At 42.8% G+C, this 56,732-nt stretch overlaps 1 protein-coding gene across 1 annotated transcript; it reads left to right on the top strand.

The window, feature by feature from the left end:
• Positions 1–15,638: 15,638 nt before the first annotated feature.
• On the top strand, positions 15,639–27,922 carry ICOS (inducible T cell costimulator). Its single transcript, XM_082764048.1, has 6 exons — positions 15,639–15,758; positions 21,635–21,673; positions 22,633–22,971; positions 23,826–23,938; positions 24,556–24,646; positions 25,159–27,922. The coding sequence occupies exons 1-5, from the start codon at positions 15,701–15,703 to the stop codon at positions 24,643–24,645; spliced, it is 639 nt and encodes a 212-aa protein (XP_082620174.1). The 5' UTR covers positions 15,639–15,700; the 3' UTR covers position 24,646; positions 25,159–27,922.
• Positions 27,923–56,732: the final 28,810 nt, after the last annotated feature.

The raw sequence follows: 56,732 nt of genomic DNA, 5'->3' as shown, positions 1-56,732 counted from the left end.
CTCCATAGGACCGGATTCCTAGTGTCTTGTGCAATGAAATAGTTGGGAGGACAAACAAGGAGATGCAGGCTGTGTCTTGTTCAGTGGGTGGATGACATGCACAGGAGGGTAACAACCTCCATGGCACCTGAACGAAAGCCAGGCTTCAAGAGGAAGAGTCTGGAGGAAGTGAGAGGAAGTCAGCCTGTGTGCACAGCACATAAATGCCATCTCTAAATGCAGTGCCTTTTTAAATGGTTCTCCCCCATAAAACGCCAGTTTAGGTGTGGCAACATAGATGTTGTTGGTGTTATTTTCCAACATGCAGAACAGAAACACTCAGCACCCACGTCTGCTCCAGACAGATGAAGTATTTCAACTGAATACCCTTTTCCACTGATAAGCAGCTCACATAAGACATTTTGTCTATGTTGACTTGGTAAATTCGTGTGTATAGAAAAAAATCTAGGGAAAAAGGAGGTATGTTTGTATTTCAAAATGAAATACTTTGACTTCTTTGAAATGATGCTTCACTTTAAAATTTACTTTAACCATGTTGAAGTTCTAGCAAGAAAAATGTTTGTCAGACATAAAACTATCTTTTTCTCAGCTTCCTAGTTTGTCAAAAAATCACATTCTTTTCAGATTGGACAGTGAATTCAGAACCAGTTATTCTCATAAGTCTAGTTTTTGCAAAAGAATGGAAATTATGTATCTGAGTGAGAAATCTTCAAAGAACAAATAATAATACCACAAAATGGGGATGAGGTCAAATGTAGCAAAAGCTATTGTGTTGATCCTCCTTTCCTAGCTTACAATAAATCCAAATGCATTTTGAATTAATTAGGACATATTAGAGTGTAATGAGGGTAATGAGGGCAAAATTCTTTTTCAGTAATTGGTCAACCTTTTTTCTTTTCATGCTATTAGATAGCTGCCATTATGTGATTCCAAATTCAATTAATTATTAGGATGAACAGAACTTCTGAAACTTCCAATTGGATCCAACTGGATATTTCCAACTGCCATTTCACTTTTTTTTTTTTTTTATTTTATGAATTTAATTTTCTGGGAGGCCAATATGAATCGACACTTACAGCTAACTAGTCAGACTACAAGCTTGTTCATATGGCTTGTGAATAAATCACAAAATATTACTCATCATACAATAGTAGCATCTGTGTAGGGTAAAGTTTTGCAAAATGTTTCAGTGTTGTAGAAAACTGTCCCTGAATAAGAGCTGGAAGAGCAGAAGCTGGAAATAGTTTGTTTTATGTGAAGTAGGTGGTGTGGGAAAGTAGAATTAGAATTTAAATTTACTAAATATATACAATAAAATATATGAATATAGAAATAAGCATCTGAAATGCACCCAGCTATATGTTGTGCATACCCAAAGGCTTCCCATGCTACCTCAACCCACACTTCATTTTAAAAAGTGAAAAAAGTCACTTATTCAAAAATACATTGTCTTGCATCTGTTCTGAAATAAAACTTATAAATTGGCTGAAAAATGAAGTGGTGCTAGTTTCTGTCTAGTTGCTAGAAAATAGTTTCATGTTTTGCTGAAATGCTATTTTCAGTTCTTTCAACATGAAACTGATGCTCTGATGATATTTGATCAGTAGATACCATGGCATTTTTGTAATTATGAAGTGTTTAAAGAGAATACTCCAGCAAAATCTCAAATCCTGCCATTTTACACGTCGTTCAGAGTTCTCTTTAGTTCCTGCCCTAATTTGTTCACTTGGATATGCATGAGTAAGTGGCTGCCACTTTCCAGTGGTGGGCGAGTTGGTCCTATTAGTCACCTTCACATAATTAGAGTTGTCCAGAAACTTCATACAGAGAATGATCGTTTGTTTTAAGAAGTGTGTGTGTGTGTATATGTATAGATGCATGCATGTGCAGCAACTAAACCTTTTTTCACAAAACTTTCCTTGAGTCAAAGCTAGATCTGCTCAGTGCCAGACACAGGAATGCAAAGAGCCTGAAGGTTGTGGTACTCATCTGGGAAGTGAGACGCAGGCTGCTGCTCCTTTGCCTGATCCCACATCAAAGGCAGGAACGTGCTCAGACCACTGACTATCCCAGGAGAGTGCTCACTCCCTCTGCATTTTCAGCAGGAGACTGTCAAGGCTGGCAAGCTTTCCTGATTTTTACTGAAAAACTGTGAATGGTTGCAATTTTGCCCTGATACATAATGGGAAATTCTTATATTGAAACTTAGCAAGTATAATAGCAGACATCACAAGAATTTATTTGTTGAAATCTATTCAAGATTGTTAAAATCTGAATGTTATTGACAACGCTGCCCTGCTAGAACATGGAACACCAGCAGATTTAGCGATGAGTACTGTGAATCTGTATCTTGCAACAGAACTAAGAATTGCTGTTTTCAACAATTTTGAGACACTTAGAAGTCCTTTGCACAGCAGATTTTAATGACAGCAGAAACTTTATGAGGTTCCAAACCAGTAACCCTTGTTCTTTCTCATACAAGAAAGATTTCTGGTCTGAAAAACTCATATTATTAATTTACGTGCTAATACCTATCAAGGTTGGAGTTTTATTTGTTCTGGTAATACTATGTTTAATCTTTCTTTTCTCTTTCCAAGTCACACATATACTGAAGTCAGGCATCTTATTTGTACAGTTTGTAGGTATTTAAGCATGAGATGCTGTAACTCATCTTCTTAAAACTTTCTTCTTTCCATAGACACAAAATAAATCAGCCACTGTTAATCTACGGGCTGTGGGAACACCAAAAGATGTTCCGTTCTGTGGTAGGACAACACATCAGCAGTTCTCTTGAATATATTTTATATAATATTCTTCTTTGTAATAATAAGGACAGTACATTATAAATGAGTACTAATCAAATAGTACTTGTTTTACAGTATCTGCAGGCCTGATTCAAGACTAGACATAGCAGGCAGAAGTGAAGATAGAATGATCCAAAAAGACACTGCAGCAATTAAGCAGATGCTGATTTCCACCTCTGAATTCCTAGGTGTTAAGCAGATAGCCTTTCCCCTTTGTTGCTTCTGTCGGAAAGGCTGAGTCAGGATGAAACCTAAAACTTATACAGACACATCAGAATGTACGAATGCCAAAATTCAGATGCCTGGAACAAAGCCATTGAGAATCATGGGACAGCTGAGGTGGGAAGGCACCTCTGGAGATTGCCTAGTCCAAGGTCCCTGCTCAAAGCTGGGTCAGCTGGAGCAGGCTGCTCGGGGCCATGGCTGGCTGGGTTTTGAACATCTCCACAACCTCTCTGGGCAACCTGATCCAGTGTTTGACTACCCCCAGTAAAACTGTTCTGACATTTAAATGAATTTTTTTGGACTGCTTCTTGTCCTGTCACTGGGCACCAAGAGTCTAGCTCCATCCTCTTTATCACTACCCTGAGTATTTATACACACTAATAAGATGCCTCCTGAGCCTTCCCTTCTTCAGGTTAAACAGTCCCAGTCTCTGAGAAATCAGGAATGGCCTATGCTTGACATATATGAGAAACTACTAATGAAAATAATGAACCATGTTGGGTTTCCACAGCAGCATCTGCTTGAACTGCTGCAGTTTCACTGATATACTCTCTCCTCACTGGAATATCTGTAAATCAAATGTTTTTGTACTTGTATTCTCACTCCTTAGATTTCTGTTTGGGAATTCATGACAATACTAGAGTAACAGTTGATGCAAATTGCTTTCCTTTAGACATCCGCACATAAAAGTGTATACACGTATGTATTTGCATGCATATAACTCAGATATGACACAAAGCAAATGACATCTTGGGTGTGTAATTAAGCAGTTAACCTGTTAGAAGAGAAGACATTTAACTCACTTTAAGCACACAATCTGCAGGCTGCTCGTGGAGCTCTTTTTTCAAAGCTGATTGCTTCCTCTGTTTGTACTGAGTACATCCAACTGCTCCCACAACTGGCTGTGTTGCAGGAGATGTGCTTCACAGATGAGCTGGCTGCTCTGTAAGGGAAATGGCAGGTTGGTCAGAGAACTGGACTTTTTGACCTACACAGTCACCCAAAAGCACTACCTTTTTCCTGCAAAGCAGTAAGCCCATCTGAAAGGCACTGCAGTGCCATGAGCTTCAAATGATGTGGAGCACACTGCATTTTTTAGGCTTTGATGGCATTTAGCAAATCAAATTGCAATTTGCTATCCTAGTCAGCAACAATGAGAGCATAAGAAGAGAACTGAGCCCACAGCAGGTCAGACACATGATGTACTCTTTCTACTATCCACCCCTCAACAGTGACCAAGAACTATATCTGGGAAGAGAATAACAACATGGAAAATATGTTATGAAATTTCCACAAAATACTGTCCCAGCCTTCCCTCACCAGCAGCTTAGGAATGTCAAAGTTTGGTATCTGTATGTTGTCGTGGTTCCGCTTGAGTGGGCAGCCGAGCTCCACCACAGCCGCTCTCTCACTCCCCCTCCTCAAAGAGGAATGGGGAGAAAATATGTGAAAAGGGCTCAAGGATTGAGATAAGGACGAGAAAATCACGCAATAATTATTGTAACGGGCAAAACAGACTCGGCATAAGGAGATAGTAAGATTTATTGCCTACAACTAACAAGCGAGAGAAGTGAGAAAACAAAGGAAAAAAAAAAAAAAAGCACCTTCCCCCATCCACTCTCTTCCACCTCCTCCCCCCGAGCGGCGCAGGGGAACGGGGAATGGGGGTTATGGTCAGTCTACAGCACTTCTTCTCTGCCGCTCCTTCTCGGTCACTCTCGTCCCCTGTGCTGTGGGGTCCCACCCACGGGATGCAGTCCCTGATGAACTGATCCGGCGTGGGCTTCCCACAGGCAGCAGCTCTTCCAGAACTGCTCCAGATATGGGTCCGTACCACGGGGTCCATCCCTCAGGAGAAAACTGCTCCAACCTGGCTCCCCTACGGGCAGCAGCTCCTGCCGGGTCACCTGCTCCTGCGTGGGCTCCTCTCCACGGGCTACAGGTCTGGCCCGGAATCTGCTCCGGCAGGGGTCTTCCACAGGCGGCAGCCTCCGTCGGTGCAGGGCCACCTGCTCCGCCGTGGTCTCCTCCACGGGCTGCAGCGTGGAACCCTGCTCCACCGTGGTACTCCATGGGCTGCAGGGGGACATCCTGCTTCACCATGGTCCTCACCACAGGCCGCAGGGGACTTCTGCTCCGGCGCCTGGAGCACCTCTCCCCCTCCTTCTACACTGACCTTGGTGCTGTTCCTCACTCCCTTGACTCTCCCGGCTGCTGTCTGGCACAGCGTTTTTTTCCCTGTCTTAAATATGCTCTCACAGAGGCGCAAACAACATCGCTTATTGGCTCAGATCTGGAAAACAATGGGGCCCTTCCCAAACATGGGGCAGCTTCTAGATCTTTCTCACAGAAACCGCCCCTATGGCTCCCTGCTACCAAAACCTTGCCACGTAAACCCACTACATATGTTCAACAACCTTGAGGGATTTCTTTTACATGGATTCATTCAGCTACTTTTCGAAACCTTGTGAACTTGAGTCCAGGTAAGCAAAGATGATCAGATGTTCTGATTGTTCTGATTCTGTTCTGATTTGTTCATTGCATTACATAAGAAATGGAAGAACTAGAAAAACCTTAAATGGCCTTGAAATTGGCAGAAAAACCTAGATAGAAAAAAGGTGCTATTCGAGGTAGTTTTCAAAGCTTTGGAAACAATGAATGGTTTCTTTTCTTAGTGGAAAAATAGTTATGTTTCCATATCAACTGATTTGTAGCTGTATTATAAAAAAGCATGTATGTAAAGCATATTAAAAAATCACCACTTGCTCCTTAGAAAACCACTAACACTACTCACCCTGTTATGAAAACATGACTAGAAGGAAAGATGCAAATGGACAACTTAATTTTTTCCTCTTCGGCTACATTTTTTTTTTTTTCTTCAAGCAAAAGGGCACCCAAAACAGTCCATCACGCAAGCATTACAGAGTCCTCACTGATGTCAGTACCAAACACAGCGTAACCACAGCAACCCAAAGAGAAGTGAAGTGACTGGCTTTTTTTTTTCTTTTTTTTTTCTTTTTGCTACTGCTTTGTTCTTAGTTGTCGTTACTTAGCACAGAAGGAAAGAAACAAATGGCCCACAGACCTTAATGCCTGAATCGATATAATAGGAATTAATGACTTGGAACTAACGAATCCCATGTTTTGTGGATTGCAGGTAGAGTATAAACCCTAGCATAGAAAGTAGTACCTTTGTACACTTCTTGTTGTACTGGGAACGCCAACAAAACGAGCAATGGTTATGTACTCCTGGGCCGCAACAGGGGCACTCCCCGCCCAGTATCAGGTGAAGGGTTAAGTGTAAGAAAGACCTGGGTGAGCCAGTGAGTATATAGTCACATCCAAGAACACCTTTGAAGAGGTACATGGCAGCACCTCCAGGGAAACTTTCGCCAAAACAAGGATAGTCCAGCTAACAAGAACAGAATCAGCTGTGATGCTGATCTCTGTGGTACATTGCACACACAACTTTGCCACTAACAGCTTCCCAACAGCCAGACGATGCCCCTGCTGCTAGCGCAGCATAGCACAGACCATACAAGCAGAAAGAATTCTAGCAAACGAACAGGGCAAGTGGTTGGTTAAAGGGAGCGAGGATATGTGTGTGTGACTTTTCAGTGGTCACCTGAAGCAACAAGATTAGTAGCTGATCTATAAACTGATCTATGAAGAGAAAATTGAAATTTTCACACTGTTTTTTCCATGGCTATCTGAAGAGCCATAGCTCCATTCTTGGCCTGGCTGCAAACCAAGGCAGCTCCCAGCCAGTAGGAGATACCTGAGGAATTAAGTTTAGGCTCAGGAACACCGCTATGAATAGCAATATTCGTAGACATATAATATATATATGCATATATATGTATATATATAATATATATGTATATATATATAATATACAGACAATAATATAACACAATAATTTTTGACACTAATATCAACACAGCAAGAGCAGAGAAACACCAATTTTTACCTGTTCTGATAGTCATCTAAACAGTTCACGAAAGTGTGAGCCTAAATGCAGCTGTACCAGATGAGAACAACAATACAGCAAGTCAAGTGTCTTGTCTCTCAGGTAAGTGTCCAGAAGTAGATGCTTAGTGACAAATGTAAGAACAGGAAAAACACATAGTAATCTTTCAGGATAGCTCCTGAAAGACTCACAACCAAAAAAAAAATAAAAATTGCAGGTCAAGGACTTTTCTTGGGTTTATGTCTTTGTAACTCAGCTGACCAAGGACACAAAAAATCCACATGAACAATACGGACGCTCCTATTTCCCCAGCTTCATCATGCTGCAAGAAGTTCCAACAGACTGCTTGACCTCTCCTTGGATTTGGGTCTGCTTTGCTGTGGCTCAGTCAGAACTGCATGAGGCTACAGACCCAAAACAGAGGAAGCACTTTGGCTAGAATAACAAAAGCCCCCCCCCAGCAGACTTTCACTTTTAATGACCACTAACCACTGAGCTGAGATCAAAGAGACCAACAGTGAAAAGCCTGTTTCTTAAAGTTTGCCAGCAAGCAGGGAGCTGCACATTTCTATGCGATGAGCCTACAACTCCCTGGGCCAACTTAAGAGTAATAGCAACATGAGCGGGGAATAGCTTAGGCTGAGCAGAGCTCAATAAGGACTTACCCTGAGAACCTGGGTGGTCCACCCTGAACTGTATTCAGTGCCCATTAGAGCCAAACACAGGACAGCTGACCAAGATAGGAGCTGGGCAGCTGCAGAGCTCGTAGCTTTTGCTGTGAGTGCTGTCTTGGCCCTATGAACCTTTGTAACATGCACACACACCAGTCTTTTTTCTTCTTGCACTCTCAGGGTGAAATTCATGAAAATGAAGCTGATTTCGACATGGTAATATGTAGATGTGGAGGGCCATCCAAATGAAAAAGAATGCCATTATCTTGAATGTTCAGCAATGAAGAAGTTGTACAACTTACGAAGTAGCTACACCTGTTTCCCAGGGGCATTCAGAGGTGCACAAAGGTTGGAACTTCAATTAGGAAATCTGAGTCTTTACATGGCTACATGGCAAAGGCCAATTCACCAGAATATACTATGGTGATCTGTAGTATCATCCATGTGGTTAAAGTGATGTTCTGAAGTAGTCATTTCAATCATTCATGTTCTCTAGAGAACACATATATCTTGTTTCTACGTTGTATTCACTGTTGTTCTAATTTTTACTTTTTTTTTTTTTTTTTTTTTTTTTTTTTTTTTTTTTGTGTGGTGAGGACAACCAAGCTGGCTGTGAGAGGAATACCTAGAGCCTTCCCTGAGTGAGTTCCCAGAGAACATCAAAGACTTTTAAGCACAGAAAAAGACATACTTCACTGGATTAAAAGTAGCCTGAGACAAACAGCAAACACATCAGAAGGGCTTATGGACAACTCCCCTCCTGCCATTCTTGCAGACAGGCTTTTGCTCCTGAGCTTAATGTGGGTTAACTCGGTGACTTTCTGAGTGGCAGCAAACTGAGTTCTGACTGATCCCTGGAGGAGTTCCTTCAATCTCCTTGGAGGCATACCTGCCCTCCTTTTCTCTTCATTATAACGTCTCCAAGTCTTAACAAGCCACACCTTTGCAGTTTGTTGCCGTGTTTCCCTGGTCAATGCCAGAGGAAGGTATTAGCATGATTTTCTTCCCCATTCTCTTGAGGATGCAATGAACTGTGAGAATTTTGTCCTCTTTTCCAGTTTAATATGTGCAAGCCAGTACCACACACTGCTTTTACCACGTTTTGCGTGATGGATGTTTCCAGACCCTGTACAGCTATACAGGGTCTGCTGAGCATGACTAAGCTCATGTTTTATCTAGAGACAACTCTTATTTCAGCATGTTCACCAATAAAACTAGACTCGGTCAGTTGCTCATGGAAGGGGGAACCTGTCCTCCTGAAGCCTGGCTGTGGGCAATGCCGAGTGACTGAGCAGGCAGCGGGACCTTCGGCTGGCACCCGCTGTCCTTCGCCCCCTGAGGGGGCCTGGTAACACCCAGAAGGAGACACGATGCCGTGACGAAAAAAGTGACTTTTTTTTAGACTCCTTTGTCTCCTGGCCTTTCCCGACCTGCTGGAGGGACCGACTGTTTTCACGGCTTGCTCCTTCTCATCAAATTAGCGGGTGCAGCCTAATTAAAATTAGCGGGTGCAGCCTAACTAAAAACTGTGCAACGCCCGCTCAGAAGGCAGAGCCTCCCCCTCCGCCGTGACACCGAAAACACGGAGCCCTGCTCTGGCCTGCGCGCCTCGTGTCAGAAACGTTAAAAATGAGGAACCCCCAAATCTCTCCAAACTAACGCTGCGTGTCCGCGGGCGGCCCCTGAGGCGCGGCTGCCCTGAGGCGGCGGGGCCGTGCCGGGCCGTGTGGCAGCGCGGAGCGGCGGCGCCCCCGTGCGGGCCCGTGGCGGCGGGGCGGGAAAAGGCCGGCGGCTGCCCGAGGGCTGCACAGCCCGGGCTGGCGCTGGGGCAGGGGCTCCCGGCGCATGGGGCCCTGCCACACTCCTGTGCACGCCCTCGCAGCTCCCCTGTCATGCAGCAGGGGCCTCGGCTCCTCCACGAAGCCCAGGAGGGGTTTTACACTTCACACATCGCCCATGTCAGCTCTTGGAATCAGCTCCTAGCAAACGGGACAAAACCCCTCACAAAACTGGTCACTTGGCAATGTGTGACACGGGGCTGCAGCGTGTCCAGCTTTCCGTAGCTTTGTCCTGGCATCCGTAAGGGGGGTGTGGCAGGACCATGCCCTGAGCGTGGTGGAGCACAGTATTGTTATTCTGTGCTTCTTTCAGCTTTCGCATGCGTGGTCAGAGCATTTTGTTCCCAGCACAGTAACCTCTGTGAACATGATATACACAAAAAAGAGGAAATCTAGTTGCATGTTTAAGAAAGATGTCATTTCATATATTTTATTCCTCCAAATCTGTCAAGGCCTGAGCTGTCTAAGTGTATTTTCAGTTAACCACTAGTAGGAGCTGCAAACCAAAGCCTGGCTCAAAAACACTTGAAAAAAAACAAGATTTTCAAAGTGCTTCATGTGAGCTGGCAGCCGACAGCAGCATGGGTGTCCTAAGCCGCTTCAGTGTTTCTGGAAGTCCAGGCCCGGGCTGTGCTGTTAGACCTGTCTTTGCAGTTTTCAGCATGCCATTTCAGTTCTCGCTTATCTGCAGGAATGCCTCACAGCTTCAGGGGCTGTTTCTGTAGGGGAAAGTTCCCCTCGTGTTGTACTGTCAACTTGAGGGTAGCGAAAGTTTACCTTTAAAATGTAATCACAACAATGCTGAGATAAAATCACACCACAAACCCCAACTATGACTACAGCCTGCAGCTCTTTCAGTCCTAACTCCTCCAAAGCAGCTGACCAGACAACCACATGATAGGAGGCCCTACCTTTCTGAAAGCTTTGAAACAGTTGGGGTGTGAAAATGCTAAAGAATGTGTTTAATTCTTCACTGTCACACCCAGAAGGGAATTAAATTCAAATCCAGCAGCAGAAAAACCTTCATGGCCATCCAGCTCAACATCAGGTAGCTGTCATAAAGTGCTCTACAAGTGGCAAGACAAAAGCAGTCTGGGTCCCCAAGTATACATTTCTTTTGGATTTTGTATATTTACTGTCCACTCTGGAGAACCTCCCATCTGAACTCAGATGTAGGTGGCACTGGTGACAAAGCCGCAGGCAGCTGCACGTTGGCCACAAAGGAACTGCAAAGGCTGCAGAAGGTGTCCTCCTTCCTCTGGTACACATGAACCCATGCTGCTTACAACCCTGCTGTTGTGCTAAATACCTCCCACACATTTGGGCGTATGCCACTTGAAGATACCTGCTGCTCACAGTCCTCCTCCCAGCACACCTGGAAGGGCAGGAATACAGTGTTGGTTGTTACCAAGACAGGTCCCATAGGCCTGCAGTCCAGGCCAAGAGCATATGTGTGCTGACCATCACTGGTCCATGCCTCCCTATGCTCAGTGATCCTGGAAAAGTGATTAGGTACCTCATTAGGTAGCTGTGTGCCAGTGGGCAGGAGGCCAGACACACAGAGCATCAGCTTGAGGTCGGCTGGAGAGAGGCCTTGAGGGCGTTGAGCCAGCCGGCACAAAACATGAGTCACAGGACCTGAAGTGGCATTTCGGCCGACTGCATTTGCCACTTAGGCTCCTATTGATTGAGTTTAATGCATGTGTGTCAGATCTGGGCTAAACTCCTTACATACCTGTGCAGGGAAGTGTCTGCCCTGCCGCTGAGCTGCGGTGAGCCCCCATAGCCTCCTCTGGCACACTGGTGGTCAGAACATGACAGCGTGGCACAGGCCTGTGGGGGGGATCAGCCCCATACCAGCAGGGGAGGCACCAGAACGACGGAGGGAGCACACGAGTTGCATCTCGGGCTGAAACCTGTACACCAGGAGTGACTGCAGCCTGTCTACACACCTAATAGCGAGTGATACTGATCGGAAGGGGGATTTAAACCTATCACAGGACCTTAAAATAGCACAAAGTCATTGTTCCCCTTCTCTCTTCAATGAACAGGAAAGGAAAGTGCAGGAGTGTGGAGGCTTTCTGCTCCAGCCCTGAGGAAATGACCCAGAGTCATGAGAATATAGGCCAGATATTGAAGCAAAGAATAAGAAGCAGCAGGAGACAACAGAATATAATTTGTGTGGATAGACTGTAACAGCCCCTGCAGAAAGAATCACAATGCATTTTACTGAGAGAATATTTTACATTGCTGTGGGCAACTGCTCATCATCCACACGCAGAAGTGGAAAACTGCCAGTGAGATACAACAAGCTACTGCAGTGTAAACACCACCACTATTCCATGGTGAATAAAGGGGTACAACACACTAGCAGGTTGCTAACATGGAAATTGTTTCGGGTGATAGTGATAAGAAGAGTAAGAGTTAAGTGATTAAACAGGGCAAAGAAAAATATACATTGTACATCACAGGCAAAATCCTTGCCGTGAATCAGTCTCCTTTGGGAAGCAGCAAAAGTGGTGTTTTCTGAGTTGCTTGGAGCTAGAAAGGACAAGCACTGAAGATCACAGGGTAGAGAATATTGATGTACAGATCAAGGGATGGGCAAGCCCGTTTCTCTTTGGAACTGGGTATGCCACTGGCTGTAGTTTTAAAGGAATAAAAATGCCCATAAGGAATTTCCAGGTTGTTTACAGTCAAGGAGATGGCAAGTCTGTTGTGGGTTAACCCTGGCAGGCAGCTAAGCACCACGCAGCTGCTCACTCACTGCCTCCTCCAGCAGGGTGAAGGAGGAGAATTGGAAGAGCAGAAGTTAGAAAAGTCCTGGGCCAAGATGAACACAGTTTAGACAGTTTAATAAGTTAAATAAAAATAAAAAATAAAGGAAACAAAAGAAAACAAAACCAAGGAAGGAAAAAAGTGATGTGAAACACAATTGGTTACCACCAGCCAAACAATGCCCGGCCAGTTCCTGAGCAACAGCAGCCCAGGCAAACTCTTCACTCCCCTCTAGATTTTACTGCTGATCACAACTTCATATGGCTTGGAATATCCCTTCGGTCAGCTGGGGTCAACTGTCCTGGCTGTGTCCCCTCCCAGCTTCTTGTGCACCCCACTTCCTCACTAGCAGGGCAGTTTCAGAAACAGAAAAGACCTTGACTCTGTATAAGTACTGTCCAGAAACAACAAAAACAGCGGTGTGTTATCTGCACTGTTTTCATCACAAATCCAAAGCATAGCATGATATGAGCTACTATGCAGAAAATTAACTGTATCCCAGACAAAACAAGTTGGAAGTGAGGTATGAGAAAAAGGAATTTATCGCTGGGATAATAGTTATGGGGGTAAGATACATAGAAAGAATGTGGCCTGGGGGCAGGAGGAGCCACGTTCCAGAAAGGACCTAGGACACGTGCTGGAGAGCAGCCGCTGCTTCAGAGGAGGACAGAGAGGGGCAGAGAGGGGCCATGGGCAGTCAAGTTAGAAGAAGAAAGGAGATCTGAAAGGAGCGTGTGGATGAAGGACAGTCAAAATCAAAATGAAGGAGGGAGAGAAATACATGTAAGTGACGATGGAAAAAGGAAACACGTGTTTGTGACTCAAAATAGCTACAGTTATAGGAAGCGTGTTGTGGAAACAGGCTGCTTGTCCCAGGTGGTTAACTGCAACCAACTGCAGTATTTGTAAGAAACACTTGTAGTTGCAGTCACAGTGTCTTTGTGAGGTACAAAAGCATGACAGAGGAGGGCGGCAAAGACGGAAAGAGTAAAGAGGGTGAAAGGCATTGAAGGTGTCTGTTGGCGTGGGACTGCAAGGTCCCACATGCTCAGCCCTGAGACAGACTTTGTGTCTCAGCTTGTGAACAAACACTGAATGCTCCAGGCTCTGCTGGCTCATCATCAAATACACTCAACTATTTGAAAAAAAAAAAAAAAAAATTATCCTCATCAAACTTCATATTGCTGCCAAGTACTCCAAACTGTGTCCTGGGCTGGACCCTTTTGGAACAATGGGAGTGGTGCGTTCTGGCAGTTCCAGAGCTACTGGGAAACAGAACCGGAGAGGGGGTAACTCCAGATTTGAGGCTATAAGGACAGGAGAAAGAGGACAAACACAACATATTTGCTGGGAAGGGAAACTTGCTCCAGCTGTAATAGCTTATGTCAACCAAGCTACACTGGTAGCTACTCTCACTCCAGGAGGGAAACAGATGTATAATCATCTTTTCTGCATTGGCATAACTGATAAAGTCCCAAAGAAGGGAAGGAAGAAGTAAGTTGCTCCAAAACAGCTCTGTTCGTTAAAAAACAAACAAACAAACAAACAAAAAAATAAACTCAAAATGATTTTCCTGGCAAAATGTTTACATTTTGAAGAAAGCCAACATGTTTTATGAATCCCAGCAATCCCAATTTGTCTTAAAGCTCATTTCTACATAAAATAGTAAAAACTTTGCTCAAATGCGTTCCCCTGCATCTTTACTGGCCTTCCCACCCAGTGGTAGTCTTTGTAGAGACTTAGTCCTTGGTATGCTGTCAGTAAAGCTCTCCCAAAGGCGGTGGTGGAGGTACTTTACATGTGATTCTCTTCCTCCATTAATTTTGCATCAGCAGCAGCTCCTTTTGCTATCAGTCTCTCTCGCTGCTTGCCTCAGGCTTACTAAGGGAGCAATAAAGGTCCTGTCCCAGGAGAAGGCTCCTCTGTTTCTGCACTTCCCGTAAGTTGTTGTTGGGGATGGGAAAGGTGGTGCTACCTGGAACCTCAGCAAGTTGGAGCCTGGGTCATAACTTCATTGGCAAAGCTCAGGAGTCAGGTGTATCTCTCCCAGCTTTATCATTGCTTGAACCGTCATATATTACTCTTGAGCTTCAGAATTAAAAGCATACTGCAGAAACTTTCTGTAGTTAGAATTGCTTGCATTTGGCTCCAGAGACCTGAGCTGAGAATTTAGATCAAATCCTGTCTTGACTCCGACTTAGCTCTGATTTTCATTTAACAAAAGGCAAAGATTTGCAGGGATTTGCAAAGATTTGAAGAGAGTAAAACTCTCTGCCGGTGTCCACGTGAACAAATCTTTAGCATTAATAATGAATGACATTAAATCACTTTTTGAGAAAGAGTAAACCAACAGGTGAAGACTTATTCACAAAGTACAAAGTAGGAGAGAATCTGTAACCGAATCCTATTCACAATTATCGGGTACCACTGCGCAACCATTACGAGGACATCAACCTCAGGAGTGTCTGTCAGGCACCAGAATTAGCCCTTTGTGTCTTCTAACATGTATATGACAGTCAGGAATGCTAAATGCATCTAATTTACTAAAGAAGCTGTTTTCCAAATATAGTATCTGCCCTAAAATTAGCCAGATCTAAATGGCTGTAGAACATTTTATCCCAGAGGGTCCCACACCACTTCCTGAGCACAGACGTACTGCAGGCCAGAGAGCAGCGTGCCGCACAAAAGCAGGGAGAGGGAGGGAGAGAAGCTTCTGCCCTAAGGCCCTGGGGCACTGGGCCAAATCTCCTCCACTCAGAGTTGATGGAGTCTCTCATGTCTGCCCAGAGCAAGCCTCAGCTCCAGGGTGGAAGTTTTACATCCGAGTGAGCCTCCAGGATGTCACAGGGCTGAGCGGGTCCTTCTGCAATTTGGATCTGTTCTTCCACTGAATTTGAGGACCAGGACAAAGATGAGCCTCCTCCCCTCCTGGCCATCAGCTTCCGTACAGGGCAACACCACCAGCTACACAAGCCCAGCTGAAGGTGGGGGGGAGGCCTGGTTGCCAGTGGCCAACATGCACATGGAGTAGGTTAATTTAAGGAAGGGGTCACCAACAGCTGCTATCTGCAGGAAGCGTGCTGTAGGTGATGGTAGCTTCTGTCGTGACAGATTTCACCAGAAGCAGTCTTTACGGAAGTGATTATTAAAGGTAATGTACGAAAATCTTTCATCTTCCTGTCTGTGACAGCAAGCCATGAGGCGGGGGAAAAAAAAAAAAAAGCAGCAAACTCCACAGGTGTGGGCGACAGCTAATGCTGACATAGCTATAACGTAGTCAGGTGTTAAATTAAAAAGTCCTTCTGACTATCATATAATTTCCCCCATTGCCCACAAACCACTTCCTTTTCTACCCAAGAATTCTTCCCCATCTTCACAGCAGACAGAAGGCTAGTGCCTGAGTGTCAGGCAAGCATGAAGTCGGTCGCTGTAACGCTCTGTCTCCTCTGCTTTCAGTTTGGAGCCCTGTGTGGTGAGTAGCACTTCTTATTCTCCTCACAGTAGATGTCCCTACGGAATATAGCCCACCCAGAGAAGGGAGGCAGTAAACGAGGTCTGATAGCGTGGGGTTGGAGGAATAGAGATAATTGAGGGAAGCAGTTGCAAAAAGGCCACTCTTGACTTTAACATCACTAGAGCTGGTGGGAAGAGAATTCCTGCCAGAAAGGGCATTTGGTCTGAGACAAAATGCACAAGTTTTCATTGTCTGTATTCTTTAGCTCATCTGCTCAGTGTTATCCTCTAGCTGTTCAGACTGTAGTGCTCCAGCCAGCTTCCCTTGCTGGGCACAATGTCTTAGAGCAGCATGACGGTGAATGGCTTAATAAAGAGACACTAAGTTATTGATATTAATCCTGGTCATGTTTGAGCAGGGAATTTTTGTACTGTGAAAAATGTGTATGGCATGGAAGGGTGGATGAGATCATTTTGGTGCAGGCTTGAAACGGGTACAGACTTAAAAGGAGGTATAGCTCTCCTAACGCTGTGTTAGCGGTGACAGAGTTGCTCTCAGTCCAGCCATAAACATGGACATAGCATTTTGCGTGGCTCAGTGTTTTGTAATAGCTATGTAAAGTAAAATACCAGAGCTCACATTTATCTGAGACCTGAGATTTAGTGCACAGAGTTACTAACTGAAGCATTCATTATTTAAACATGTTGTTTGAAGGTCATGCAACGGGTTATTGAATATGTTTGCTTCTGAAATTCCAGTGATACATAGGTTCAGGATAGGTTCAGTTTCATACAGAATTTAAGCTTTCATTTAAATAAAAGCTAGCTTCCAGCTCTTTAGGCAATGCAGATACCCCTCTGAAGGTTAACTAATACAGCAACAGCATACCGAGCTTTCAGACATTGAAAAATGGGTGAAATCACAGGGAAGGAGGGTAGTGGACAGTATCAATAAAGGGACACAAGCTGTTCTTTTTCTCCTTGAAAAATCATCTTAAATCTAACAAAAACATCCTCTCAATTTTGTTACATATTTCTCAGCTAGTCAATTTAGCAGGTATACTTCACCAGCACACTTTTACATGTGGCTGGAGCCATCTAAAAGGTCATTCCCTTGGAAGAAACAGGCTGGAATTTTAAGGGTGCAAATAATTGTTCCATCTAATACTGGCAGTTTCCCCTTCTTTCTCCCTCCCTTCCAACACAGAGAATAGGTCTTGGGCAGGGTCTGGGCAGAGGAGATGGCAGAAGAAAGACATTGCTTCCAGGGAGAAATGGTATCTCACTTTTTTTTTTTTTTTCTTACAGTGCTTTCAGTATAACAAGTACTAATTATTATCATTATTGCTAAAAAGAAAAGGGCTGTATAACAGCAGCTTTATGTAAGACACATTGGTATGACACCCTCATTAGAGAGTGAGCTAGCACTCCAGCACTGTGGCAAATTTTGGGGAGTAAAAACAGAGTAACTTAAAAGCATGGCTTTTTTTTTTTTTTTTTTTTTTTTTTTGTCCATTTTAGCACAGTTATTAGCAAGCTCTACCTCTGATCTGTGGATATTGTTTCAGTGTAAATACCTCATGGAAGGTGATATACGTGTGTGTGTGTATTGTGCAATTTGGTAAACCAGTCGTGACCAAGAAATTGTCTGTAAGAGCTTCTTGGGTAGACAAGCACAGGCAATGAGATTTTGAAGTACAGAGCTGTAGGACTCCATAGCACTTGAGGCCCTTGGCTATGAAATGCTGTACATGAGTTTTTGCATGCCAACATTTGCAAAGTATTATCGCAGTTTGCCCACATATCTCCTGTTGTCAACACCGGATGAAGCCATGGTCACTTCTCAGAAGGGTGTCTGAAACATTACCAGCAATTAGTGCAGCGTTAGTGGTATATTTTATAAAAGCTCCCACATTCTACAACATATCTTATAACAGAGAAATAATTCAGATAGTCTTCTAGAGTACTTCTGGCCATTACTTGCTTTGCCCAGAAGGACTGCCTTCCTCTTAACCCTTGATTCCTGAAGGACAGCAACATGCTAGTTTTAGGCATAAGACTAATGACACTGAATTGACAGTGCCATCTTTCAGAGTGCCTTGAAAGATTAAAAGCTACAGCAACTTAAAAATGGTGTGCGGTTTCATCAGACATTTAGTAATAATAAAACAAAAATGCTTGTTTGAAAAGAAGGTTCTACACTTTATTTGCTCATTTTCAGTGGCAAACACACCCAAGCATTATGCTCGTTCTTTTAATCAGCTGATTAGTTTCTGGGAGCTGGGGAAGATAAAACAAAATGCTGGAAAACCATGCAAGAATATCCTATCCTATCCTATCCTATCCTATCCTATCCTATCCTATCCTATCCTATCCTATCCTATGCTATCCCTGTTCTGTTCTCCTATGTAAAAATGCAAGTTTGAAAATTAAGCAAATGTGTTTTTTAAACTTCTGTTAAGACCCAAATTTGTGACGGATTGTGATGTTTGCAAATAGCATTGGGTCTGCTGAAAAGCAATGAGAAAGCTCAAAGTTGCAGTCCCATTAGAATGAAAATAACCTGCCTTCTACTGGCCTCCATATTCAAGCACCACAACTGCAGAAATTTGCAAGCCTCTGACAAAGTACTTTCCCATTGCAGTAAAGATGAAAGTAAAAATGTCTATCAAAAGAGCTGAGGAAGACGTATTTGTTATCCAGGTAATCTCTTACAGGAATGTACAGGACTGTGAGTACACACAAACATAGGATGCACACTCACACTTCATAGTTTGACATAACAAGATGCTGCTCTCATACCCAAGTTCTTCTCTTGGATTCACATCTCCTTGACAAGAGGTGAGCTAGGAACAGCTCTACACAACATCAGTGTGACATGTAGGAAACCACTGAAAGATTTGTTTCCTCTTGTTATAAATATTACAGTTGCATTAGTTCTTTTATAAAAAATACCAAAAGGAACCTTACAGCCAAATGCAAGCATTTTTACTGCTGAACCAGCGATATTCTTCTGCTCGTTTTCAGCTCTAACAGGATGTATTCTTTTATTCATGTATTTTTTGTGGTAGGATTAGGGAGGTTTTGTGAGTAAATCTCTCAATATTATTGCATGTTTTAACCTCCATTTCCTGTATTCCACTCCCCTGAATGTACATTTATTCTCAAAGGAGCTTGGCAAATGACACGTGTCTGGCCATTAACCTCAGAGTCCTACAGGGTCCATAGGATTACCCTAGGAATGAACCAATACAAATGGGAACTTGAGAAGAGCAATCAGCCGTAGGGAGGGGGAATAAACTACCTCTTAGTATGCAGCGACAGAACATTCACATCAGGACTTGATGCAGAATAGCTAGTGAGCTGGAAATCTCACTCATTGTGGTTACCCATGTAGACAATTCTGTGTTTTAATCTCAGGCACTGTTAATCTCATTTTAAAATATGCTCCCTTTATACTATGCTAAGCACACTCTTCTGTGTGGTCACTTGTTTCAGAAGAATACTAATTGTATTACTGCTACTGAAATGTTCCTTCACAGAAATACATTACTGAGTCTTTCATGAAAATAAGCAGTTACAGCTTCTGGGCCTCAGAGGATGCAAAACAATTTTTCAGCTTGCCACAGGGTCACGTGAACTTCACGCTTAATCACCTCGCTCTGCCCTTTTCCATTAAAAACAAATATTAAAACCATGATCTCTGACAAAGATTTTAAACCACCCAGTATGAAAGGGCAATTTCATTAGCCAACAGCAGAACTGAACTGTTCTCGGAGGCGCTCGGAGGCATGACATTCCCAGCTGTTCCTTTACGCAGAGTAGCGCAGCCCCACTCCCCTCCGGGCTGCCGGGGGCCTCTGGGACCACTTGGCCCTGCAGCTGCCCAGACCCCGAGCCAGCATCTGCCTCTCCTCCCTGACGTCTGGTGGCAAAGGTGGAGGCCTCGCTCAGCTACAGGTGGGACCCGGCCAGCTCACACATACACTGCTCTCCCTAGCTTCTGCTAGCTCGATACACTCGCTGTTTTCTTTCCTTCCCTAAATAATTTATCTGCTGTTGGGCCTAATTTTAAAGGTATATGTTATCAGCCCGCAGGCCACTGAAACTAGAGCATTTTAAAAGGCCTTTATTTCAAATGTTGTTCTCCCAGCAGCTGCTTTCCTTCACCACTCAGCACGCAAGTCATCAAGACGCGTTTCCTTATTTGACCTTTGCTTTCAGCTTCTCAGGCCGTGTGCCCTTCCGAGGGCTTGCACTCTCTGTATCGAGAGCTTTAATTCAATGAGGGTTGACAAGTTGTGTTTTGTCTGTCTTATCTTCACACCAGTGGTACAAGATACCTTGTCTGTTATCACACACTTAAGTAATAGTCTTGAAAGTAGTGCAGATATTTGAACTGTCGCTGTGTGACATAAGTCACTGACTGTGCACAGTAGGCCAGGAAGAACGTGATAACTGGGAAGAGGGTGAATCAATCAAAAAAGAGTAACAGTTTGCAATTGCTTTCCAGTTGCACATCACAAAGCATTTTCCACAAGTCCATTAGCTTATGTGTGACACTAAGAATATTTTAATCAAGTACTAACTCATTGCAATGCCCTTGCCAGTGGTGATAACTGGGGAGCAAGAATTCAAAGCAGAAAAACGCGTGGACACCAAAAGGTTGCCTCAGTCCAGGAAGAGAGTTGAAAGCATTCAACACTACATGACTGAGAATAATCTCCTGTTCCTGGGCATGTGCAGGCTGGATGTTGTGGATTGCAGGTGCCTTGGGAAAAGGATTATTTACACTGTGCAATCGGTACAGCACCCAGCACAGTTGGGAACCTACTCTGCATGGATCTAGACTGCCACGTAGCAATAACAAGAATATGATTATGTATGGAAGTCTTCAAGTATTTGTCCCCTGTTTTCTTAACATCAAAAAATCTTGATGTAGAGTGTATTTCAATCTAAGCAGCCTCTGAAGTATTTGCTCAGACTACCTGAAGAGAGGAAAGGCTGATACAGGTTTTTTTCTACCTGTCTGTGTAGGAGATAAACCTCTGATTTTTGAGCAATGCAAAAAAGGAAAAGTCGAAATGAAACACTATCAGGCTGAGCTATGCCTGCTACTTAGGACACACAAACCATTTCAAAGCAGTGCATGCCACCAACTCAGACAGAAAATTCCATTCTCAGTATTGCCATAGTGGGTGGTGAGGGAGGTAGCACCTTAAGGAAGTCCTAAATAATTAATAAAAGTGTGCCAGGCTCCTGTAACAGAGGCTGCCTAAGCACAACAGACTGAATGCAGCTTGATAATCATGAAGAGAAAAATTTAGAACAGAAAACTGCGTGCATTGATGAATATTTTCTTGCTGCATATCTTGGAGCACCTTCCAGTTATTCATTCTGGATGTGCCAGAAGAAGATATTTTGATGCGGTGTTGGGAAACAGAACAAACGTAGAACAAAATGGGCACTACAGTCTGGAAACAGAGTATAATGCTAACTTATTGCCAACTCTGGATTCACGAGAAAACAAGAGTATACTTTTTAATTTGGGATAGATTTCCACACTATCTTTGGGGAAATTCTACTTTCATCCCAGTTTCTACGCTTTAAGCATGCCTATTCCTTCTGCAGAGGTGTTTTATGAATTTCTAAGTGCTATGTATGTTATCAATATTAATTCTTGCCCAATTAATTTTCTTCCTACATTATTTTTATACTTTGTGATTTTATCATACCATGGGATTTTATAGTGTAGCACTGAGACAAGATCAGATAGGCTTATGACACAAGTACTAACATTAGAAAATAACTTCAGCATCTTAACATCGCATGGCTCAGCCCCTCTTCCTGCATTTCTCTGCTTGAATTTTAAAAAGGAAACAATTTATTTTTCAGGAGCTGATACCTGCTCATCAAGACCGTGCAAAAATATAGGTAAGACACACTCACATAATTTGGTATATGTTTTCAAGTGCCATACTAGATCAGAAAATACTGTCTTTGAAGAAGAGGGTTGTCATTTTTTTACAGCACACTTTAACACATTTTTTTCTCAGGGCATTCCCCATGCTATTGGTTGCTGATTTTACAAAAGTCAAACTGTGAGGTAGCAGGAGGTCCTCAGTCAGTTTGCTTTCTTCTTCTTCTCCAAGAAAATAAAAATAGAAACATTTTGCAGAATGAGAGAGTTGTATAACATCTGTCAATGTTTTCTGTCAATGCTTTCAGGAAGGTCAAATATGATTTTTGGGTTGCATGTGAATGCATGCACGCAGTGACATCTGTGCTCTACTCATGTCCTCATGTTTGTGATAAAGGTCATATAGTCATCTAAGTAATTAAGTTTAAATTGTATGGCATGCCCCAAACCACTATCTCAAAAGGAAAGATAGGTCTTATGGTTAAGGCATTTATGTAGGAGTTTAGAGTTCAAATCCTGTTCTGCGTTTTCAGATACAGCAATGAGGTTCAGATTACAAACCCTAAACCAGAGATAATTGTCACCATTTTCATCCCACCTTGTTTTATTTATGAATAGGACAACAAGACTGAGGCAGGGATTATATGTCTCAGTGTTTGGTCGAAGGAGGCCTTTAAATATTATGAAGCAAGTCACTGATTCAATGCTAACAGAGACCTGTCCAGCCTCATAGCAGATAGCAGGCAAGGTGTTATCTCATGTATTTTCTCAGTAATGTGTGACATGAGCAGAACGATGCACTGGTATCTCACAGTCCAGGGCTGAGTGGCAAAGCCAGACTGTTCTGAGTACCTACATGTTTTAAGTTTCTATGACACGGTTCACTTGCTTTGTTTGAATGAGTTTCTTAACATTTTAGGGATACTCTTCGTTGCTGTTTGAGTGACTGCACTTATTGTTTTAATATTTTCAGATCAGCTGCATGTCTCTGACTCCCAGGTGATGGTGGAATTTAATAGTGGAAACTTTAAATTCATATTTCACAACCCCAAAAATGTGAGTGAGTTCAGCATGACCCTCTTCAAAGGGCACGAAAAGAAGGAGATCTGTGCTCTCCATGTGAGCAAGGAGAAAGCTATCCCCAAGAGTAACGTCACCTACTGTCAGGCAGAGCATTCAAATACCAGCACCACTTTCATACTCACAAATCTGGAAAGAAAGCACATCGACACTTACACCTACTGCCTGGAGATGTTCTTACCCCCTCCTTACATAGATTGCCGCCTGAAAGAAACCTATTTGTACATCCAGGGTAAGTTTACTTCCCTTCTCCCCTCACTTCGGTTTGCTGATAAACAGACACTGGGTGTAGCTACACTGCAGCGAGAAGTGTGACTGAAGTTCACATGGAGAGCTCCAAGAAAGCATAAAAGTTCTCAGGAAGGGTTCTCCATACAGATCAATAACAATACTGTACTGTCTGTTCTCCTTCCCTTTCTGTCCTTTCCCATTTCTCAATGCCAGGAATAAACAAAGATAAAATTATGTGGTTGGGCAAATTATCTATTATCCCTCTCTGAACTTAACACACGGTGATTGCAGAATCAGGCTGTGCCATCCTGTTTTGTCAGTCGTGTTTTCCACTGCTCTCCACTTCCACTTTCCTGACAGCCAGATGCTCACAGCTATTGCTAGCTATTTCATGCCCTACTGTATTTTCTCCGAGATCTGGACAAGGTTGATCTTGTGTCCCCCTCCTCTTGCCTTCCTATCCAAACATGACTGCCAAAATCCTCCCTTCTTTAGACCAGGCTGCCCTTTAAATCACCTGTGGTTCTCACCGAATGTAAGCTTAAATCTTGCTTCAAATCTGAACTATCATCATGCTCTCAGTCTGGGCTTGGTTTCTTTTCAATCTACACTTTAAGCCTTGTGTGCCAACAGTGAGGCTTTCACTTCTCCTTCTGGACAACTGCAGTGTTTTGTTTCCTGCTGAATACACTTTCCCAAGGCAACTCTTCAACTCCTGGAAATCCTTCTCCAGAGCACACTTTGGCTGTTTCATCTAATATGAAGAGGAGATGGGAAATAATTTGAAAAGTTGTTTGTGGGGGGGAAAAAAAGTGCTGATTCTCAGCAATGCCATTTTTGCCTCCCTATCTCCAGATAAGGAAGACTGCATTTCACTGGGACTCATGACATGGGTAACTATTGGCCTGATCGTGTTTGCCATGATTTCCTGTGTCTGCTGTGTAGCAGCCTGTCGCTTAAGGAACAAGGTAAGCAAGTCTACGGGATTCCGCACAACCCTCCTTCCAAGGGTCATGGATGGGGAACTTGATTTAATGAGATTTAGAGGGTGGGACAGGCATATACTCAGCACGTGATACGTTTTTTGACAAAGAGAGTGAGCTGTTAATTTACCCCTGAAATTCACTCACTGATGACAGCAGCTCAGATTTAATTTTTCTAAGACAGAATTGTCTATTGATTTAAGGGCTGGGAATTAAAGGAAAGAAGAGAAATGCTGCACAGGTCAGCAAAATTACTTTGGTAAGCAATTCACCTGATTGTTTTCTTCAAGAGGGGAAAACAAATCATCAGTGGAGCAATTCCAGCTCTGTTCTGGAGCAAAACCACTTAAAGAAAGAACCAGTTGGATCAGGGAAGAAAGGAGACTGTGGACATAAGTTATTTATTTTTTTTTTTTGGACAGTGCATTTTTCATTTTCAGTTTGTTCTATTCCAACTTTTCTACCTGAGTGCCTGTCTATTCTGACTTTAATATTCACACTTAAAACAGTCAGATTAACTGCCCTGTTTAAAGAACAAAGGTAGGAGTGGCGGAGGGTAGTGACCACAAATTAAAGTCATGGCATTTCCTCTCTGTTTGCAGAATCAGCAGTGTGAATCCAACTCCCACGAGTACAACAGTGAATACATGCCCATGGCAGCAGTGAATGCAGCAAAAAAAACAAGAATCTGAGGTTGTATTAAGACTAGTAGTACTTGAACCTTTGCCTGTAACTGTTGCAAGGCCTTCTCTGGGAGGGACAGGGCTGCTTGCTGTGCCTCCCATTGAGTCTAGGTGGGTGGGTGGGAAGAAGGGATCCGCACAGCAGCTTGTGCTGCCATGTAGCAGGAAGGGGAAACAGAACAAAAGCTTTTGAATCAGAATGGTGGGCTGGTTCCTAGAAATGCAACTGTTTTGCTTTGCATGGGTGCCAAGTGATGATTGTATGTATAAGGAAGGCATGTAAAACTGTTCCATTCAGATTCTTCAGATAGTGTGTGCTACCTAAGGAGGCACAAGTGATTTACTAGATTCGCTCAGGGTTACTGGGTAGGGACAAATAATCTATAGGGAGTAAGGAATTTCCTAACTACTTAAATCCTTGCACTGTAGCCAGAAGCAGTTTGGATACAGAACAGAAGGAGAGGTTGGACTGATTCAAACACATGTGGGTTGCACGTAATTAATTCTCCATTTCTATTGTAGGTTTAAGTTGCTTGTGGCATAGACATTCTGGCAGTGGAAGTTTCCAGCTACTTGAACCTGGACAATGGGAAAACCCTGGACTATGGGAAATCAACATTTCCTCACCTTCTGCCTGCCTGAGCTCTCAGGATGGTCCTGTGCTCAGTCATGAGACACCCACTCTACCACTGCTCTAAGCTCTGTTTTGCTCTAGCCTTGTGTGTTAACTGGCACACTGCCTGATCCACTGACTTGTACATGAAATGCTAACAGTGTGTTAAAGATGTCAGCTTTTAGTTGAAGAAAATGTAGGGTTTGCTTGAGAGTAGATTCTTGCAGTGGTGCTACAGAGGCAACTTCTACTTTCTACGGTTTCCTTTATGGTAACTTTCCACTGGGTACAAAAAAAAAAAAAAAGACTACCTCCAATGCCAATCCTTGTGGCACTGCCATGAAGTGCTGTCAATGTATTGCACAAGCCCTTTTATTAGGGCTAGTCTAGCCTGATGCTATGAAGTCATCTTCAGATCTGCTGTCAAACTTCTTAGCACCACATTAGGCGAGTGTGGTATGCACACATGCTCTCCTGCCTGAGAGAGCACAGCAGAGACTTTATTGTGACACAGAACCTCAGATACGCTCCAATGCCTTTGTGCTAGCAGTACATCTTTGCCATTCACACCATAGGCCTCCTCTTATTTAATTAAATTCTGAATTCTTCTTCCAAAATAGTAATATATTACTTTTGAGACTGCAATCGTTCTTTAAATTAGTCCAAACCTACGGGATAAGTCCCTAAACTAGGAGGCATGACGTCTCCTATTCACATGTCATAAGGCCAGGGTATTCGTGGACTCTGGTTTGCAATTATTTTCCTCTTGTGGTTTGACATGAAGCCTTTACCACTTCCGCAGTGGGTTTAGGGGTTACTTGACCTTCTGAAAATTGCTCAGTCTTCAATATAGCCCAGTAGGTCAACTTTGTCCTGGGCTGCATCAAAAGAGGTGTGACCAGCAGGTTGAGGGAGGGGATTGTCCCCCTCTCCTCTGCCCTCATGAAGCTCCACCTGGAGTACTGCATCCAGGTTTGGAGCCCCCAGCACAAGAAAGATGTGAACCTGTTCAAGCGAGTCCAGAGGAGGGCTAAAAAGATGATCACAGGGCTAGAGCACCTCTCCTATGAAGACAGGCTGAGAGAGCTGGGGATGTTCAGCATGGGGAATAGAAGGCTCCGGGGAGACTTCAGTGCAGCCTTTCAGTACTTAAAGGGGTCTTATAAAAAGGATGGAGAGGGACTCTATTCAGGTAGATAATGATAGGACAAGGGGGAATGGTCTTAAGCTAAAAGAGGACAGATTTAGACTAGACATTAGGAAGAAATTTTTCACTGTAAGGGTGGTGAGGCACTGGAACAGGTTGCTCAGAGAAGCTGTGGATGCCCCATCCCCAGAGGTGTTCAAGGCCAGGTTGGATGGGGCATTGGCCATCCTGATCTAGTGGCTGGCATCCCTGCCTATGGCAGCGGGTTGGAGTTGTATGGTCTTTAAGGTCCCTTCCAACCCAAGCCATGCTATGGTTCTATGATCCTTCATGCTACTTGTGAAATCCACCAAAACTCTGACCATAAATGACCAACTGGGAATCCAACCTGGATGTGTTGCCAGATACCATTCGGCTGCTGGAAGCAGAGCAGTGCATTGATGGAGTCTTTCTGTAATTCACTGACAAAACACAGACTGGTCAGAGGACACTATGTTGAAAGATGCACAGCCTGCTTGTCTGGTAAATGGAAGGTTGGTTTCAACTTGACAGGGTAAAACAGGGATATCAGACATGAAGGGGACATAGCTGGTAAGTCAGGAATGGGCATTTCCTCAACAAAAAACTAAATATATAGAGATACTTCAGGAAGAAGGTGCAAATTGTAAGCTGTGACATTAAGCAAAGGGGAAATGAGTGCAGCACCAAATGAAGTAGGGATTGCCAATTTTGCAGCAGCTACCCTGGTTTGATAACCAGGCTCCTAGGCAGAGATGTAGAGGGGTACCCTGGCATGTTGGCCACCATTACATTCTTTTCTGTCGTTCCAATAAATAACTTTGCCAACTTACCTAACTTCCCTGTAATACAAAACTATTCTCTGTACACCCACAAATAAATGACTTCATCATTTTGAAAATTATTGGTGAAATAATTAGCTTTTAAAATTATCAGTGAAAATAACTAACCTTTATTGCTTGTAATAAATGCTGGATATAGGAGCCTATGTAACAGTGGAGAGTCCTAGTCTCTAGAAACTCTCATCAGACTGAGAAGGAAATTCATGGAATAAAGAGTTTCTGAAAGAAGGAAAAACCCGAGGTTTGCCTTGAGGTGCTGCTGGATAAAGGATAAATGATAAACATGATCTCTGATTTTTTTTATTATTTTCCGGGGGGGGGAGGGGGGGAGGGATCCTTTGGGGACCCAGGAGTTGAACTCAATGGGCCTTGTGGGTTCCTTTCAACTCGGATATTGTATGATTCTATGATAGTTCAAAATATACTGTGCTCTAGCAAAAGAAATGGTTTATACCCCTTGTAACAAAGCTTTGGGAAATCTCAGGTTCCATCTCTGCTTTTTTTTTTTTTTTTTTTAAAGAGAAATTTTTATTCTTAATAAAACTGTTTTTATTATTATACCATGTGTCCTTAAGAAAATTCATGAGTGCCTGTGTGCCATAGGAAAGAAATAAGTTCTACAACCTCCACAGTGCAACAGGGTAGGGGCAGTTTGTCACTATATAGGAACTTATTGGAAAATAGGAAATGTACTAAGGAAAAAAATGATAAAAAAAAGAAAAGAAGTGAAAACCAAAAATCTAGAGCTGTTTCCCTGCAGTGAATTAACGATGCTTTTTCAATACATTTGTTTCTTTTTATTTTCATGAACAAGTAGTTTTTCTTATAGCCCCATTTCTTTTTGCTTTCTTTTAATCCCTTGTGCAGTATACAGATAATGTTTAGGATTATTTTTGGACATTTTTCAGCTTGTTTCTGTCACTTTAGTACCCCCTAATCAAAAGAAGCTGGAAGAAGATAAATAATGGCAAAATGAGAAAAAAATCTATGAAAAAAGTAACATGAGCTGAATTTACAGAGTGACAAAAAAGGGATTAAAATAAAACAAACAAAAAAAGAGTTTAGAAGAATAAATAAAGTAGTCTGATATTCTCATAGGTCAGCATTTCAAAAGTCAAAACTCTCTTTAGAAAATCCCAGTTTTGTGAAAAAGATCGTTTCAGCAGGGAAAAAAATCAACCAGGAATATTTCAGCCAACGCTTCTAGAAAATCCACTTTCAAGAAAGCAGAAGCATGAGTAGTATTCAAATAAACTTCAGAAAATCAGAGTTTGGGGAGTAAAATAAACTACTAAGAAACAATCTCAACTTAAGTTTTCTGCTTGCCATGTAAAGGTTTGGAATTGTAACAGAATTTTTCCAATTGTATAGCAGTCCATGGGGGGAGTTCTACAAGCTGAGCCTCTCCATCTTCATCTTCTACTGTTTTAAGGCGAAAATGGTTGAAAAAGGGACTCGGTTCCTAGAACAGCACCAAGCAAAATCCTTTTTCAATCATATTCCTGCTAAGATCAGTTTCTGTCATACAATAGGTAACAAGATCCAGGATCAGTAAGATGCTTTAAGACATTCTGATTTATTCTTGCTGCAAGTTGCTCCATATATATTTATTTACACTCATTAATGCCCTTTACATCTTCCTGGTCTGTGTCTGTATGGACTGTATGAAGTCAGTAAGTCGGTTAACCAAATAGGTTTGTACGGCAAAGAACTACTTGTAATCTTGCAGGTTAAGACCTGAAATAAAAATTTGCAATTGGAGCAAGGCAAGCTGAACTTAATCCTGCTAAACAGGTAGCATGATCTAATGTGAACAGGTGAAAGATTTTAAAGATGACAACTACAGCCACTCCAAAATTTGAAGATGGATATATGACAAGAATATCTCATTTAGAACACCTGCATATCTTGGGTTGGTTTGAAATCCAAAGCTCAATGTGTATTTTGCAAGTTTATCTTCCTAGCCTGAATTATGAACCCTATATCTGAATGCTCTTGGAGTTTAATGATTGGATTCAAGATTGGAATTTTGTACCTAATATATAACACTGTGAATGAAGTGCCATTATGAAATGTCATGGGCCATTTTCCCCTAGCATGGGAATTTTGTTACCTTCAAATTTCAAGTAGTTTCAAATTCTGCCATACTTCTTACAGATTTTACAAAGGTTTTTTTAAGTCCAGGGGAAAAGAGGCTCAGGAACTAGGGTAAAGCAAACAAATTAATCAGAACAAAGATCTGAAGATATTGTACACTGTTACTCATAAAGTGTTTTACATGTGTAGTGTCCATTACACACGTGAATCTACAACTTGCCATGCATATCAATATATCAATAATAAATATATAAATAAAAAGCTATATCAAAAATAAAAAATATCAACATATCAATATTAAAAGCAGAAAAAGTACATGTCACTGAAGTTACTTAAAGAAGTGATTGACCCTCTGTACTTGGCTCTCATGCAGCCATACCTCGAATGCTGTGTTCAGCTTTGAGCCCCTCACTACAAGAAGGACATCAAGCTGCTGGAGCGTGTCCAAAGAAGGACAATGAAGCTGGTGAAGGGCTTAGAGAACAAGTCTTATGAGAAGTGCTGAGGGAGCTCAGGTTGTTTAACCTAGAGAAAAGGAGGCTCGGGGAGACCTTATTGCACTCCACAATTACCTCAAATGAGGCTATAAAGAGGTGGGGATCAGTCTCTTCTCCCAAGCACTAAGTGATAAGAGGAAATGGTCTTAAATTGATCCAGGGGAGGCTTAGGTTGGCTATTAGGAAAAGTTTCTTCACTGAGAAGGTTGTAAAGTATTGGAATAGGCTGAGCAGGGAAGTAGCTGAGTCACCATCCCTGGAGACCTTCAAAAAATGTGTAAATGTAGTGCTCAGTGACACAGTTTATTGGTGGACTTGGCAGTGCTAGGCTAAAAGTTGGACCAGATGATCTTACAGGTCTTTTCCAACCTAAATGATTCTATAATACTACGATTCTATGAGTTAAAAATAAATGCAATTGTTTATTGGGGACTTCTGCCCATACAAGGTTTACCGGGGAGCTGGACCTAAGTCTTTGGTTTTGGTTTGACTCTAACTTCAATTAAACACTCAATATACCCAAGTCCCTTGAGTTGTCCAGTCCTTTATCACTAAAGCAGTCTACCTGCTGTCAAAAAAAAATTCCCATTTCCCCCATAGATGAAATTTTGAGATTTGTATTTATGTTCTGTGATTATGAGTTCAAACTGGTGGTGGTGGGGGGAGGGTTGACTGGAGAAGGTGAAGGAATGGGAAGGATTAAACAGCTTTTCTGGAAAAATGAGCTGGACAGGTATGAACTGGAGATATGAAGAAGAGGTCAGGGGGTGAACATCTTCTAAATGAGTATGTCCGAGCTATTTAATTCCTCCTGGGAGTCATAAGATCTCCTATGGCTTGAGATCAATTTTTAAAAAGAGATAAATCAGCTCTGATTATCAATGAGAAAGATTTAGCTGCTGCACACATCAAGCGTAATCATTTTTAAAAACTGCAAACATTAACAACTTTGAAATACTGAACATCTTCCACATATTAAATCCTGCATCAGTCCTCCCAGTTTTTAGTACTCTGTTGGCAAATCCATCACCTACCGTATTTCATCCTGTCTCAACACACTGCAGGAGCAAGCTTTACTGCATCTTACAGAGTTTGCTGCTGTCTCTCAGATTTGAGACAACGACCTAAGGCCTGGATTGTGCAAAGACTTACAAGGGGGTATAACTTTCCTCCTGCGGAGAAAGAAGGCTCATTTGCTGCCCTAGGGTTCTCCTCAAAAATAAATAAATAAATAAATAAAATAAAAATTCTGAAACACCAAGAAAAGTGGAAAGGAAAAATGCTGTTAGCAGCAGCTGACAGGAGCAAGAGGGAACACACCGGGAACACACCGCCTTCCCAAGGTGGCAGTTTAACTGGTGCAACCTCTATTTGCACGACAACTCTGCCTAAGTTTTTTGGGCTACCGAGGTTGAATTTTGGAGGAGGAAGTTCTTGTGGACTACAACAGACTAAAATAACAACTCTTAAGACCTACTGCCAGAACAGAAAATATCTTTGCTTCCAGTCAGTACTACTGATATTCAGAGTGATTCTTCAGGTCCTGGAAAGGGGTGAAGACCAACTGTAGATTTTTGTACATGTTATTCAGAAAATGCAAAAAATTTGCATTTTTGTTTCATTAGGTTTTAATTTTACATTGCTCTTTGTACTTGCACCTCTGAGAAGCCCAGACTCACAGAAGGCAGTGAGAAGATCACAGAAACCCCTGTCTGACTGACTGAAACACGCAGTGGTGAATATGCACAATCTTTCAAGCACAATCTATTTATTCAGCAAAACACTCCCTGGCCTGGGGCTTCCTTTCTTGTACCAGGGACTGCTGGGGACACTGCCCTGCCCTAACAGCTCCTGTTTTCCTTCTGTGGAGGTGCTCATCAGCCCTTGCCGGGGCTGTGCCCAACCCATGGGGCACCCTCTGCGGTCACGAGCAGCCTGACCTGGCCAAGGCGCAGTATCGGGGTGTGAGAGAGCTGCTTATGAGCAACTCTTCACCTGAAACTCTTTCAAGCTGAAGAGTCACTTTTTCTGTATTGTCTTGTTTCTTTTTCACACAGCCAATGCAAAGAGGCACACGGCACTTCCTACCGCAGCATCTGTCTCACCAGCTTCAAAAGCAAAGGAAATTTCATCTCCATCAGGACCCTGACCCAGATGAAAGGAGCCCTGTCCTTCCTGCTAAGTGTGCTGGTAATCTTTCCGTTTAGAGAAAAGGTGTGCTCTTTACTGGAAAACAGACGCACTAGTGAAAATGGTCACCCGTGTTGAATAATAGCTCGTGAATCATAATTTCCACTGAGAATTTGAATGAAAGAAAATATCCTATGCACTCAGGATGATGAAAACGTGCATTTTGTGAGAAAACAGGCCTCCATCCATCTTCTTAAGCAAAATTCTAACACCAGGCACAGTTACTAATTCAAACACAAGACCACATCTCTCCTTCTGTAATTATGACTAGCCAAAGCACCTTTCAGAGACCCGAACTGTAACGGGGACCCATTTCCCTTTCCATGGAAAACAGCACTTGGTCAGTTGTCACTGATAAAAACAACAGCTGTGAATAAAAACATGCAGCAAAGCATTGCTACAGCTTAGCTAGTGCAATGAAACGGACGCAGTGGATTTTTTTAATGTAGACATTCAGTCAGATTGCTTTGATGGCAAACCAGAGCATTACACCACATGACCATGGAATCACTTCTGAGTCATTTTCAAGCTACACTTTCTCTGCTTCTGCGGTGCTGGCACACGCAGACAAAGAATGAGAGTCTAGAGCTAGAGCCCTGAGGATCTGTGCATTTCTCAGGCATACAAGTGATATACTCCAACTGAGTGATCCATAATGAGTGATCGGTCATCCTGAGTGATCCATAAAGAACCTGCCTGGCTCCGTGGCAGCCTTAGGTTTCCAGAGACCTTGCCCTAAGAGCCGGTTGGCAGAAAAGCGTAATTCCTTTGTCTGCATACAGAAGCTCCAGCAGGTGAGTTCCCAAGTGCTATCACAGAATGAACAGACTTCAGGTGAGGAAGGAATTTTTCTGAGTGGTCAGGACATGAAACCAGAGCATGGCTCATTCGCCAGTAAGCTACTGGTGTCCTGTGCGATCTGAGAGCCGTCAGACAGTTTAGACACTGAAATGCTCGGCTTTCTCCAGCCCAATGGACAGATGTTTGGCTTTGGCAGTGGATACCACAGCCCTGACCGTGGTCTTACATCCCATGTGCCTGGGGGCAGCACTTCACCAGGGGACTGACTCACTGCAGCAGTCACAGAGCTGGAGATGGGATGCAGCATGGTCCTGCAGCCTGGTGGCTGCATGCTCTCAGTACCATCCTGAGGACTGCTTATGAACTTCAAGTGAAAAATTCAGGGGTAAAGTACCAAAACAGATTTAGAATCAGAACTATGGCTTGTCCCTTTTCACAATGACTACCAGCAACTAGAGGTCTACAGCGATTTCTCTCTCCCACACACTTCCCCTTTCCCCCAGTGAATCCTCAGCCTGCCGCAGGATGTTTAGCCCAGCGCACCTGGGGGTGCTCTTTGGTACCCAGGGGATGCTCAGTAAAGCACGCAGCACTGGGTAAGCCACATGCCACCGACACAGCTACAAACCACCTCAAGTAGGCATTTTGCAGCTGGATGCTGGCTACTGCCTGTGCCTGCGGGCAGACGGGGACCTGTATCTGCCAAGGGCATGGAAACACCTATGAGAGTTGTGAATCTGGGAGGTTTTTTGCAACTGTTTTATATATCGTTGTCTGGTATCTCACATATTGTCAGTGTTTCCTGTGTCACAGATTAACACTGCTGCAGAGAAATTATTCAGCATGTTTAGAGCTACCTCCAATTACTACCCTCAAATACCAAGTGAGGCCTTAGTGCAATGAGAGCAACACTGGGGGGGGGGGGGGGGGGGGAGGGTGTCTGGATAGCAGAAGGAGCTTTGAGCTTTCAGGAGAGTGTAGAAGGAAGGAGAGACTCCCTCTCTTCCCCTTTTCCTACCTCCCTCCTTTGGGTAGCAGAGTTCCCACTTGGGGCCCTGTGACACAGCGGCCTACTTTCCTTCCCCACAGGAGCCTCTGCTCATGGTGTCTTCTGTGATTCTGGAGAGAAGGAAGAGCAGAAAGGGTTTTGCATGTAGCACTGCTCATACAGGGAGCCTGGTGGAAGAGGAGAGACCTGTTCTGCAAGCCGAATGAGGACTATCCTTTGTTGCACTTCAGGGAAGATTTAATCAATGCCTGTCAACTGATCTGGCTCCCTTGGAGGGAGGAAGGGAAAGGAAACCAATGCAAGGCTGAACAGAAGAGGAGAGGTCAAACATTCCTCTGGAGCACCTGTATTTAAATAGTGCTTTGCAAAGCCATTTTATTTCCTAATATAAACTGTATGGACAAACTTTAACAAAACTATGCAGAAGTCAAGTGATTTGGGCTTTCTTAACAAACGACTGAGATTCAGGTCACGTTTGCTTACAATATAGTTAATCTGTGAATCCTTTTGCTATATCTGGCTACTTTTGCTTTGACATCAAAATAATGACAATTTCACAGTCCTTCAAGGTGTGCTTGCTGTATAGTCACATGTTTTATGAAGCTCTGTGATTTTCATTGTTTGTTTAAAGATTTGAGCCAAATTCAGTCCCTGTATTTGCAGATAGAACTGTAGAATGAACTAATAAAATCAAGCCAAGATGTTTTCCTGTGGCTGCCAGGTGCTCACTGCTAACAGCGCCACAGGCTGGTTCCAGCACCGCTACAGCACAGCTCTCACTGCCTCCTCCCTCCTACTGCCCCCAGAGGGCCCTGCCAGCTTCCCTTCCCGGCACCTAGCTGGGGTCCCATTACACAGGCTGGACACTTCAGGACTAGCTTTCTTTAGGAACCTTCCCCGACTCTTAAAGTTTTGTCAGAGATACAGATTTTCCAGGCTACCTGCAAGAGCATTCAGCACAGCAAATAGCTCGAGACTAAACCGACTGTGTTGATAACTTTGGTGAATTCCCAGAGGGTTGCAAGTGGCAGAAAACAGTCTCTGATGCCAGCCTCTTTCCTAGCACAAATTTCTAAAACAGAGTTTTCTCTGCTACATCAAAAAGGGCTGAAAATCAATGAAAAGAACTTGAAAAGAAGCTGATCCTCTGATTCTGTGCATGTGCATCTGGCTCTGCAGCGTGGTTCTGCTGACACCTGCACCCGCGGACGGCCCTAGGAGCAGTCCCACAGAACACACACACAGAGGTGCCAGGATCCTTACACAGCATTGCAATACGTGGTACAAGTAATGGTGCTTGTAAATACCAGTAAATAAAAATACCAGTAAATAAAAATAACAGTAATGTGAGCGCACATATGGACAATCAGGTCTTCGTTTCGGAGTTCAGCTGGTGAGGCCAACCAAAAAAAAAGCATCTCTCTGTGTGTCATTGCTCTGCAGGGCCACCAGCAACAAGAAATACATGAAATATTCTCAGAATGAAACTAAGAGTATACAACCCTGAATGCACAGAGTAAGCAGATCTGCTGAAAGATGGTAGTCTCCCTACTTGTAATCACAGCAAGCATATGCTGCTACTAGCAGTCTGCCTTCTGAGCAAACCCAGACAGTGTCTCATGACAGGGATCAAAATCAGCAACTTCAGCAAGACTCATCTTCGGGGAAGAAAAAAGGCCAGAAATCTTCTATCAAGATTGGCTGTGTGTTGAGAATATTGATTTCAACATTACCAAGACAAAATTAGTGATATTGAAATGAATGATTAAACACACAGCTTCCAGGAACTGAAATCCTACAAACTAAATCTCTTTTTGGAAGTTGTATTTTATCTAAACACAGTGAGACTTTGATGATCAAATAACTTAATCTATCAAATATGCTGTAGTGTTTCTGAGGAGGATGGAACTGTTGCACCCTTTCTTACTTGCTTGTCATGTTCCCAAGTACATACATATACATGTATGTGCTGTCACTTTTTTTCCTAAAGAACAAGTGATGCAAGGAGCTAACATGCCATTTCTCTCTGCTGTTCTGTTTCATTCTTCCCCTCCTTCTCCTTCAGATTTGGCTGCTGCCTGTAATTTGGAGGTTCCTCAGTTCAGCGAGCACACTTAATGCTGTGTGGGTACCACAAGGCCCTCACTCCTCCTCTCAGCCCTTCCAGCACACGCACTACAAATAAACTAAAATCCCCAAAGCCTTGCCCATCTCTGCGCATCTCTTGAACCCCACCTGCCCCCAGCCCACCCAGCTGTAAGTGAGCAATGCTGACGGGGCTGGAGGCAGCAGCCATGGAGCTGTCACCCCAGCCCTCTGCCTCTGTGTGTGCTGCGAAGCCACAGCAAGCGTGTCCTCGTTACACATGAGCTGATAAGGCACCGACATCCAGCTTTGATCTTGACCTTCACCTTTTGACTACGAACAAGCGTGTGCAAAAACCTGTTTACCACAAAGCAGAGCCTGCAGTGGGTGTATCAAGGGCAGCCCGAGTCCAGGTACTTTGGGCCCAGACAGCAGGGGTTCTGTGCGCAACAAGAAGCTGCTTCTTTGTCACGATCAATAACTTGCCTGTGAGCATCCCTTGGGAATTCAGAAGGTCCCAGACAGCCCACAGCAAATGATGTGTGGATGCAGAGCACCCTAATATATTCTGGGGTCCAAAATATATTTAGTTTTACCATAATTACATTCAGGTGTGTAGGTGACGGGTTACTCTGCTCCAGCTATGCCCCTGCATCCTGCAGTGTGGGTTCTCCATCTCTGGGTCCCACCCATGGACACAGACAGTGAAAGCTGGGAGTCTTTCAGGGTTGGGGCTCCCTCCTCAAAGAAGGGCCTTTCAGGACCCACACCATCATCCCTGGGCAGGGAGCTGCTTTTTGGGAGTGTAGATGCAGTTTGTGAGCAGAGGCATGGCGAGAGCTCCAAAAATGTAGTGCAAGCTTTGGCTGGAGACAGGCCTGGCACTTGGTGGGCTGCTCACTTTGCTCTGGAAGCCTTTGAAGGTTGAGGGTGTGTGTTTTGGAGACCTGCATGATGCTGGAGAAGGCATTCCCTCCCCACTCTGTGAGACATGAGATCATTTTTGCTTTCAGAGGCTTTCAAGAGGCCACCACCACAACACTGCTCCAGTGGCAGTTCTGAGGAGAACTCCCAGCACAATAGATGTGGCTGTGACACAGCTTCTGCCTGTCACTGTGGAAACAGCCTGAGCAGCAGGAAGGAGGGGAGAGGCACTTCTGACGTGATGCCCTGGGGTATTCTAATACATAACAAGAGACGGTGTCAAGTGGATTAAGATAACACAATCGATAGTCTGCGTTTTACAAGCATCTTTGGGTCCCCAATGCCTACTGGAGATGTGATGTTATGTAATTATAGCAGTGACCAGAAATGATCAGCGCACAGAACATTGCATCATTTCAAAACCGTATGCAGGTCAATATTTGGATGCTTTCAACTTTACTTCACTTTTAGTGAAGTAAAGGTGTATTCATTTGTTTTTTAATGTGCGTCATTCCCATGCAGCCTGAGTGCTTTCACCCTTGTACATGTGGATCTTCATCATTTCACCTGGATGAGAAATGCTTCCATGGTGAGCAAACTGTGTGAGCTAACACCAGTCATTATGCGGCCATAGCCATGATTGATGCTACCTCCTCGACTGTGCCTGAGTGAGAAGGATGCACGCAGCACAGAGTGGCCTTTGAGGTGCCCTAGTTGTAGTTCTGTACCGGTATAGTTCTAAAAACTGCTGAGATGCGTAAGCGGTTTTGACTTCCGAGAACTGGGTTGAATGATGGTTGAAAACTTCAGGTACAGATGTCACTTGTGTGTACTAGAGGAACATACAGATGATAAGAAAATCATTATAATCACTATCTTACTAAATTATATACAAATAAAGACTATATACACAATATATAACTATTACTGCGTATACACACACATCTGTGCACATACATGATTATAATCAGCCTGTTCTGATGCCACATATACAGTCATGGCCATTTTATGCTAAAAAAAAAACAACCCTGGAAGAGTAAGAAAAATAAAATTATTTACAATTCTGAGTATACAAGAAGAGAGGGAGATACATACCCTACCTCCTATGATTTAGCAGTAATTCCAAAATGGGAAGAACATCAATCACTGTTTAAGGGGTGAAGAATTTCTTACCAGCAGTTGGTAAAAGATTTATTGGCACAGAGTTGATGGACTGTAATTTCAGAGTGCCTCATTCTAGAAGTTATTGGGGATATTTCAGTTGTGGGTCCAGTTTTGTGAGGGGTAAGACAAGGTAGAGGTGAGCACTCAGGGCAGAGAGGGCAATCTGGTGTGCATGAAAGTCAAGTACCTAAGCCTTGGGTTCGTAGAGCAATTTTTCTATCCTTAACAAATGGCATAAACCCTTAGGACAAGGGATGTGAATGACCTAGAGGGTATTGCCACATTTTTTTTGCCATTATGAAAAAAATTCATTATGTTGGTACTTTAATGAGGGAGGAATACTATGGCATTGACTGCACGAGGCCTGGGAAGAAGCGAAGTTGCTAGGATAGTGTCAGAACAACAGGGTTAAACCTTGTGATCTGCAGAACAAGGTCCTACAGTGCTGCCAGCAGGATGAATGTATTTTGAGGTGGGCCTGAATCCTCACTAGGAAAGAGATCCACAAGTGATGAAGAACTCCTTTGTTCCAAAGGAGGAGAAAAAGTTCAGGACAGGAAAATGCATTTAGAGCCTTACCAGTACATAACCTTGGTACATCTCTGCATGGCTACGGACAGATTTATATTTTTCAAGTCCTGGAACACAGCACTTCCCTCAGGCAGCTATCACAGACACACAAACATATTCAATCCCATCAATACGGAGGTTGTTGTCTATGTCACACAAAGAGATCGCTGAAAATTGTCCTGCACTGAAGGGTGGAAGCATTTACTTTTAGATGGTGACGCAGTTGCTATTGGGAAACTCAGAGTCTCTAAATTTAACATTTCTTTTTCCCCACATTTTGTGTCCTGCTATTGCGAAACAGTGATACCTGCTAATGAGTCTACCACACAATTTTCTTTTTAGCAGAACAAAATAATTTCTCTCTATCTTTGTGTCTATAAAGCTAGAGATACAGTCTGGACAATTTGTGAATGCCAGAATTGGACAGAGAGCCTGTGGCTTTTTTAAAGGAAGCTCAACAACTGCAGTCTCTAGACCGTAGGGATATTCTTTTCTGGTGAAACAATCAATGGTATGTGTTTGTATTACAAGCCCAAACCCCACAGAGAAATCCATTATCAGCATTTTAACCAGTCTATACCCTCCTTCCTAGGTATCTCAAAATCAATCATCATAATTCTGACATTCTCTCAAATTAATCTAGAATTGCCAAAGTTAAAACATGTCTTCTGAGAGACTTTTCTCCCTCACATCATTTGTCAGAGCAGGTAACAAACTTACATTCCCTCTCTAGCACATACACAAAAGGAGATACCAGGAAACAGAGTGAGGAAAGGGCCCTCCTGGGGAATCAGAGCAAAGATTAGAGGATAGCTAAAAATCTGCAAGATTTGTCATTTTGAAGAGAAACATAACTTTCCCTTTCTCCAGAAAAAAAAATCCATCTCAGGCAGAAGTGTGAGGCCTCAGGATTTCCCACATGCCACACAACCCATGGAAAAGGAGAAGAGCATGTTAGCAAGTCCAGCCAGAAAGGAGTACATTCATGTAGGCACGTGAAACTGGAGACATCCACTGAATGACAAACAGCCAAAATATTTAAAAATTTCTGTGCAATAAATTTGACCAAAAAATCCTCCCCAAATTCAGCATTATGAAAGATGCTAATAAATTCTTCCAATGTCAGTTTTCCCCAGAATACATGGCTTCAGCATGTGATGTATAAAACATTAAATGGAGGTACAGAGGTGTCTCTTCAAAACATGTCAGCAACAGGTCAAAGACACACACTGCTGTGTATGGACATTACTTACACAAATTTATTTCATAGCCTGTTCTGCTGCTGTTTGTGCTAATTTTGAATGATGCAACTTGTCAGACCCATTGCAAAATTCCTGCCTCAAGCATGACATAGATGTGGTGATACCTGAGGTGTCAAAGAAACCCTTCTCTGAGTGATGATTGAGGATGACCAGAAATGTGACTTTCTTAGAATTTCTTGTCCAGTTCTGCACCTCATGCAAAATAACTCTATTGTACTCAGCCTACAGTAGTTACAGTCTTAGAAAGGCCCTTGACTTAAAGTGACTTTAAGAGGTCAACAACTGGCATTCTGGAAAAGATGTGCAACCATGTAAAAAAGGGTGGGAAAGAAAAGGCTGTAAAAAAAACTATGAAGGGAGAGAAACAGCTGGGAGATGTATGGGGCTAATTACCCTAATGACCTTTTTTTTTTTTTTTTTCTTTTCCATTCCTTTGATCCTCTGTCTTTTGATTAAGCAATAGTTCAGCTGAAAAACTATACCACACTTGGTAGCCAGCCATCAGCTGGGTTAAGGTTAAGGTCTTCTCTTCAAAGAAGAAAATGCCAGAATCAAACTGAAAGCTCACTACTGGCTGAAATGAGAGCTACTCTCTAAAGGACATGTGTATCTGAATACGGTAAAGCCGAGTCTTATTCCTCCATCCTTCAGAAATACCTGGCCCAGCCTCAGCCGAGTGATGTGGATAAAAGAAGCTTTGGGCTGTCTCACTCTGAGCAGGAACGCTGAGATCCCACTGAGTATCTGCTGACTCCAGAGGTTGCTGCTCAGTGTTCTGGAAGTGCTGGAGTGACTCAGCAAACATTTTGTATTCACAGGCTGCAGTACTATTTAATGAGATGTATCACTGTAAACATACTCTTGAAATGACTTATACCTTTTAACTCTCTTAGACATATGATTAAATCCATGGAGACCCCCGGATCCAAACCTATAGTGGCACAACTCCACAGAAAGACTTTGCTGTTTGACACTGGCATGAAAGATGTGACTAACGGATGTCCTTTCTTCTTTGCCATGGCAGCACAGGTAATAGGGGACCACTGGAATGCCTAAAAACATCTGCAAAAGCCTACAAACACAGAAGTACCACCACCTGTAAAACAAAACTAAACAACATGACTAAAAAAGCTGATCAAGTCCCAGTTCTTCACTTTTTATCTTCCACTTAATGTCTCTTTAGACTTAAGATCACTAGGTCATTTTTGGAGCTGTTGAAATATAACGAGCAAGAAAAAAGATACTTTTTAAATTAAAATGTCCGAAAAGGTTTCCTATCAAGGGATAAGATGAAAGAAATATGATTAAGCTTGTTGAAAATGTTTTGCAAACATTCCAGACATGTTTGAAGCATTGCATTTGCTTTCAACAAATTGCATCACCAATTAGTCATTTGTACCCAGTTTTGAAAGTCTGTTCAAAAGATCTCCTGCTGGGCTATGTGTCGCATACAGCTACAGGTGCAACAAAACGAAGGTCTTGTTTTCTTGCTGTTGTTGAGCTTGCTTGAACTGGCCACGTATAAATTTTGATCACAACTCCAGAAAAAAAGAGTTGCCTGGGGCTTGCCCAGAACAGTCAAAAAAATTCCCACCCAGGTTCCCTGTCAGCCAGCCTTCGTGTAGCATGTGTGCAGTGGATAGGAGTGTATATATCCATCTGTCAAACCTGATGGCTCTGGCCTGAGCAAGTCACCAGAGTCACTTTCAGGGAACATGCTTATGGATGTCTTCTTCACATTGAAGTACCTTCATAACAGACAAAGGGGCTGAGCAGTGCCCAGACTCATGTGTGGCCAACTTGGCCTATGGTTTCTCTCTATAACATTGTCAAAAACTCCCCACCTGGACCTATTAACAGGGGTGGTCATTCTGCACCCCTGCAACATAATTTCTGCCCTCAGCTTCCCTACTTTTATCAGTGAATACAGACTGGAGCATCTCTGGGTGGGAGACAGGTCACAGCTGAAATCCACGTAGCCAAGGCCATTTATGATGGTCTTACTTGTCCTTTTTTCTCTGGTAACAGTGCCAACATGACTCACGAGAACTTAGTGCACATTGTCCTTCATGTGAGGACAATAAACACTATTTGTTCTTTCCCCGAAAGAGTATACAACATAACCTGTGTATAGAAAACACGACACAGCTCTACCATGACCATGCATATACACCAAAGAGAGATGTTTTGTGACTACCTGTGGTGGTGAGGAGCTCATGAGCAGCCCTTCAGCAGTATTATTTAACGTAAGGGCTAGTTTACCTTCCCTGGAAAACATCTAAGCACCACTAGAGATTTTCAGGATAATCTTTCCAGCCATCTGTTCGCTGCTCAGCAGAATCTCAGGTGACCTGGCCTACTTGTCCTGACTTTGTTCACGTGGAACAATAATTCCTGAAGGGATGAATAATAGCACTGCAGCATAAATTATGCCCATTTCTTACCTCCCTAAGGAGATTTGAAAAGCAGCGTCTTCAAAAATGTTGTTCCAGCTGTAGGGATGGTGTATTTCACCTAAATCCTCTTCCCAAGAATGTGAGAGATTCAAAGATTCAACTGACAGGATTGTAAAACCTGAGCTGATGGTTTATGGGCAAAAGTCCAGCACAGGCTTTGCTGGACAGAGAGCAGTAAAAGCTCCCATCACTCGTACTCTCTCCTCAAACCACCCCTGTCCAAACTGCACACACTTTTGAGACTCCCACCCAGCTGCTGAACTTAGTATGCCATGCCAGCTACTACTTCACCAGCCACTGTTTCTTTTTCTTTCCTTCTACAGCTATAGTGATTTCAACCATGTAAACCTTGTCCTTGCTTGCACAGCTGACTTTGTGTAATTCTTGAGTTATTCTATCATCCTTGTTCTCTGCACTCAAAAATCTCTGCCTACTTTGAAATTTTCACTGGCCTACATCTGTTAATAACCTTTTCCAAAGGCTCTTTTGATTTCTAACACACTCAGACAGTGTCATATGATAAAAGGAGGGCCTTTCCCTTCCCTTCCCTTCCCTTCCCTTCCCTTCCCTTCCCTTCCCTTCCCTTCCCTTCCCTTCCCTTCCCTTCCCTTCCCTTCCCTTCCCTTCCCTTCCCTTCCCTTCCCTTCCCTTCCCTTCCCTTCCCTTCCCTTCCCTTCCCTTCCCTTCCCTTCCCTTCCCTTCCCTTCCCTTCCCTTCCCTTCCCATTTTCTTTCCTTTTTCCCTTTCTTTAGGGCTGGACTTTGGAAGAAAGTTTAAGACCTTGTAGCTCTAAGCCAGTGGCAGAAAATGGAGCCCAGAGCAGAGGCAAAGGATTTGCACCCTTCATGCAGGTGTTGCTGACAGTGATTACAGGTAGGTCCCAGTGCTGTTACCTGAAGGAATTCAACTGGTCACTAAGGGCAGCGCAGACCCAGAATGTACTCCTGCTCCTGGCTGTAGGTGATTTAGTTCATCTCGTCTTGCATTTCTCCATTCCCACCCACTGCTTTCACTGACAATCAGTTTCTCCTCTCCCAAGTGCACTTGTAGTTTAGGACACTGAGGAAAATCTACTGTACATGTATGCTACTCAGGAGACGTAAACCTCAGCTCTGAGTGAGCGGGAGGTTGAGGGAAGGATCTGGATGCTGCCTCCAGCCCGGAAGGCTGGAGCAATGGAAAAGCTGCCATAGCACATTCTCTGCCTTGGATTTATACGGCCTTACATATTTATCTAAGGCTTAGTACAAATTGAGACCTGGAGAAGCCTTGGTCTGGCTTTCTTCGCAGGAAGGCTCATAGCTTGGCTTTATCAGATGACTGAGTTCTGCAGTGGAGGAGGGGAAAGGCACTCGAGCCACTAAGAGCTAAAGTCAAAATCATCTTTACTGGCACACGTTTTACCAGTTTCAGCACAGGTGACTCAAGAAACACAGAACTGAGTCATTCTTTCAGTGACATCAATGCTACCTCCAGCGAATAGCCAAAACTCACCAAGAGAGCTGCTTGATAGCGCTGCTTCTGTTTTTACTCATCCCGTACCTGCCACAGGACAATTACTGACTGCTGGGTTTTGAGCTGCAGCAACCGGTCATGGTTTCTAAATGGGGGACATGGCAAATGGTGCAGTGATTGTGGCCAGAGGCCCAGACCATTCTGGGGACAGGCAAAGTGACAACAGACAAGCCTCTGTAAGCCGTGCCCCCGAATGGGCTCCAGTTGTTGAACCAAAAGGTTTGAGCCGATTCCTTTTGTCATGCCTGCAGCCACAGAGCACAAGCGTGTCTACTGCCTGCCCTCTTCCAAGCAGGAGGAAGAGCAGAGTGAAAAAGCACGTAGGCAGGGAGCCTGGGTGCAAGCCTAACCCCCAGTCTGATGTGACAGCCTGTGTGACACACACCCATCATGCAGTTACTAGAAATTTTCTCTCTCAGGGACTGAAATCATAAGGGGCATAAATTCACAATGTGAATGGAAATCAAAGTATCTTACCCATATCTTCAACCCCTATCTTCAGGACAACACAGATAGATAGTGTCAAAGCTGTAGGAAGATACGGTATGTTTCCTGACATCATTCCTTTACCCCACTTTGATCCCAACATTTAGGATGCAGCTGTTAGAACAAGGTCTCAACATGGTGAAATAGGATGTTCAAAAAAACCCTCGCATTTTGTTTCCTTTCTGCTGGGTTTAAACTTTTAGATCAAATCACCCTGAAAAAGATGTTTGTGCAACAGGAAAATGTGGTATCAAGATTATCAGAGGAAGGTAGACAATAATATATTTCGTGTAGACTTGATTGCAGAAAATGACAAGGAAACCACAGGACATCGCTGTGAATGCAATGGAACAAGGCCATGAAGCATGTGTTGTGCGCCGCAGACAGAAGGGTTTATATAGACTTGAATGAGATTCAGTTTAGATCAAAAGGACTTTCAATCTTTTTCTTTCTTTTTAAGATAGAGACATCTTTTTGGCATTACACAGCTTGTGGCTATTGAGGCAGATCTGAAGGTAACAGGATATGGAGCACTTACTTCTGATTTACTAGCACAAATGGCTTACCCAGGCATGGAAAGTAAACTGTTTTAAGCCCTTCAAGATCAGAGATAAGACTCATTAGAAGGACCGGCTGAGGACTTTTTTCTCATCATTTCCTTGCCATGCTAATTTGGTACTAAGGTACTTCCCTGACTGGCCTATCTGCACAGCACAACACCCAGATTTTGTAACACGTTCCCTGCGCTAACCTCCGTGCCGTGCCCCCCCCTCCCCGCTCACTCTGCTGTTGCATCTTCCTGCTGTCATCTTAACCTGCTGCTCTCGCAGCTCTTGGATCAGGACTAGCTGTTCTTCTGATTCCTGTTTTCCTACAGCATCTTCCTCTACGAGCTGGTGGGAAGTAACGACATGACAAACACACCCTAAATATTGCAGAAATGGGCAATTTGATCACTGGGACCCCCTGACAGAATGGCACTTCACAGCAACCTAAAATGCTCCTACCTTGAACAGCAGTCTGCAAGCATTAAAATGCACACCCAACAAGTGCTGTGACAGCTCACGAAAGATACTTCACTGTGTGTTTTCTGTATATTTCTTGCTATTCCAGAATTCATTGGACCCTGAAGAATTTTGTGCTGAAACATAATGCCCACTAGGACATCCTAGTACAGATCGTTTACTTTGTAGAGCTGCTGTTAGTTTGGAAGCTATTTTCTCCCTCTTTTCCCTCCTTTAGAAAGCTTTGTCCTTTGGTTCTTGTCAACGATTTTCCAGTTTAAAGCTCATCACAATCTTAAAACTGTAAGTGCGGATCCTTAATTACCACTAACAGAGCACCCAGAACAAGACGCACTTTGTAACTTAGAACACACATAAAACAGCCTCTCTTGGCCTGACGTAGCTGGTGTCTCCTTCATACCCAACTTGTTAAATACTTCAGGTTCAGCTTGGTGTCCAGCTGCATGGATCGAAGCCAGGCTCACAGAGCAGACTGCCCTCATGCTGCGGCTCCCAACCAGTGACCTGCTAAGTAACACCCCCTCCTGAGACCCATCCAAGGGGAATGTAGAGACAGAACAGATACTCCTCAAAGAAACTGTTCTTCAAAAGCAAGCGCTATGGAAGATGAGGGAAATCAAGCTCTTATCCTACCTCTTGTCTACCACACTCCCGAATTCTAGCTACCTAGAACCTGCTTTCCTCCCAGCAGCTCCCAGCAATCCTACAAGTTTCACTCCAGAGAGAAAAAAAAATATCTCTTTGACCCACTGCTTTCTAACCACTAGGCTCTTCTCATATCAGCTTCTCCTCAGCATCTTTTGGAGAATACTTTCCTTACTGCTCTGTCTTGTCCTGTTGCTTGGGAGATTCTAGCATGAAGAACCATTGCTCTGTTGACACCAATGAGAAATGCTGTTCATGAACACAAATAATCTGGGCTCAGGGCCAGTCATAAGCAGGTCACAGGCATTACTGTTTGAGAAGAAGTTAATCAACATGAATTTTGCAAACCTGAACCATTTTAAAAGAACATTATTTTAATGCCCTGTTCACATTTAAAGATCTGAACAAAACCAGCTAACTGGTTTTAGTCTCCCAAGGAAATAAAGCAGGGAAAATGTGTTTTAACAAAGAACTCTCGAATATACAAAGAACATGTAATAACCCCTTTCATTCTGTATCTTTCCTTCTGGCTTCCTCAGAAATAGCTACTCTACATGCCAGATTTTTCTTGCCGTACAACTGAGATGGTGCTGCCCAAAGTAATAGGACCTTTCTGCAACTATGGCACTATTCAATGTATGTGAGCTCTCTATTAAAATACCTATATGCTCTGAATTTTTATGCTGGTACAAGCCTAGATTTCTGTGCAATGTACTCGCACTGTCCAGGAACAAAATCATTTACATCTCATTTTCTCACAATGTTTTTTTTTTTGTTGTTGTTTTGTTTTTGTTTTTATGTTTGCCCAACACATGGTGATCAAATGGTTCTGCCTTCATCACAGAATAAACCCACCAGTGGAATGGGTCTCTGCTGTGATGAGCAGTGTTTGGAAGCAGGAGGAAAAGCAGATGAGTCTAGCCCTCATTAAAATTGTTCTTTATCAGAGAGTAAATGTTAATAGAACTTCTCAGTGCTCAGAGAAGACTTTGAATCAGACTTTATACTACTGGAAACATTTATTCAGAAAAAGGGAATATACTATTGCTACACCTAAGGTTTTCCAGTGTGTTCGATATACTTGTTTTTTACAAGAAGCACCTCTCTCTTTCATAGAAACATTTCACATGTGTCAATGCAAAAGTGTCCCGATTTTGCTTTTGAAAATAGTTACTTTTCCTAATACGTAATACGACTTTCAAGATTAAAATACCAATTTCAGGTACGTGATTCCGGAATTAGCTCATATATATTCACCCACCCTATCAAATATGGCTACATAGTCGAGATGATTTAGATACTAGTTTTAGGGTAATTTATTTTTTTTTTTTCTGGGAAACTCGAAAGATTCAACATAGAAAAATGAATAAATTTAAAAAACATGTTGCTGAATTCACATAACTCACTTTCACACAGCCCTCATTTCAAGAACAAAACACATTTTAATCTCCAAATTCTATAAAGTCTGAACACTTAACTGAAAGGTGTCTTTACAAATGCACATTACATATTTAGGGAGGACTAAACAAAACCAATACTGAGAATAAGACAGTGTTACTTTATGAAAATCTGGTCTCTCTTTGCTTTTATTATTAAAATTGTGCCTGTTGGAAATATAAACGCTCCATTGCTGTTACTCTAGAGCAATTACCACCCAGTATTTCTTGGGTTCTTGCGTGAATGTTCCTTTTCTGTTCTTCATTCTGACTCTTTGTTATGTTTTCTCTCCCCTGTTTAGGCCCAAATGACTTGAAAAGTTTAACACACTAACTCTTAAAATATGATTTCTTTAAATAGATGGAATAATGGAATATAGGACTTCTCTAGCCTGTCTATGCTTGGAAGACAAAAAGTTGTGTTTGATTAAATCATAACATCAAAAAATGCACCTGCAGGCTGATATAAAGACAGCAGGAAATGGAGAAATCCCACCATTTCTTTTGAAATTTTATGCTGCTAGTTGATCCCTTTCAGAGTTAAAATCCTGATTATTTATTTGTGTGGGTAAATCCTTCTGGTCAGGCTGCCTTCTGAATTACTGCACATATGCTAGGGCCGTGTGGTTCTCTGCTCTCACAATATTTAGAATTTGGAACTGCATCTTGAAAAACTTGCTCAAATCTTTTGTGAATACTGTTGTTTGCATTAGCAGATAGAGACTCTGTCTAAGATTTCACCGATAAGTGCACAATAACTATGTTTCTGCTACAGTACCAAAAAGACAGACTGAGGGGTTAGAGAAGAGTCCCTCCTTTTACAGATGAAGAAATGAGGCACTCTGAATGTTCTTTTGAGTTCATTTAGGGTAGTTCTGAACAACTGCCACATGTTGGGTTCATCCGAATTATTTTGTGTTTACGAAGGAATAAATTAAGATCAGAATCTGGCTCTGAAACTTGCCTGAGACTACCAGGAAGTTTGCGGGAACTGAACCCAGAAAGAAAATTCCTGTCTACACAGCCCTGGAAAAGAGCCAAGCAATTTATGGTTATCATAGATTAGAGCTCCTGCCCTAATTCTATTTGCTGATACCCAACTGCTTACTGCCTCATATCCTGTAAACTCAGACTGTGCACTGATGCACGCCCACATATGTGGCACCAGACTGACACCACTTTCATCGCTTCAGTCTAAGCCAGCTACAGATTTGGAAGCTTTTAGTCAGCAGCTAACTTGAGAGTTTCGCTGTCTTTAATGGATACGAACAACATACGTTATGCCTTGTTACATACATTTTCTTGCTTTGCCAGTAAAAGCTTTCCTGTGGCCAGAGTACTGCGTGGCACGCTGACTTTGAGTGGGTGTTAGGCGACAAGCTGAAACAAGCTCTTAGCTCCCTACTTGAGGAAGTGTACCAAATTTTATCTTTTGATTGAAATTTTATGGCCTTCTAGAGTGGGACACTAGATCCTTTCCTGAGCTCCTGATGGTTTTTTTCATGTTTTGGCCTGTTACATCTGAAGTGACACAATACAGCTGCTGCCTTCCACTCTCTTGGTTGGACAAAGATGGATAATGAGGAGACCTAAATAAACATTTCTAAAGCAAACTTAGTAGTTTTCATTTTGGCATACAGCATTTGACAGTTACTAGCCATTGCTGTTTTAGTCTTGCCTTTGTTTCTTTGTAATGTACAGAGGGCATTTCTACTAGTTCAATTATTTAAAAAAATATGTTATTTTCTTGCTATGTGGAAGATTTGCATATATCACTCCTGTCAACTGTAATGGAAGTTACACATGTGAAAACCCTGGTGGCAGATTGTGATAAAGCAGATTTGACACACATCACTCTGCAGATAAGGATGCTACAAGACTGACATTTGGACTGAAATGCTTCGAGGAAGGACTGTATATAATCAATAATGAAATGCAGATAGCTTGAGTGAAGTGGATGCCTAGAAGGTGACCGGCCTTGCAAGGAAGTTTCTGGCAGAGCTCATCCCATAAAAACGAGCAGAGACAGAAAAGGCAGGCCATTTTTGCCCTTCTCCTGTTACTGGAGAATTAATGCTACTAAAAGTAAAAAGGCAGAAGGATTGAAAAGGGGGAGGAGAGAGCGGGGAGAAAAACGGGGGAGAAAACAAGACCCCAAGATCAACAGACGGGGCTGGAAGATATTACTCTAGCATGACAGTTTGCCTGCTTCTTCCTCCCTCCCTCCATCCTTCCTTCCTTCCTCTTTGCCCTGAGTACTTTGTGGAGGTTCCTTTTCTAAATAAGGCACCATGCCTCTACATACACGATTAAAAAGCAAGCAGTTACTGAAACGCCATACATCATTTCCCACGCCACCCGCATGAAGAATTTTGTCTGTCTTTCCACTAAAGAAATGGCATTCTCTATTTACTTTGAGTGACAGATATACCTTCCACTAGGTTCTACTTGAAATAGTTTTAGCTATTACTCATAGCTGTTTCAGAACTATAATACTGATTTCCTTGCCACTACCCTGGTGATTGGTCATGCAGTACAGCCATCGCCTGTGAATGATGGCAGCTAACCTTGAAATAGAGCCAAACCTGGAGTGGGTTGTAAGACTTTGCTCAAAAAGATAGCCCCCTCAGTTTAGTGAACTTTAAGCGGCGAGAATCTGCCTAAAGAAGCAGAGTTATCACCTGAAAATGAACTAACTCAGGGTTTGCAAATCTTTAGAGACCTTGAAGCCAGAAAAATATGCAGATGGAAATCTTAAAATCATCAAGCCTGGGAGAAGGCTTTAAACTTAGGTTTATGATTTACTGTTTGCCACTTAATATCGACGCAATGAGGCCGTTCTCTACCCCATGAACATCTTTTAATGCCAAATTCTGCTGGCTCACAGCCTTCTTTCTGTGCTTAAAGAAAGAGGCATCTAACAGCCTGCTACCTCAGAAAGACGCAGATACTTCTTTCCATATATTATCCACAGACACAAAACCTTGCATCAAGCAGTTGTTCAGCATTCACAAGCATTGTCTTCAGCCAGCTAAAACCAGAACTATCAACCGTGTGAAGAAATTGAAGATGTCTCAGATATCTGGTTAGATGACTGACTGCAGGTCAGCCTAAGAAAGCTTGGTATCTCAGGTGAAAAGCCTAGCAGTTTGCATGTACTACAGGGGTCAGTGCTGATGCTTTCATAAAAAGATAGCACACAAACTATTTGGCAACAAACAAACCATGGGCTCTTAGCTTATGAAAAAAGAATGAGAAATACAGCGAGCTAAAACATGGAGAGAACCACATCTTCTGTTAGATTTCATGGACTCCATTTTTTGTAGTGAAAAGGGATCTTGAAAAGCCAGAGCACAAAGATGCAGGTGTAAGATGCTATGAGCAAGGATTAGACAACAAACCAAACACCTCCATAGCGGTATGGTTCCCTTTCGAAGGTGATCGGGGCACCAACACCAACATCTCTGGGCTGTGCTGCACAGGGCCATGCCACAGACATCAGTGGCGAGGCTGGCAGACCTGTCCCAGGTGATCTATTGAGATCTCAGCTTGCCGATACCCCTCCAGTGCCCACCAACCAAGACTTTTGGCGTAGCTGAGTGAAATCCCCATCTCCACCCCTTGCCAAAGCAATCCGTGCTAACCTGTTCTAAACGTTGTCCCACTGCTGGGCCAGAGTTTTTCCTCACCTCGTACCTTTTTCCTCCCACAAGAGGGCACCAACACTGCATCCTTTGAGACTACTTCACAACGAAACGTGTGCCTCAAAAGGAAACTGGGGGAGGGAGAAACAAGAGGGACTCAAGCAGCAGGTTTCAGATCTGCAGCAACCCCCTTTTCCTCGGGGCTCCGATTTATTTTTTTTTCCCAAGGTTTTGATTCAGAAACAACTCTGTGACAGCTTCATGAAGCCACTAACAGGAGATGGTTGCGTAGAGCCACTAATAGGAGATGGTAGCTCACAGGCATATGTTTGATTTTCTTTCCCTCTTTTGACTCTTGGCCCCCACTTCAAGCAGTGAGACTACAGAAAAGGATGTCTCTGGAGTTGGAAACCTTCACAGACCTTAGGAGGAACCAGTCGGGAGAGCTGAGAAATACCAGACTCTAAATGTCTCTAGAAATAAAACATACATGAGACAGCCAACAGACAAATCTTATTCAGGGAAATCGGAGTGAAATAAAAACACAGTTAAAATTGCCATGGGACGGGGAGAATCTAGTGAATAGAGAACAAGCTAAAAAAAGCCCTTGTAATGCATAACCTGACACAGTGACAGCCATGGGTGAGACGAGATAAATATGCGGAGAAAATGAAAATCAAGAAAGGAAAGGAATTACCTAGTGTAGTCTAAGGGTTTGTGCTTACAAATACAGAAATAATTCCAGGGAAAGGAAAATGTAGGCTAAGTACCAAACAAGCTTCTTGTAGAAGATAGAGAGCCTACATGATCTTTTGCAGACAGTGAATGTCTCTACCTTCAAGCCACTAATTTGGCTCCCTAATACTGGAATTTGTAAATGTTGGGCTAGGCTTCAGTGGCTGGACACAGCTGCCAAGAGGGTGTTGCTGGGGATTCTGCTAGAGCTCTAGTTTATGCAAACTATTAACAGACACGTTTTACATAATTGTGTGATGAGAGAATTCCAAGAAACCTGTGGAACGCTCTTTCCTCGTGTCTCTTTCTCCACCTCCACTGCCTACAAGCAATACTTCCCAAGGTAAAGGCAGAACTGTTTTACCAAGTCCTATAACTTGAGAACCAGGGACACTTCATGAAAGCAGTAGCAGTTGTGATCAAAACAGACAAAAGCAAGTGCTTCTTTACACAAGGGGTAGTGAATTTCTGGTACTTGCTACTATAGGAGGTTGTGGAGGCAGGCATGGCAGCAGGTGAAAAAAAGGTTCTGACAAATTTCTAGACAACAGGTACATAAACACAAAGTGAAAACTCTGGGCAGGGACTTGTTCTCTAACATCCTAATCCAATGATTTAGATGCTCAGGGAGTACAGGGGGTACGGACAGCAAATGGTGGCCAAGTTTGTATGGTGTCCCAAAACAGCTGCTCCTACTGCTGCCCCTTAAGAGAAGACACTGAATGACAGACTGCTGGTCTGGCTCAGGAGTGCACTTCTACGTGCTCTTGTTCACCCCTCCCACTCTTCTGATTTCGGTAGAGCTATAGGAACAGCAACTTTTAATGCTACGTTCACTTACAAAATGGTTAACTTAGAGGTTGTGTAGAAAGAGGGGTCAGTACAAAGCAGTGCACTTTGAATAGTTGATTTGAAAAACAGCCTAGTGAGTATCTACAAGCCTTTGAAAGCCACCATGTTATAGGGTTTCAGAGGTGGATGCTGTACACAAAAAACCTGGTAAATGCAGTGTTAAATGTTGGTGGAACCATTTACTCTCAGAGGATGCAATTTCAATAAGGTTTATGTCCTTCACCAAAATGCATCAGTTTGGCTTAAGCTTATTTTGGCAGCCAAATACCAAAGGAGAGGGGAGAGCACTCTTGGTATTGTCCAAACATCCCTCTCCAATGTTTTTTTCAATGAAACATTTTTATTTTTCTTGTTTTGATTGGGCTTCAAGAACATTTTAAGTATAAGGTATAAATAAAAGAGGTGAAATCAAACTTTTATGTGTAGTGGTCTAGGGATTCCGAGTCACGTTGACTCTTATGGAACACACAATTGCACTGAATAGTCAAAGACTGAATATATCCAATCTTAACAGGCACAGAAACGGTATATAAAAGGTAATGTTTAATGCTTTATGGTACATGAATAGCCATCATGTCCTCGTTGTTTTCTTTACATGAAGGTCTCACTAGGGAAACTCATTGAGGAAAGTTTAGTGTTTAGAGGCACACAGAGCCAGTAAACCTAAGTCTTTGCAGGGGAAGGCCTCAGAAGAGGTGCTCCTGGACAAGTCTCTAATTTTCCCAATGTCCATAAAGGAATGCCTTTCAGGACCATATATTTATTACACAGAGACCAAATCCTATAATTTCTCTTCACGGGACTAGGCAAAGGCCTTAGTTCTGTTAGAAACAATTAGATTATTTAGAAAATTAGTTCTACAAGGAAGACTCCAATGCTAATTCAGAGAACCCAGTTTCTGGATCTACCTCTTGCATGGCCTTACACAAGTCATGTTCTCAGCCCTGTAGGTACTGGCAGAGATGGGCAGACCACACCAGTGAAGTTACACCAGAGTATGCACCTAATCCAGTGCACCAAACAACTCCATGTTCTCTGTCAGGCTTGAAACCTCCTTACCTGTGAGAAGCGATATTTCCCTGCCTTATGAGGAGGAGGGGGGTATCACGTCAGAGAGAAAATCCACTAATAATTGTGAAGTATTCAAATACTTTAGTGGTGTAGGCGGCAGGAAGAGAGCTGAATTGTTATCATACCCTACTTACACCTACTCATGGACATACTGATTCATACCAGGAGCATCTGGAGAATACTCTGGATTGCATTTATTGTTTTTCGTTACAAGTATGAAAGTGGTGTTTGAATTTAGTAAACCCTTCTACGGTTTTTCATGCACCTCTTCTCTCTTGAGGTGTATTTCTTGAAATGACTCTTGTAGCTTTTGTTCTGAAAGTAACTTTGAATAAAAACTACCGAAAGTTATAGTAGCTCTTGTACTATTTTTGACACATTTTACAATTCAATCCCAGGTTTCACATTAAACAGTTCCACTGCCTGTTTTTAAGGCAAGGCAGACAACTTCATTCAAATGACTACTGACATCCCAAGTTGCATAAAAAGACATAATATGAACATTCTTTTGTCGTAGGCTCACCCTGTGGTGTGTCACAGAACAGGTAGCCAGTTACTCACTGATTTGGAATTTGCATAAATGATACTTCTTTCTATCACGGCAAATGTTTTTCCCCCATCAGTTATTTGGGGTTCATACCAGCAGATTCAAAGTATTTAAAATGGGGAAAGAGAAGTCTGGAATAGTAATATTAAAACACTTACCATGTTCCATGCATTAGCACAGTAAATGCTGTAGAAGTTAAATTGTCTGTGGACTCAGCATGGACAAGGTGCCAGGAATCTGCAAGTTCTAATCTCATCTCTGAAGCTGTAGAAATAAGCATAAGAGAATTAACTCATCACACTTTATTGCTTGAAAGCATCCATAAACTAAAATTGTATTTCAGATATTCTTCCCTAATTGATTCACAGTTTTACTACAGTTATTTTCTTAATGGCCTTTCCAGGCCATAACTCTTAGTACATAAGCCTGTCCAAAACATGGAAGCTTGTTTCCTCACCCATTGCTGGAAGTAGCAGGACAGGAGACATGTTCCAAGTGAATAAAACTCCTTATAATTTTAACCATGATTTTTTGTTTGCCCCAGGATTTTTTAGTTGTACCCAAAAAAGTATTTCATAAGCTCCTTTTGGTGTCAGAATTGGTTACAAAATCTCCAGCCTAGGAGATGTTTCCATCCTTTCTTCTTTTCCCTTTTCCTTTTTTTTTAAAGTGAGATAATGCTTGAGAAAGATGCCAGATCAAAAGCCCTCAAGTCCTCCTTGTTACACTCCAAATCCCACGTCGAGAAACACTCATCTCTCCTCCCAGGCATGACTCTTAACCCTCTGTCTAATACAATAATTGAAACCTGCTCCCAGGCTCTCCTGTGCTCAGCCATCTCCCTTGAAATTCTCAAATAGGATGCCCAGCTGTTGGCCTTTGAACCTGCAATGAGTATATGGAAGTCAAAGTAATTAGTTTAATATATCTAGAGAGCATACAAGTTCCTCTCATGTCTGGATCTGATCCTGCAAGGGGCTGCATATCCTCAGCTGCTTTGACTGAGAAGGCCTTGCATAGCTAAAATTAAAACTCTGAATGGAAGAAGAATGCTAATATTACAGGAATGATAGATAAAGAGATTTTGCATCAGTAAAAATAAAATTTAAAAAATGTAGCAGATGGTGTAGAATGATAACAAAAGATAAAATTAACAGCAAGGAATGACATCGAGGAAACTAAAAGAATGCAGCTGATAATAAAGACAGCGATGGAGATTATAATGCTAATTCCCAAGGTGTCAAACTTGGCAATACACCTGTTAGTAAAACCCTGGCTTGTCAGAGTAGAATCAAAATTGTAAGGGATAACTTTAGGCAGAAGTTAATATTGTCATCTCCTGGGAGGGACATGTCACCACTGGTAGCACTTGCTGAGCTGAAGAAAGAGGTATCTAAACCAAAGCACTTGAGGCACTTCTCTTTAACCCCAAGGCACCTGCTGGTACATGGGAAGATGATCTGCAAATACAGGTCCCAATTTCAGGGAAGTGGAACTCCTACCAGCTCCTTTTGCTTCTTGTGAGCCTGTAAGGGCCTCCCTGTCCTCTCAGGACACCCATTAGCCATGCCAGATCTCTGCCTCCCACAGCCTGAACTGCTGCCTCCTGATCTGCTCACGTCTCTTGAATTGGGAGAGAGCTGCCGAGATCTCAGAGGATTCCTCTGCCTGTACTTTCTGACAGTGAAATAAGAACCCTTGTTGAAGAGCACTGACACCTTCACAAACGAGGCAACAAACGTCGCAAAGTAAGGGTTTTCCTGGAATAACAAAATGTAAGGGAAAGGGACACAGGCATTCGGAGAAGAACACAGTTCTACTGGGAAGAGTCTCAAGGCAATTTTTGAACAATCCAGACACATTATTGCACTTTCTATCAAACTTTTTGTATTTTTCTTGAACTTTTATTGTACTTTCTCTTGTACGTTTTCTTGAAGAAGCAAAATAAGATGGTGCTAAGCTTTTCAATAAAAATACTATATTTGTTACAAGCTCTTCCACCTCCCAAGAAAACAGGCTGCAATAGTACCCTGTTTTATAGAGGAGGTGACGGTTCTACTTTCAGAGCTCATTTTTCAAACATCTTCACTTCCTGTCTACATCACTGTTTAGAGAATTAGATTGTCCTCCACAGCTTTTTCACCTCTATTTTGGTATTTTAATTACAGTGGTTATAGTACTAGGCCAGACTTCAGATATTTGCATTGTAAGAGTTGCCTGCAGCCTCTTAACTAACCTGTTGGATAAATTTTGATTCAGCAATATATTACATTCTGGATTCATTCTTTACATTAATGGAAATGCAGCTTTTAGTGCAGTTGGAATACAGTGCTGGAAATTTTGATTCAACAGCAGATTATCTGCTGAATTCGTTTGTAATATTAATGGAAGTTTTAAGTGCTGTTGGAAGATGTCACTGGAAGATTTTTTTTCTTTTTCATTCCACTGTGTTTTCAAAAAGACAT

Source organism: Aythya marila (genome assembly GCF_965140915.1).
Source record: "Aythya marila genome assembly, chromosome: 6".
NCBI classification, from domain to species: Eukaryota; Metazoa; Chordata; class Aves; order Anseriformes; family Anatidae; genus Aythya; species Aythya marila.
Note: the sequence above shows the minus strand (reverse complement) of the source record. Positions and strands in the feature narration are given on the sequence as shown.

Coding starts and splice junctions, on each gene's coding strand:
- ICOS (XM_082764048.1), top strand. CDS start 15,701: ATGAAGTCGGTCGCTGTAACGCTCTGTCTCCTCTGCTTTCAGTTTGGA. Junction 21,674..22,632: donor AAGACCGTGCAAAAATATAG/GTAAGACACACT, acceptor TAATATTTTCAG/ATCAGCTGCATGTCTCTGAC. Junction 22,972..23,825: donor AACCTATTTGTACATCCAGG/GTAAGTTTACTT, acceptor CCCTATCTCCAG/ATAAGGAAGACTGCATTTCA.